Source organism: Heterodontus francisci, chromosome 1 (assembly GCF_036365525.1).
Source record: "Heterodontus francisci isolate sHetFra1 chromosome 1, sHetFra1.hap1, whole genome shotgun sequence".
NCBI lineage: Eukaryota > Metazoa > Chordata > Chondrichthyes > Heterodontiformes > Heterodontidae > Heterodontus > Heterodontus francisci.
In genome coordinates this window covers 10942987-11015075 of record NC_090371.1, presented here as the reverse complement: position 1 = coordinate 11015075, position 72089 = coordinate 10942987, and the positions used below count along the sequence as shown (strand labels likewise).

At 44.6% G+C, this 72089-nt stretch overlaps 1 protein-coding gene across 1 annotated transcript; it reads left to right on the top strand.

Annotated features, from left to right (window-relative positions):
* The first annotated feature begins 24118 nt into the window (after positions 1-24118).
* smyd5 (SMYD family member 5) lies at positions 24119-71678 on the top strand. The gene is made up of 13 exons (XM_068028665.1): positions 24119-24232; positions 26697-26805; positions 30419-30558; positions 31059-31180; positions 36187-36256; positions 37408-37512; positions 40618-40680; positions 46774-46844; positions 48631-48737; positions 60235-60291; positions 62447-62541; positions 68783-68853; positions 70470-71678. The coding sequence occupies exons 1-13, from the start codon at positions 24140-24142 to the stop codon at positions 70606-70608; spliced, it is 1242 nt and encodes a 413-aa protein (XP_067884766.1). The 5' UTR covers positions 24119-24139; the 3' UTR covers positions 70609-71678.
* The last annotated feature ends 411 nt before the right edge of the window (positions 71679-72089 follow it).

The following is a 72089-nucleotide window of genomic DNA, read 5'->3' as shown; positions in this document are numbered from 1 at the left end:
GGAGGCTTTGGAGAGGGTACAGAGGAGGTTTACCAGGATGTTGCCTAGTCTGGAGGGCATTAGCTATGAGGAGAGGTTGGATAAACTCGGATTGTTTTCACTGGAACGACAGAGGTGGAGGGGCGACATGATAGAGGTTTACAAAGTTATGAGCGGCATGGACAGAGTGGATAGTCAGAAGCTTTTTCCCAGGGTGGAAGAGTCAGTTACTAGGGGACATAGGTTTAAGGTGCGAGGGGCAAAGTTTGGAGGGGATGTGCGAAGCAAGTTTTTTACACAGAGAGTGGTGAGTGCCTGGAACTTGCTGCCAGGGGAGGTGGTGGAAGCAGATACGATAGCGACGTTTAAGAGACATCGTGACAAATATATGAATAGGAAGGGAATAGAGGGATATGGGCCCCGGAAGTGCAGAAGGTGTTAGTTTCGGCAGGCATCAAGATTGGCACAGGCTTGGAGGGCTGAATGGCCTGTTCCTGTGCTGTACTGTTCTTTGTTCTTTGTGGCGTCTGTGTGCCCCCATTGGTGGAAACTGCACTGCCAGCAGCCTATGTATTGGGATTGATGTCACTTGGGGACCAACATCTCCCTTCCGTCTGTCTGCAGCAGATGACAGCACATAATCCTAGAGAGCAGGTCAAGATGGGAAGTGGGCTGCCAATGCTGCATGTTCTCACACCAATGGAGGAGGAGGTTATGGAGCTGGTTGGTCTGCAAGGCGGCAGGACCATGGTGGATGGAGAGGCGGGGCACCTTCCCTAGATAGTGACTAAGGTCTGCATGGGGCAAATGCTGCACCTGCAGCAATGGAACCATGCTGCTCATCAGGCATCTGGTGATCACAGGGGTCTGCATCATAGTGGAGGGTGGGCAGGCCCTTAACCCTTACATGTGTCTGTTCTCTCACACAGGTCAAGTGGTGTCAAATCAGCAAACAACTGAATCTGAGGGGGAGCCTGCCACCTCTGAGAGAAGGAAGGAGCACCTGAGACTCCTGCACCCTCCAGCAGCACAGCTACATGCACATCAATGGGATCTGTTTAGATCTGGGCACACAAATGGGCCTGAGCAGCTGACAGAGGCTATGACAGCCCAGACCTCTGACAGTCGCAGGACTGCGGGAGGCCAATACTGAGCTCGTGACGTGCCTCTGGTTTCGGCAGCAACAAGGGAAATGCAGGAGCTGCAGTGAGAGGTGCAGCAACATCTGGCAGAGATGCCAGAGGCTATGCATGCCCAAGCGCAGTCCAAGCTCGACATTGGTGCACAAGTGCTGTCCTCCATTGGCGACTCTGATGGAGAGCTACATCCAGCAGAGCTCTCTGTATTTGCAGGATATTTGTGCAGACCTCCATACCCTCGTCTTGCCCATGGGTACAAGGCAGCAGTGGCAAGGCGAGAGGGGGACAGGGAACCTCAAGTCACCACCAGGTCCTCTGTCCTCACAGGTCAGCAGGAGGGCAGAAGTCTACCTTGCTTGGGAGGAGAAGCAGTGCCTCCTGCAGCTGGGGGCTCCTCTCAGGGTGCTCCTGGTGCAGGCAGCAGTTCCTCTCCTCCTCTGCCAGTGTCACCAGTTCCTCAAACATAGAGTCATCGAGTCAATTACAGCACAAAAGGAGGCCATTCAGCCTATTGAGTCCAGACCGGCTCTCCACAAAGCTATCCAGTCAGTCCCACTCCCCCACTCGATCTCTGTAGCCCTGCAAGTCTATTTCCTTCAAGTGGCCATCCAACTGCCTTTTGAAGTCCTTGATCATCTCCGCTTTCACCACCCTCGTGGGCAGCGAGTTCCAGGTCATTACCACCCGCTGTGGAAAAAAGTGCTTTTTCACATTCCCCCTGCACATCTTGCCCAAAACTTTCAATCTGTGTCCCCTTGTCCTTGTACCATTAGTTAATGGGAATAGTTTTCCTTGTTTAACTTATCGAAGCCTGACATAAGAGGAGGCAGGGGCATTGTGGTAATGTCACAGCCACAAACCCAGGCAAATGTTCTGGGGACATGGGTTCGAATCCCACCACGGCAGATGGTGAAATTTCAATTCAATTAATAAATCTGGAATGAAAAGCTAGTCTAATGGTGACCATGAAACCATTGTCGATTGTTGTAAAAAAACATCTGGTTCACTAATATCCTTTAGGAAACCTTCCATCCTTCTCTGGTCTGGCCTACATGTGACTCCAGACCCACGACAATATGGTTGACTCTGAAATGACCAAGCTAGAAAGCCACTCAGTTGTATCAAACCACTATGAAGCCTATTAAAAGGAATGAAACTGGATGTACCACCCAGCATCGACCTAGGCACTGGAAGCGACAAAGACAAAGTCAACCCTGCAAAGTCCTCCTTACTAACATCTGGAGGCTTGTGCCAAAGTTGGGAGAGCTGCCCCACAGACTAGTCAAACAACAGCCTGACATAGTCATCCTCACGGAAACATACCTTACAGACAATGTCCCAGACACCACCATCACCATCTGTGGGTATGTCCTGTCCCACTGGCACAGTGGTATGCAGTTGGGAGGGAGTTGCCCTGGGAGTCTCATGGCATCAGGACAAAAGCAGGCAAGGAAACCTGCTGTTGATTGCCACCTACTGCGCCCCCCTCCCTCAGGTGATGAATCAGTGCTCCATGTTGAACACCAATTGGAAGAAGCACTGAGGGTAGCAAGGTCACAGAATGTACTTTGGGTGGGAGACTTCAATGTCCATCACTAAGAGTGGCTTAGTAGCACCACTACTGGTCGAGTCCTAAAGGACATAGCTGCGAGACTGGGTGTGCGGCAGGAGGTGAGGGAACTGACAAGAGGAGGAAAACTTGCTTGACCTCGTCCTCACCAATATACAAGGATGTCTTGTTGCAGTTATACAAGGCCTTGGTGAGACCACATCTGGAGTATTGTGTACAGTTTTGGTCTCCTTATCTGAGAAGGATGTTCTTGCCATGGAGGGAGTGGAAAGAAGATTTGCTAGGCTGATTCCTGGGATGGCAGGATTGACGTATGAGGAGAAATTGGGTCGACTAGGCCTATATTCACTAGAGTTTAGAAGAATGAAGGGGATCTCACAGAAACCTATAAAATTCTAACAGGTCTAGACAGGCTAGATCCAGGGAGGATGTTCCCGATGGCTGGGGAATCCAAAACCGGGGGTCACAGTCTCAGGATATGGGGTCTGCCATTTAGAACCGAGATGAGGAGAAATTTCTTCACTCAGAGGGTGGTGAACCTGTGCAATTCTCGGCCGCAGAAGGCAGTGGAGGCCAAGTCATTAAATATATTCAAGAAGGAGATAAATATATTTCTTAATACCAAAGGGATCAAGGGATATGGGGAGAAAGCAGAGCAGGCCCGAAGGGCTGAATGGCCTACTCCTGCTCCTATTTTCTATGTTTCTATGTTTTACCTGTTACAGATGCATCTGTCCATGACAGTATTGGTAAGAGTGACCACCGCACAGTCCTTGTGTAGACAATGTCCTGGCTTCACCATTTTAAATGCAACAGATTTAGAACAGATCTAGCAACTCAAAACTAGGCATCCAGGAGGTGCTCTGGGCCATCAGAAGCAGCAGAATTGTATTCAACTACAATCTGTAACCTCATGGCCCAGCATATCCCTCCTTCCACCATTACCATAAAGCCGGGGGATCAACCCTGGCTCAATGAAGAGTGCAGGAGGGCTTGCCAGGAGCAGCACCAGGCATACCTCAAAATGAGGTGTCAACCTGGTGAAGCTACAACACAGGACTACTTGCATGCCAAACCGCAGAAGCAGCATGTGATAGACAGAGCTAAGCGATCCCATAATCAACGGATCAGATCGAAGCACTGCAGCCCTGACACATCCAGTTGTGAATGGTGGTGGACAATTAAACTAACAGGAGGAGGAGGCTCCACAAATATCCCCATCCTCAATGATGGAGGAGCCCAGCACATCAGTGCAAAAGATAAGGCTGAAGCATTTGCATCCATCTTCAGCCATAAGTGCTGAGTTGATGATCCATCTCGGCCTCCTCCTGAAGTCCCCAGCATCACAGATGCCAGTTTTCAGCCAATTCGATTCACTCCACATGATATCAAGAACTGACTGAAGGCACTGGATACTGCAAAGCCTATGGGCCCTGACAATAGTCCGGCAATAGTACTGAAAACCTGTGCTCCAGAACTTGCCGCGCCCCTAGCCAAGCTGTTCCAGTACAGCTACAACACTGGTATCTACCCGGCAATGTGGAAAATTACCCAGGTATGTCCTGTCCACAAAAAACAGGACAAGTCCAACCCGGCCAATTACCGCCCCATCAGCCTACTCTCAATCATCAGCAAAGTGGTGGAAAGGGTCATCGACAGTGCTATCAAGCAGCACTTACTCAGCAATAACCTGCTCAGTGTCACTCAGTTTGGGTTCTGCCAGGATCATTCAGCTCCTGACCTCATTGCAGCCTCCGTCCAAACAAGGACAAAAGAGCTGAACTCAAGAGGTGAGGAGAGAGCGACTGCCCTTGACTTCAAGGCAGCATTTGACTGTTCCAAAGAAGGGTCACTGACCTGAAACGTTAACTCTGCTTCTCTTTCCACAGATGCTGCCAGACCTGCTGAGTGGTTCCAGCATTTCTTGTTTTTATTTCAGCATTTTACTGAGTATGGCATCAAGGAGCACTAGCAAAACTGGAGTCAATGCGAATCAGGAGGAAAACTCTCCGCTGGTTGGAGTCATACCATAGGTTGTTGTTGTTGGAGGTCAATCATCTCAGTCTCAGGACATCACTGCTGGAGTTCCTCAGGTTAGTGTCCGAGGCCCAAACATCTTCAGCTGCTTCATCAATGATTTTCCCTCCATCATAAGTTCAGAAGACGATGTTCTCTGATGATTGCACAATGTTCAGCACCATTTGCGACTCCTCAGATACCGAAGCAGCTCATGTCCATATGCAGCAAGACCTGGCTAACATTTAGGCTTCAGCTGGTAAGTGGCAAGTAACATTCAGGCCACACAAGTGACAGGCAATGACCGTCTCGAAAAAGAGAGAATCTAACCATCTCCCCTTGACATTCAATGGCATTACCATCACTGAATCCCCCATTATCAACATCCCAGGGGGTACCATTGACCAGAAACTTAACTGGAGTAGCCATATAAATACTGTGACAACAAGAGCAGGTCAGAGGTTGGGAATTCTGCAGCGAGTAACTCACCTCCTGACTCTCCAATGCCTGTCCACCATCTACAAAGCACAAATCAGGAGTGTGATGAAATACTCTCCACTTGCCTGGATGGGTGCAGCTCCAACAACACTCAAGAATATTTACTCCGTCCAGGACAAAGCAGCCCGCTTGATTGTCACCTCCATCCACCACCTTCAACATTCACTCCCTCAACCACTGACGCACGCACGGTGGTAGCAGTGTCTACCTCTTCATCTCTGTCCTAAATGGCCTGCCATTATTCTGAGAGTGTGTCCCCTGGGTGTAGACCCCCCACACCCCCGCCACCCCCAGCATGGGGAAACATCCATCCTGCATCTGTCGAGTCCTATAAGAATTTTGTATGTTTGAATGAGATCATCTCTTATTCTTCTAAACTCCAGGGAGTAAACTACTTAATCTTTCCTCATAGGACAATTCCTCCATCTCAGCAATTAGTTTGGTGAAACTTCGTTGCACTCCCTCTATGGCATGTAAATATTATTTGTGGTGTTTTGATGATACATGATTAATTGTACAGATTATTTATGTTGTTTTAATGATACACTGATTAATTGTGCAGATCATTTCTGGTGTTTTGATGATACACTGATTAATTGTGTAGATTATATCTGGTGTTTTGATGATACACTGATTAATTGTGTAGATTATTTCTGGTGTTTTGATGATACACTGATTAATTGTGTAGATTATTTCTGGAGTTTTGATGATACACTGATTAATTGTGCAGATTATTTCTGGTGTTTTGATGATACACTGATTAATTGTGTAGATTATTTCTGGTGTTTTGATGATACACTGATTAATTGTGTAGATTATTTCTGGTGTTTTGATGATACACTGATTAATTGTGCAGATTATTTCTGGTGTTTTGATGAGACACTGATTAATTGTGTAGATTATTTCTGGTGTTTTGATGAGACACTGATTAATTGTGTAGATTATTTCTGGTGTTTTGATGATACACTGATTAATTGTGTAGATTATTTCTGGTGTTTTGATGATACACTGATTAATTGTGTAGATTATTTCTGGTGTTTTGATGATACACTGATTAATTGTGTAGATTATTTCCGGAGTTTTGATGATACACTGATTAATTGTGCAGATTATTTCTGGAGTTTTGATGATACACTGATTAATTGTGTAGATTATTTCTGGAGTTTTGATGATACACTGATTAATTGTGTAGATTATTTCTGGTGTTTTGATGATACACTGATTAATTGTGTAGATTATTTCTGGTGTTTTGATGATACACTGATTAATTGTGTAGATTATTTCCGGAGTTTTGATGATACACTGATTAATTGTGCAGATTATTTCTGGAGTTTTGATGATACACTGATTAATTGTGCAGATTATTTCTGGAGTTTTGATGAGACACTGATTAATTGTGTAGATTATTTCTGGAGTTTTGATGATACACTGTTTAATTGTGTAGATTATTTCTGGTGTTTTGATGATACACTGATTAATTGTGTAGATTATTTCTGGTGTTTTGATGATACACTGATTAATTGTGTAGATTATTTCTGGAGTTTTGATGATACACTGATTAATTGTGCAGATTATTTCTGGTGTTTTGATGATACACTGATTAATTGTGTAGATTATTTCTGGTGTTTTGATGATACACTGATTAATTGTGTAGATTATTTCTGGTGTTTTGATGATACACTGATTAATTGTGCAGATTATTTCTGGTGTTTTGATGAGACACTGATTAATTGTGTAGATTATTTCTGGTGTTTTGATGAGACACTGATTAATTGTGTAGATTATTTCTGGTGTTTTGATGATACACTGATTAATTGTGTAGATTATTTCTGGTGTTTTGATGATACACTGATTAATTGTGTAGATTATTTCTGGTGTTTTGATGATACACTGATTAATTGTGTAGATTATTTCTGGTGTTTTGATGATACACTGATTAATTGTGTAGATTATTTCCGGAGTTTTGATGATACACTGATTAATTGTGCAGATTATTTCTGGAGTTTTGATGATACACTGATTAATTGTGTAGATTATTTCTGGAGTTTTGATGATACACTGATTAATTGTGTAGATTATTTCTGGTGTTTTGATGATACACTGATTAATTGTGTAGATTATTTCTGGTGTTTTGATGATACACTGATTAATTGTGTAGATTATTTCCGGAGTTTTGATGATACACTGATTAATTGTGCAGATTATTTCTGGAGTTTTGATGATACACTGATTAATTGTGCAGATTATTTCTGGAGTTTTGATGAGACACTGATTAATTGTGTAGATTATTTCTGGAGTTTTGATGATACACTGTTTAATTGTGTAGATTATTTCTGGTGTTTTGATGATACACTGATTAATTGTGTAGATTATTTCTGGTGTTTTGATGATGCACTGATTAATTGTGTAGATTATTTCTGGTGTTTTGATGATACACTGTTTAATTGTGTAGATTATTTCTGGTGTTTTGATGATACACTGTTTAATTGTGTAGATTATTTCTGGTGTTTTGATGATACACTGTTTAATTGTGTAGATTATTTCTGGTGTTTTGATGATACACTGATTAATTGTGTAGATTATTTCTGGTGTTTTGATGATACACTGATTAATTGTGTAGATTATTTCTGGTGTTTTGATGATACACTGATTAATTGTGTAGATTATTTCTGGAGTTTTGATGATACACTGATTAATTGTGTAGATTATTTCTTGAGTTTTGATGATACACTGATTAATTGTGTAGATTATTTCTTGAGTTTTGATGATACACTGATTAATTGTGTAGATTATTTCTTGAGTTTTGATGATACACTGATTAATTGTGTAGATTATTTCTGGTGTTTTGATGATACACTGATTAATTGTGCAGATTATTTCTGGTGTTTTGATGATACACTGATTAATTGTGTAGATTATTTCTGGTGTTTTGATGATACACTGATTAATTGTGTAGATTATTTCTGGAGTTTTGATGATTCACTGATTAATTGTGCAGATTATTTCTGGAGTTTTGATGATACACTGATTAATTGTGTAGATTATTTCTGGAGTTTTGATGATACACTGATTAATTGTGTAGATTATTTCTGGTGTTTTGATGATACACTGATTAATTGTGTAGATTATTTCTGGAGTTTTGATGATACACTGATTAATTGTGCAGATTATTTCTGGTGTTTTGATGATACACTGATTAATTGTGTAGATTATTTCTGGTGTTTTGATGATACACTGATTAATTGTGTAGATTATTTCTGGAGTTTTGATGATACACTGATTAATTGTGCAGATTATTTCTGGTGTTTTGATGATACACTGATTAATTGTGTAGATTATTTCTGGAGTTTTGATGATTCACTGATTAATTGTGCAGATTATTTCTGGAGTTTTGATGATTCACTGATTAATTGTGTAGATTATTTCTGGTGTTTTGATGATACACTGATTAATTGTGTAGATTATTTCTGGTGTTTTGATGATACACTGATTAATTGTGTAGATTATTTCTGGAGTTTTGATGATTCACTGATTAATTGTGTAGATTATTTCCGGTGTTTTGATGATACACTGATTAATTGTGTAGATTATTTCTGGTGTTTTGATGATACACTGATTAATTGTGTAGATTATTTCCGGTGTTTTGATGATACACTGATTAATTGTGTAGATTATTTCCGGTGTTTTGATGATACACTGATTAATTGTGTAGATTATTTCTGGTGTTTTGATGATACACTGATTAATTGTGTAGATTATTTCTGGTGTTTTGATGATACACTGATTAATTGTGTAGATTATTTCTGGAGTTTTGATGATACACTGATTAATTGTGTAGATTATTTCTGGTGTTTTGATGATACACTGATTAATTGTGTAGATTATTTCTGGAGTTTTGATGATACACTGATTAATTGTGTAGATTATTTCTGGTGTTTTGATGATACACTGATTAATTGTGTAGATTATTTCTGGAGTTTTGATGATACACTGATTAATTGTGTAGATTATTTCTGGTGTTTTGATGATACACTGATTAATTGTGTAGATTATTTCTGGAGTTTTGATGATACACTGATTAATTGTGTAGATTATTTCTGGTGTTTTGATGATACACTGATTAATTGTGTAGATTATTTCCGGAGTTTTGATGATACACTGATTAATTGTGCAGATTATTTCTGGAGTTTTGATGATACACTGATTAATTGTGTAGATTATTTCTGGAGTTTTGATGATACACTGATTAATTGTGTAGATTATTTCTGGTGTTTTGATGATACACTGATTAATTGTGCAGATTATTTCTGGTGTTTTGATGAGACACTGATTAATTGTGTAGATTATTTCTGGTGTTTTGATGAGACACTGATTAATTGTGTAGATTATTTCTGGTGTTTTGATGATACACTGATTAATTGTGTAGATTATTTCTGGTGTTTTGATGATACACTGATTAATTGTGCAGATTATTTCTGGTGTTTTGATGAGACACTGATTAATTGTGTCGATTATTTCTGGTGTTTTGATGATACACTGATTAATTGTGTAGATTATTTCCGGAGTTTTGATGATACACTGATTAATTGTGCAGATTATTTATGGTGTTTTGATGATACACTGATTAATTGTGTAGATTATTTCTGGTGTTTTGATGATACACTGATTAATTGTGTAGATTATTTCTGGAGTTTTGATGATACACTGATTAATTGTGTAGATTATTTCTGATGTTTTGATGATACACTGATTAATTGTGTAGATTATTTCTGGTGTTTTGATGATACACTGATTAATTGTGTAGATTATTTCTGGTGTTTTGATGATACACTGATTAATTGTGTAGATTATTTCTGGTGTTTTGATGAGACACTGATTAATTGTGTAGATTATTTCTGGAGTTTTGATGATACACTGATTAATTGTGTAGATTATTTCTGGTGTTTTGATGATACATTGATTAATTGTGTAGATTATTTCTGGTGTTTTGATGATTCACTGATTAATTGTGTAGATTATTTCTGGAGTTTTGATGATTCACTGATTAATTGTGTAGATTATTTCTGGAGTTTTGATGATTCACTGATTAATTGTGTAGATTATTTCCGGAGTTTTGATGATACACTGATTAATTGTGCAGATTATTTCTGGTGTTTTGATGATACACTGATTAATTGTGCAGATTATTTCTGGTGTTTTGATGATACACTGATTAATTGTGTAGATTATTTCTGGTGTTTTGATGATACACTGATTAATTGTGTAGATTATTTCTGGTGTTTTGATGATACACTGATTAATTGTGTAGATTATTTCTGGTGTTTTGATGATACACTGATTAATTGTGTAGATTATGTCTGGAGTTTTGATGATACACTGATTAATTGTGTAGATTATTTCTGGTGTTTTGATGATACACTGATTAATTGTGTAGATTATTTCCGGAGTTTTGATGATACACTGATTAATTGTGCAGATTATTTCTGGAGTTTTGATGATACACTGATTAATTGTGCAGATTATTTATGGTGTTTTGATGATACACTGATTAATTGTGTAGATTATTTCTGGTGTTTTGATGATACACTGATTAATTGTGTAGATTATTTCTGGAGTTTTGATGATACACTGATTAATTGTGTAGATTATTTCTGGTGTTTTGATGATACACTGATTAATTGTGTAGATTATTTCTGGTGTTTTGATGATACACTGATTAATTGTGTAGATTATTTCTGGTGTTTTGATGATACACTGATTAATTGTGTCGATTATTTCTGGTGTTTTGATGATACACTGATTAATTGTGCAGATTATTTATGGTGTTTTGATGATACACTGATTAATTGTGTAGATTATTTATGGTGTTTTGATGATTCACTGATTAATTGTGCAGATTATTTCTGGTGTTTTGATGATACACTGATTAATTGTGTAGATTATTTCCGGAGTTTTGATGATACACTGATTAATTGTGCAGATTATTTCTGGAGTTTTGATGATACACTGATTAATTGTGCAGATTATTTATGGTGTTTTGATGATACACTGATTAATTGTGTAGATTATTTCTGGTGTTTTGATGATACACTGATTAATTGTGTAGATTATTTCTGGTGTTTTGATGATACACTGATTAATTGTGTAGATTATTTCCGGAGTTTTGATGATACACTGATTAATTGTGCAGATTATTTCTGGTGTTTTGATGATACACTGATTAATTGTGCAGATTATTTCTGGAGTTTTGATGATACACTGATTAATTGTGCAGATTATTTATGGTGTTTTGATGATACACTGATTAATTGTGTAGATTATTTCTGGTGTTTTGATGATACACTGATTAATTGTGTAGATTATTTCTGGTGTTTTGATGATACACTGATTAATTGTGTAGATTATTTCCGGAGTTTTGATGATACACTGATTAATTGTGCAGATTATTTCTGGAGTTTTGATGATACACTGATTAATTGTGCAGATTATTTCTGGAGTTTTGATGATACACTGATTAATTGTGCAGATTATTTCCGGAGTTTTGATGATACACTGATTAATTGTGCAGATTATTTCTGGAGTTTTGATGATACACTGATTAATTGTGTAGATTATTTCTGGTGTTTTGATGACACACTGATTAATTGTGTAGATTATTTCCGGAGTTTTGATGATACACTGATTAATTGTGCAGATTATTTCTGGAGTTTTGATGATACACTGATTAATTGTGCAGATTATTTATGGTGTTTTGATGATACACTGATTAATTGTGTAGATTATTTCTGGTGTTTTGATGATACACTGATTAATTGTGTAGATTATTTCTGGAGTTTTGATGATACACTGATTAATTGTGTAGATTATTTCTGGTGTTTTGATGATACACTGATTAATTGTGTAGATTATTTCCGGAGTTTTGATGATACACTGATTAATTGTGCAGATTATTTCTGGAGTTTTGATGATACACTGATTAATTGTGCAGATTATTTATGGTGTTTTGATGATACACTGATTAATTGTGTAGATTATTTCTGGTGTTTTGATGATACACTGATTAATTGTGTAGATTATTTCTGGTGTTTTGATGATACACTGATTAATTGTGTAGATTATTTCCGGAGTTTTGATGATACACTGATTAATTGTGCAGATTATTTCTGGAGTTTTGATGATACACTGATTAATTGTGCAGATTATTTATGGTGTTTTGATGATACACTGATTAATTGTGTAGATTATTTCTGGTGTTTTGATGATACACTGATTAATTGTGTAGATTATTTCTGGAGTTTTGATGATACACTGATTAATTGTGTAGATTATTTCTGGTGTTTTGATGATACACTGATTAATTGTGTAGATTATTTCTGGTGTTTTGATGATACACTGATTAATTGTGTAGATTATTTCTGGTGTTTTGATGATACACTGATTAATTGTGTAGATTATTTCTGGTGTTTTGATGAGACACTGATTAATTGTGTAGATTATTTCTGGAGTTTTGATGATACACTGATTAATTGTGTAGATTATTTCTGGTGTTTTGATGATACACTGATTAATTGTGTAGATTATTTCTGGTGTTTTGATGATACATTGATTAATTGTGTAGATTATTTCTGGTGTTTTGATGATTCACTGATTAATTGTGTAGATTATTTCTGGAGTTTTGATGATTCACTGATTAATTGTGTAGATTATTTCTGGAGTTTTGATGATTCACTGATTAATTGTGTAGATTATTTCTGGTGTTTTGTTGATACACTGATTAATTGTGTAGATTATTTCTGGAGTTTTGATGATTCACTGATTAATTGTGGAGATTATTTCTGGTGTTTTGATGATACATTGATTAATTGTGTAGATTATTTCTGGTGTTTTGATGATTCACTGATTAATTGTGTAGATTATTTCTGGAGTTTTGATGATTCACTGATTAATTGTGTAGATTATTTCTGGTGTTTTGATGATACACTGATTAATTGTGTAGATTATTTCTGGTGTTTTGATGATACACTGATTAATTGTGTAGATTATTTCTGGTGTTTTGATGATTCACTGATTAATTGTGGAGATTATTTCTGGTGTTTTGATGATTCACTGATTAATTGTGTAGATTATTTCTGGTGTTTTGATGATACATTGATTAATTGTGTAGATTATTTCTGGTGTTTTGATGATTCACTGATTAATTGTGTAGATTATTTCTGGAGTTTTGATGATTCACTGATTAATTGTGTAGATTATTTCTGGAGTTTTGATGATACACTGATTAATTGTGTAGATTATTTCTGGTGTTTTGATGATACACTGATTAATTGTGTAGATTATTTCTGGTGTTTTGATGATACACTGATTAATTGTGTAGATTATTTCCGGAGTTTTGATGATACACTGATTAATTGTGCAGATTATTTCTGGAGTTTTGATGATACACTGATTAATTGTGCAGATTATTTATGGTGTTTTGATGATACACTGATTAATTGTGTAGATTATTTCTGGAGTTTTGATGATACACTGATTAATTGTGTAGATTATTTCTGGAGTTTTGATGATACACTGATTAATTGTGCAGATTATTTCTGGAGTTTTGATGATTCACTGATTAATTGTGTAGATTATTTCTGGAGTTTTGATGATTCACTGATTAATTGTGTAGATTATTTCTGGAGTTTTGATGATACACTGATTAATTGTGTAGATTATTTCTGGAGTTTTGATGATTCACTGATTAATTGTGTAGATTATTTCTGGAGTTTTGATGATACACTGATTAATTGTGTAGATTATTTCTGGTGTTTTGATGATACACTGATTAATTGTGTAGATTATTTCTGGTGTTTTGATGATACACTGATTAATTGTGTAGATTATTTCCGGAGTTTTGATGATACACTGATTAATTGTGCAGATTATTTCTGGAGTTTTGATGATACACTGATTAATTGTGCAGATTATTTATGGTGTTTTGATGATACACTGATTAATTGTGTAGATTATTTCTGGAGTTTTGATGATACACTGATTAATTGTGTAGATTATTTCTGGAGTTTTGATGATACACTGATTAATTGTGTAGATTATTTCTGGTGTTTTGATGATACACTGATTAATTGTGTAGATTATTTCTGGAGTTTTGATGATACACTGATTAATTGTGTAGATTATTTCTGATGTTTTGATGATACACTGATTAATTGTGTAGATTATTTCTGGTGTTTTGATGATACACTGATTAATTGTGTAGATTATTTCTGGTGTTTTGATGATACACTGATTAATTGTGTAGATTATTTCTGGTGTTTTGATGAGACACTGATTAATTGTGTAGATTATTTCTGGAGTTTTGATGATACACTGATTAATTGTGTAGATTATTTCTGGTGTTTTGATGATACACTGATTAATTGTGTAGATTATTTCTGGTGTTTTGATGATACACTGATTAATTGTGCAGATTATTTCTGGAGTTTTGATGATTCACTGTTTAATTGTGTAGATTATTTCTGGTGTTTTGATGATACATTGATTAATTGTGTAGATTATTTCTGGAGTTTTGATGATTCACTGATTAATTGTGTAGATTATTTCTGGTGTTTTGATGATACACTGATTAATTGTGTAGATTATTTCTGGTGTTTTGATGATACACTGATTAATTGTGTAGATTATTTCTGGTGTTTTGATGATACACTGATTAATTGTGTAGATTATTTCTGGAGTTTTGATGATACACTGATTAATTGTGTAGATTATTTCTGGAGTTTTGATGATACACTGATTAATTGTGTAGATTATTTCTGGAGTTTTGATGATACACTGATTAATTGTGTAGATTATTTCTGGAGTTTTGATGATACACTGATTAATTGTGTAGATTATTTCTGGAGTTTTGATGATACACTGATTAATTGTGTAGATTATTTCTGGAGTTTTGATGATACACTGATTAATTGTGTAGATTATTTCTGGAGTTTTGATGATACACTGATTAATTGTGTAGATTATTTCTGGTGTTTTGATGATACACTGATTAATTGTGTAGATTATTTCTGGAGTTTTGATGATACACTGATTAATTGTGTAGATTATTTCTGGTGTTTTGATGATACACTGATTAATTGTGTAGATTATTTCTGGTGTTTTGATGATACACTGATTAATTGTGTAGATTATTTCCGGAGTTTTGATGATACACTGATTAATTGTGCAGATTATTTCTGGAGTTTTGATGATACACTGATTAATTGTGTAGATTATTTCTGGAGTTTTGATGATACACTGATTAATTGTGTAGATTATTTCTGGTGTTTTGATGATACACTGATTAATTGTGCAGATTATTTCTGGTGTTTTGATGATACACTGATTAATTGTGTAGATTATTTCTGGTGTTTTGATGATACACTGATTAATTGTGTAGATTATTTCTGGTGTTTTGATGATTCACTGATTAATTGTGCAGATTATTTCTGGTGTTTTGATGATACACTGATTAATTGTGTAGATTATTTCTGGAGTTTTGATGATACACTGATTAATTGTGTAGATTATTTCTGGTGTTTTGATGATACACTGATTAATTGTGTAGATTATTTCTGGAGTTTTGATGATACACTGATTAATTGTGTAGATTATTTCTGGTGTTTTGATGATACACTGATTAATTGTGCAGATTATTTCTGGTGTTTTGATGATACACTGATTAATTGTGTAGATTATTTCTGGTGTTTTGATGATACACTGATTAATTGTGTAGATTATTTCTGGTGTTTTGATGATTCACTGATTAATTGTGCAGATTATTTCTGGTGTTTTGATGATACACTGATTAATTGTGTAGATTATTTCTGGAGTTTTGATGATACACTGATTAATTGTGTAGATTATTTCTGGTGTTTTGATGATACACTGATTAATTGTGTAGATTATTTCTGGAGTTTTGATGATACACTGATTAATTGTGCAGATTATTTCTGGTGTTTTGATGATACACTGATTAATTGTGTAGATTATTTCTGGTGTTTTGATGATACACTGATTAATTGTGTAGATTATTTCTGGTGTTTTGATGATACACTGATTAATTGTGCAGATTATTTCTGGTGTTTTGATGAGACACTGATTAATTGTGTAGATTATTTCTGGTGTTTTGATGAGACACTGATTAATTGTGTAGATTATTTCTGGTGTTTTGATGATACACTGATTAATTGTGTCGATTATTTCTGGTGTTTCGATGATACACTGATTAATTGTGTAGATTATTTCCGGAGTTTTGATGATACACTGATTAATTGTGCAGATTATTTCTGGAGTTTTGATGATACACTGATTAATTGTGTAGATTATTTCTGGTGTTTTGATGATACACTGATTAATTGTGTAGATTATTTCTGGAGTTTTGATGATACACTGATTAATTGTGTAGATTATTTCTGATGTTTTGATGATACACTGATTAATTGTGTAGATTATTTCTGGTGTTTTGATGATACACTGATTAATTGTGTAGATTATTTCTGGTGTTTTGATGATACACTGATTAATTGTGTAGATTATTTCTGGTGTTTTGATGAGACACTGATTAATTGTGTAGATTATTTCTGGAGTTTTGATGATACACTGATTAATTGTGTAGATTATTTCTGGTGTTTTGATGATACACTGATTAATTGTGTAGATTATTTCTGGGGTTTTGATGATACACTGATTAATTGTGTAGATTATTTCTGGAGTTTTGATGATACACTGATTAATTGTGTAGATTATTTCTGGAGTTTTGATGATACACTGATTAATTGTGTAGATTATTTCTTGAGTTTTGATGATACACTGATTAATTGTGTAGATTATTTCTGGAGTTTTGATGATTCACTGATTAATTGTGTAGATTATTTCTTGAGTTTTGATGATACACTGATTAATTGTGTAGATTATTTCTGGAGTTTTGATGATACACTGATTAATTGTGTAGATTATTTCTGGAGTTTTGATGATACACTGATTAATTGTGTAGATTATTTCTGGAGTTTTGATGATACACTGATTAATTGTGTAGATTATTTCTGGAGTTTTGATGATACACTGATTAATTGTGTAGATTATTTCTGGAGTTTTGATGATACACTGATTAATTGTGTAGATTATTTCTGGAGTTTTGATGATACACTGATTAATTGTGTAGATTATTTCTGGAGTTTTGATGATACACTGATTAATTGTGTAGATTATTTCTGGTGTTTTGATGATACACTGATTAATTGTGTAGATTATTTCTGGAGTTTTGATGATACACTGATTAATTGTGTAGATTATTTCTGGTGTTTTGATGATACACTGATTAATTGTGTAGATTATTTCTGGTGTTTTGATGATACACTGATTAATTGTGTAGATTATTTCCGGAGTTTTGATGATACACTGATTAATTGTGCAGATTATTTCTGGAGTTTTGATGATACACTGATTAATTGTGTAGATTATTTCTGGAGTTTTGATGATACACTGATTAATTGTGTAGATTATTTCTGGTGTTTTGATGATACACTGATTAATTGTGCAGATTATTTCTGGTGTTTTGATGATACACTGATTAATTGTGTAGATTATTTCTGGTGTTTTGATGATACACTGATTAATTGTGTAGATTATTTCTGGTGTTTTGATGATTCACTGATTAATTGTGCAGATTATTTCTGGTGTTTTGATGATACACTGATTAATTGTGTAGATTATTTCTGGAGTTTTGATGATACACTGATTAATTGTGTAGATTATTTCTGGTGTTTTGATGATACACTGATTAATTGTGTAGATTATTTCTGGAGTTTTGATGATACACTGATTAATTGTGTAGATTATTTCTGGTGTTTTGATGATCCACTGATTAATTGTGCAGATTATTTCTGGTGTTTTGATGATACACTGATTAATTGTGTAGATTATTTCTGGTGTTTTGATGATACACTGATTAATTGTGTAGATTATTTCTGGTGTTTTGATGATTCACTGATTAATTGTGCAGATTATTTCTGGTGTTTTGATGATACACTGATTAATTGTGTAGATTATTTCTGGAGTTTTGATGATACACTGATTAATTGTGTAGATTATTTCTGGTGTTTTGATGATACACTGATTAATTGTGTAGATTATTTCTGGAGTTTTGATGATACACTGATTAATTGTGCAGATTATTTCTGGTGTTTTGATGATACACTGATTAATTGTGTAGATTATTTCTGGTGTTTTGATGATACACTGATTAATTGTGTAGATTATTTCTGGTGTTTTGATGATACACTGATTAATTGTGCAGATTATTTCTGGTGTTTTGATGAGACACTGATTAATTGTGTAGATTATTTCTGGTGTTTTGATGAGACACTGATTAATTGTGTAGATTATTTCTGGTGTTTTGATGATACACTGATTAATTGTGTCGATTATTTCTGGTGTTTCGATGATACACTGATTAATTGTGTAGATTATTTCCGGAGTTTTGATGATACACTGATTAATTGTGCAGATTATTTCTGGAGTTTTGATGATACACTGATTAATTGTGTAGATTATTTCTGGTGTTTTGATGATACACTGATTAATTGTGTAGATTATTTCTGGAGTTTTGATGATACACTGATTAATTGTGTAGATTATTTCTGATGTTTTGATGATACACTGATTAATTGTGTAGATTATTTCTGGTGTTTTGATGATACACTGATTAATTGTGTAGATTATTTCTGGTGTTTTGATGATACACTGATTAATTGTGTAGATTATTTCTGGTGTTTTGATGAGACACTGATTAATTGTGTAGATTATTTCTGGAGTTTTGATGATACACTGATTAATTGTGTAGATTATTTCTGGTGTTTTGATGATACACTGATTAATTGTGTAGATTATTTCTGGGGTTTTGATGATACACTGATTAATTGTGTAGATTATTTCTGGAGTTTTGATGATACACTGATTAATTGTGTAGATTATTTCTGGAGTTTTGATGATACACTGATTAATTGTGTAGATTATTTCTGGTGTTTTGATGATACATTGATTAATTGTGTAGATTATTTCTGGTGTTTTGATGATTCACTGATTAATTGTGTAGATTATTTCTGGTGTTTTGATGATACATTGATTAATTGTGTAGATTATTTCTGGTGTTTTGATGATTCACTGATTAATTGTGTAGATTATTTCTGGAGTTTTGATGATTCACTGATTAATTGTGTAGATTATTTCTGGAGTTTTGATGATTCACTGATTAATTGTGTAGATTATTTCTGGTGTTTTGTTGATACACTGATTAATTGTGTAGATTATTTCTGGAGTTTTGATGATTCACTGATTAATTGTGGAGATTATTTCTGGTGTTTTGATGATACATTGATTAATTGTGTAGATTATTTCTGGTGTTTTGATGATTCACTGATTAATTGTGTAGATTATTTCTGGAGTTTTGATGATTCACTGATTAATTGTGTAGATTATTTCTGGTGTTTTGATGATACACTGATTAATTGTGTAGATTATTTCTGGTGTTTTGATGATACACTGATTAATTGTGTAGATTATTTCTTGAGTTTTGATGATACACTGATTAATTGTGCAGATTATTTCTGGTGTTTTGATGATACACTGATTAATTGTGTAGATTATTTCTGGTGTTTTGATGATTCACTGATTAATTGTGGAGATTATTTCTGGAGTTTTGATGATTCACTGATTAATTGTGTAGATTATTTCTGGTGTTTTGATGATACACTGATTAATTGTGTAGATTATTTCTGGTGTTTTGATGATTCACTGATTAATTGTGTAGATTATTTCTTGAGTTTTGATGATACACTGATTAATTGTGTAGATTATTTCTTGAGTTTTGATGATTCACTGATTAATTGTGTAGATTATTTCTGGTGTTTTGATGATACACTGATTAATTGTGTAGATTATTTCTGGTGTTTTGATGATACACTGATTAATTGTGCAGATTATTTCTGGTGTTATGATGATACACTGATTAATTGTGGAGATTATTTCTGGTGTTTTGATGATACACTGATTAATTGTGGAGATTATTTCTGGTGTTTTGATGATACACTGATTAATTGTGTAGATTATTTCTGGTGTTTTGATGATACTTTGATGAATTGTGTAGATTATTTCTTGAGTTTTGATGATACACTGATTAATTGTGTAGATTATTTCTTGAGTTTTGATGATACACTGATTAATTGTGTAGATTATTTCTTGAGTTTTGATGATACACTGATTAATTGTGTAGATTATTTCTGGAGTTTTGATGATTCACTGATTAATTGTGTAGATTATTTCTGGTGTTTTGATGATACACTGATTAATTGTGTAGATTATTTCTGGTGTTTTGATGATACACTGATTAATTGTGTAGATTATTTCTGGTGTTTTGATGATACACTGATTAATTGTGTAGATTATTTCTTGAGTTTTGATGATACACTGATTAATTGTGTAGATTATTTCTGGAGTTTTGATGATACACTGATTAATTGTGTCGATTATTTCTGGTGTTTTGATGATACACTGATTAATTGTGTAGATTATTTCCGGAGTTTTGATGATACACTGATTAATTGTGCAGATTATTTCTGGAGTTTTGATGATACACTGATTAATTGTGTAGATTATTTCTGGTGTTTTGATGATACACTGATTAATTGTGTAGATTATTTCTGGAGTTTTGATGATTCACTGATTAATTGTGTAGATTATTTCTGGTGTTTTGATGATACACTGATTAATTGTGTAGATTATTTCTGGTGTTTTGATGATACACTGATTAATTGTGCAGATTATTTCTGCAGTTTTGATGATTCACTGATTAATTGTGTAGATTATTTCTGGTGTTTTGATGATACACTGATTAATTGTGTAGATTATTTCTGGTGTTTTGATGATACACTGATTAATTGTGTAGATTATTTCTGGAGTTTTGATGATTCACTGATTAATTGTGTAGATTATTTCTGGTGTTTTGATGATACACTGATTAATTGTGTAGATTATTTCTTGAGTTTTGATGATACACTGATTAATTGTGTAGATTATTTCTGGTGTTTTGATGATACACTGATTAATTGTGTAGATTATTTCTGGAGTTTTGATGATTCACTGATTAATTGTGTAGATTATTTCTGGTGTTTTGATGATACACTGATTAATTGTGTAGATTATTTCTGGTGTTTTGATGATACACTGATTAATTGTGTAGATTATTTCTGGTGTTTTGATGATTCACTGATTAATTGTGTAGATTATTTCTGGTGTTTTGATGATACACTGATTAATTGTGCAGATTATTTCTGGAGTTTTGATGATTCACTGATTAATTGTGTAGATTATTTCTGGAGTTTTGATGATACTCTGATTAATTGTGTAGATTATTTCTGGTGTTTTGATGATACACTGATTAATTGTGTAGATTATTTCTGGTGTTTTGATGATTCACTGATTAATTGTGTAGATTATTTCTGGTGTTTTGATGATACACTGATTAATTGTGCAGATTATTTCTGGAGTTTTGATGATTCACTGATTAATTGTGTAGATTATTTCTGGAGTTTTGATGATACTCTGATTAATTGTGTAGATTATTTCTGGAGTTTTGATGATTCACTGATTAATTGTGTAGATTATTTCTGGAGTTTTGATGATTCACTGATTAATTGTGTAGATTATTTCTGGAGTTTTGATGATACTCTGATTAATTGTGTAGATTATTTCTGGTGTTTTGATGATTCACTGATTAATTGTGTAGATTATTTCTGGAGTTTTGATGATACTCTGATTAATTGTGTAGATTATTTCTGGTGTTTTGATGATTCACTGATTAATTGTGTAGATTATTTCTGGAGTTTTGATGATACTCTGATTAATTGTGTAGATTATTTCTGGTGTTTTGATGATTCACTGATTAATTGTGTAGATTATTTCTGGAGTTTTGATGATACACTGATTAATTGTGTAGATTATTTCTGGAGTTTTGATGATTCACTGATTAATTGTGTAGATTATTTCTGGTGTTTTGATGATTCACTGATTAATTGTGTAGATTATTTCTGGAGTTTTGATGATACTCTGATTAATTGTGTAGATTATTTCTGGTGTTTTGATGATTCACTGATTAATTGTGTAGATTATTTCTGGAGTTTTGATGATACTCTGATTAATTGTGTAGATTATTTCTGGTGTTTTGATGATTCACTGATTAATTGTGTAGATTATTTCTGGTGTTTTGATGATTCACTGATTAATTGTGTAGATTATTTCTGGTGTTTTGATGATTCACTGATTAATTGTGTAGATTATTTCTGGAGTTTTGATGATACTCTGATTAATTGTGTAGATTATTTCTGGTGTTTTGATGATACTCTGATTAATTGTGTAGATTATTTCTGGTGTTTTGATGATTCACTGATTAATTGTGTAGATTATTTCTGGAGTTTTGATGATACTCTGATTAATTGTGTAGATTATTTCTGGTGTTTTGATGATTCACTGATTAATTGTGTAGATTATTTCTGGTGTTTTGATGATTCACTGATTAATTGTGTAGATTATTTCTGGAGTTTTGATGATACTCTGATTAATTGTGTAGATTATTTCTGGTGTTTTGATGATTCACTGATTAATTGTGTAGATTATTTCTGGAGTTTTGATGATACACTGATTAATTGTGTAGATTATTTCTGGAGTTTTGATGATTCACTGATTAATTGTGTAGATTATTTCTGGTGTTTTGATGATTCACTGATTAATTGTGTAGATTATTTCTGGAGTTTTGATGATACTCTGATTAATTGTGTAGATTATTTCTGGTGTTTTGATGATTCACTGATTAATTGTGTAGATTATTTCTGGTGTTTTGATGATTCACTGATTAATTGTGTAGATTATTTCTGGAGTTTTGATGATACACTGATTAATTGTGTAGATTATTTCTGGAGTTTTGATGATACTCTGATTAATTGTGTAGATTATTTCTGGTGTTTTGATGATTCACTGATTAATTGTGTAGATTATTTCTGGAGTTTTGATGATACACTGATTAATTGTGTAGATTATTTCTGGAGTTTTGATGATTCACTGATTAATTGTGTAGATTATTTCTGGTGTTTTGATGATTCACTGATTAATTGTGTAGATTATTTCTGGAGTTTTGATGATACTCTGATTAATTGTGTAGATTATTTCTGGTGTTTTGATGATTCACTGATTAATTGTGTAGATTATTTCTGGTGTTTTGATGATTCACTGATTAATTGTGTAGATTATTTCTGGTGTTTTGATGATTCACTGATTAATTGTGTAGATTATTTCTGGAGTTTTGATGATTCACTGATTAATTGTGTAGATTATTTCTGGAGTTTTGATGATTCACTGATTAATTGTGTAGATTATTTCTGGAGTTTTGATGATTCACTGATTAATTGTGTAGATTATTTCTGGAGTTTTGATGATTCACTGATTAATTGTGCAGATTATTTCTGGAGTTTTGATGATACTCTGATTAATTGTGTAGATTATTTCTGGTGTTTTGATGATTCACTGATTAATTGTGTAGATTATTTCTGGTGTTTTGATGATTCACTGATTAATTGTGTAGATTATTTCTGTTGTTTTGATGATTCACTGATTAATTGTGTAGATTATTTCTGGAGTTTTGATGATTCACTGATTAATTGTGTAGATTATTTCTGGAGTTTTGATGATTCACTGATTAATTGTGCAGATTATTTCTGGTGTTTTGATGATTCACTGATTAATTGTGTAGATTATTTGCCCAATCTTGTGTTCCAGCCCTGCCTCTGATGCAGGCTCCCCGCTGATTGGCTGCGCCCGGCAGGGGGTCAGGGTTCAGAGTTGAGGGGAGAGTAAGATGGCGGCTCCCATGTGCGAGCTGTTCTCGCTGTGTCGGGATTCCGCCGCCGCCAGCTCTCGGGTGGAGGTTCGTTTCATCAGCAACCAGAAGGTGAGAGGCCGCGGGGTCCGGGACAGGCCTGGGCGCTAGGCTCAACATCCCCTGCTCATCGGACCCCTTCTCGCTGGATTGGGGGCAAGGACACGGGGGCTGTACCATGACAGGCCGCAATGGAGCCAGATAGATTCGGGGAGAAATCGACCCCAGGCAGGGGGTGGAGTGGGGCAGGGGGAGCCCGACCTCAGGCAGGGGGTTGCATGGAAGACCCCGGGGGGAAGATAAGACCCCGATCCCAGGTAACGGGGCGAGGTAACCAGACCCCAGGTACAGAGGAGAGGGGAGGGGAGGGGGAGTAACCAGATCCTCGGTACGTAGGGGAGGAAGTGCAATCACACCCCAGGTGGGTCTAACCAGACGTCAGGTACAGAGAGGGGGAGAGAGGAGAACAGGCAGCAGGCGGGGGGGTGGGTGGGCACAAATGCAGGCAGTGGTGGGGGGATGGTGGGAAACAGACCGCAGGCAATTTGGAGCAGGGGGTGGGTGGGTGGGTGGAAGGCAGACCCCGGACAGAGGGGTTAAAAACAGCTAGACACAATGACGCCTGCAAAACACACCCCAATGCATGTGAAATACACTCAGATAGGTGGAGTACACAGTTGTCATGAGGCAGTGGCATAGTAGTAATGTCACTGGACTAGTAATTCAGAGCCCAGGCTAATGCTTTGGGGACGTGGGTTAGAATCCCACCATGGCAGATGGTTAAATTTGAATTCAATTAATAAGTCTGGAATTAAAAGCTGGTCGATTGTTGTAAAAACCCATCTGGTTCACGAATGTCCTTTAGTGAAGGAAATCTGCCGTCCTTACCTGGTCTGGCCTACATGTGAATCCTATAGCAATGCGGTTTCTCTTTAAATACTCTCTAAAATGGTCTGGCAAGCCACTCAGTCCAAGGGCAATTAGAGATGGGCAACAAGTGCTGACCTAGCCAGCGACGCCCACATCCCATAAACGAATAAAAGAAATACTCAAACTCGTGTAGGAGATACACACAGAGCCATATCAAAAATATATACGGAACCATATATTCACATGCGTTGGGGTGTGTTTTGCAGGCATCACTGTATATCCCCCCTGACTGGGGTCTGTATCTCACCACACCCCCTACTCTGCTTGCACTTTCTAGAAAATACATGCAGAACCATATAGGGAATGGATATTGAACTGTATGGGTAGTATACTGAACTGTGTAGGAGGTGCATACAGAGCTGAATTGGAACTACATACAGAACAATGTATATAGGACTGTATAGAACATACAGCATTGTATTGGAAATACATCTGGAGCCATATTGGAAGTACACAAAAAGCTATGTAGGAAATTCTAACTATTGAAAAATACAGATAAGTCTGTAGGAAATATACACTTCATATAGAAAAATATACACAACCATATAGGAGAATATATACTGCACTGTTTGGGAAAATATACGCACAGCTCCATATTGGAAAATAGACACCGAACCATCTGGCACCGTATAAGAAGTGTACACTGCACCATATAGGAAAATATCCACAGCATCAAATTGAAGATATAAATACCATATAGAAAAGCACAGCACAAGAAAATATACCCAAACTGTGCAGGAACACATACCTTGCTCCATATACAGCACCATAGATATGCACCACACCATATAGAAAATATACACTGCACAATATAGGAAACACGCAAAGATCAATATAGGAAAATATGCACTGCACGATATCAGAAAATATATACTGCACCACATAGGAAAAACATACTCGGCACCATTATCAGAAGTACAGACAGAACTATACAGAATATATACACAAAACTGTATCAGAAATGTTGCTAATTCTGGATGAATTCCAGAAAGGTTGCATCGCAGGACCTCCTGTCTCCACCCACCCCACCCCCAAGCTCCTGCCATTGGTTGCCTGAGGTGTCCATCATCATGGTGCATGATCTTCCCACAATACTTGGGAAATGAACAGACTCTTAGTCCAGATTCATCCAGTTGGTTAATAGTCCTACAGCGTTTTCCCAACTTTATTTGTTTTTTTTTTATAACTAATATTGAAATTTGTTCAACGAAAATAGGAAAAAAAAAACATTTATTTTAATGCCTCGTATAATTTCCCCTTGGGTTTCTCGCAGTAATGTCCTGGAGGTTAACCTTCAATTCCTGGAGACTCAAGGAGAATCTTGGAGTATTGGCAACTCAAATAGAATAGGATAAAACAGCAGACCAACAGGAAATATATCCAAATATATAGGAAATATATGTAGAGCTGCATAGGAAATGTAAGACTGTGGTGAGGCTGAAAAAGATTGTTCAACATTGCGCTGGATCGATGGGATAAGCAGCCTCCTCCTGTGCTGTCGCTGTGGTTGTGGGTCCACACCCCCTTTTCTCTTTCACCGGCTGACCAACTGCCGTCTTGTGTTTCTGCCATGACATTTTTTTTGCGCTTTCTCTCCGTTTCTAAGGGGAAAGGACTCTTCGCCAGTAAGGACATAAAGAAAGGGGAGCCCATCTTTGTGGAGCAGCCCATCGTTTCAGCACAGTTCCTCTGGAATGCCTTGTACAAGTACAAAGGTAAGGTACAGAGCCAGGACTGGCAGCACTCGCTGATTCACATCGAGGTAGCGCACTTCCCTCACAGCCCCTCCCCCGCATCTTGTTGGCCCATTGCACAGAATCGTGTGACACTGGGCTCAGATTCGACTGGAATTGCATGGAATGTACATACAGTTACATAAAATTGGCATAGTATTCACAGCACAGAGAAATGCCATTCGGCCCAACAGGTCCACGCCAATATTTATGCTGCAAAGGAGCCTTTAGATGAGGAACCTTCATCTAAACCCAATCCACATATCCTTCTGTCCCTTTCCCCTCCGCATGTTTGTCAAATTGCCCCTCAAATGATTCAATGCTGTTCACTTCAACCACTCCCTGTGGTAGCGAGTTCCACATTGTGACCATGCTGTCACAACCCGGGCGGCACAGTGGCGCAGTGGTTAGCACTGCAGCCTCACAGCTCCAGCGACCCGGGTTCAATTCTGGGTACTGCCTGTGTGGAGTTTGCAAGTTCTCCCTGTGTCTGCGTGGGTTTTCTCCGGGTGCTCCGGTTTCCTCCCATATGCCAAAGACTTGCAGGTTGATAGGTAAATTGGCCATTATAAATTGACCCTAGTATAGGCAGGTGGTAGGGGAATATAGGGACAGGTGGGGATGTGGTAGGAATATGGAATTAGTGTAGGATTAGTATAAATGGGTGGTTGATGGTCGGCACAGACTCGATGGGCCGAAGGGCCTGTTTCAGTGCTGTATCTCTAAATAAATAAATAAAGAAGTTTCTCCTGAATTTCCGATTGAATTTACTAGTGGCTATCTTATTCTTATGGCCCCTAGTTTTGGTCTCCCCACCAATGGAAGTATCTTCTCTACGTCTGCCCCATCAAACCCTTTCGTGATATGGAAAACCTCCATCAAGTCCCTCCTCAGCCTTCTGTTTTCTAGAAAAAAGAGTGCCAGCCTGTTCAATCTTTGCTGAAAGCTGTACCGTCTCCGTTCTGGTGTAACTTCTTGTAAATCTGACCCATCCGAGGCCCCGGAAATCTCCACCCTTTGGCTGAGCTGCATCTCATTGAGCTGGGGAAGCTGGCCGAGCAGTTCCAGCACTGGTGCAGGAACTCGGAGATCGTGAGATGGAATCCCACCACCACAGATCAGTTAGCCAAAGCCCAAGATGTGGAATTGAATCCTGGGAATTTGTGAGCTGACCATCAAAAAAACTATTGCATGGCCATAAAAACCCAGCTTGTTCATTAATGTTCTTCGGGGAAGGCGGTTGGGTTTTGTACAGTCCCTCCAGCTGCTACTCAAGGAGGTTCAGTAAGGACAAGTAGGAATAGGCAGTCAATGTATTGCCTACATTTCTCGCCTCTTTTTTAATTAATTCATGTGGATGTGGGCATCGCTGGCAAGGCCAGCATTTATTACCCATCCCTAATTAGCTTTAAGAAGGTGGTAGTGAAAAGCCTGCTTGAATACAACTGAGTGTCTTGCTAGGCCATTTCAGAGGGCAGTTAAGAGTCAACCACATTGCTGTGGGTCTGGAGTCACATGAAGGCCAGACCAGGTAAGGACAGCAGATTTCCTTCTCTAAAGGACATTAGTGAACCAGATGGGTTTTTACGACAATCCGGCAGTTTCATGGTCACCATTACTGAGACTAGCTTTTTATTCCAGATTTATTTAATTGATTGAATTTAAATTCCCCAGCTGTTGTGGTGGGATTTAAACTCGTGTCTCTAGTTCATTAGTCCAGGCCTCTGGGATTATTAGTCCAGTAACATAACCAACATTCTGTCGCACTCTGTGGTCACTCGTCCTGTGGAGTTCCGATGAGGAAGCCATCTTGGTCAAAAAAACTAACGGATTGTTAAAAACCCATCTGGTTCACTAATGTCCTTTAGGGAAGGAAATCTGCTGTCCTTACCTGTTCTGGCCTACATGTGACTCCAGACCCACAGCAATGTGGTTGACTCTTAACTGCCCTCTGAAGATGAGGTGTATTCAGTTGGGGAGGGTCACAACAGTTCCTGTCCCAACCAGCTCGACCTGACAATGTGCAAAATTGCCCAAGTATGTCCTCTCCACAAAAAGCTGGATAAATCCAACCCGGCCAATTACCGCCCCATCAGTCTACTCGCCATCATTAACAAAGTGATGAAAGGGGTCGTTGACAGCGCGATCAAGCAGCACTTGCTCAGCAATAACCTGTTCACTGACACTCAGTTTGGGTTCTGCCAGGGTCAATCAGCTCCTGACTACATTACAGGCTTGGTCCAAACATGGACAAAAGAGTTGAACTCCAGAGGTGAGGTGAGAGTGACTGCCCTTGACATCAAGGAGCCCCAGCAAAACTGCAGTCAATGGGAATCGGGGGGGGAAAATCTCTCCCCTGTTTGGAGTCATACCTAGTGCAAAGGAAGATGGTTGTGGTTGTTGGAGGTCAATCATCTCAGTCCCAGGACATCACTGCAGGAGTTACTCAGTGTAGTGTTCTAGGCCCAACCATCTTCAGCTGCTTCATCAATGACCTTCCTTCAATCATCAGGTCAGAAGTGGGGATGTTCGCTGATGATTGCACAATGTTCAGCACCATTCCTGACTCCTCAGATACTGAAGCAGGCCTTGTAGAAGTGCAGCAAGACTTGGACAATATCCGGGCTTGGGCTGATAAGTGGCAAGTAACATTTGTGCCACACAAGTGCCAGGCACTGACCATCTCAAACAAGAGAGAATCTTAACCATCTACCCTGGATGTTCAATGGCATTACCATCGCTGAATCCCCCACTATCAACATCCTGGGGATCACCATTAACCAGAAACTGAACTGGACTAGCTACATAAATACCGTGGCTGCAAGAGCAGGTCAGAGGCTAGGAATCCTGTGGCGGGTAACTCACCTCTTGACTCCCCAAAACCTATTCACCATCTACAAGGCACAAGTCAGGAGTGTGATGGAATACTGTCCACTTGTCTGGATGAGTGCAGATCCAAAAACACTCAAGAAACTCGACACCATCCAGGACAAAGCAACCTGTTTGATTGGCACCCCATCCACCAACTTTAACATTCACTCCCTCCACCGCAGACGCACAGTGGCAGCAGTGTGTACCATCTAAAAGATGCACTGCAGCAACTCACCAAGGCTCCTTCGACAGCACCTTCCAAACCCGCGACCTCTACCACCTAGAAGGACAAGGGCAGCAGATATATTGGAACACCACCACCTGCAAGTTCCCCTCCAAATCTCACACCATCCTGACTTGGAACTATATCGCCGTTCCTTCGCTGTGGTTGGGTCAAAATCCTTGAACTCCCTTCCTAACAGCACTGTGGGTGTACGTACACCTCAAGGACTGCAGCAGTTCAAGAAGGCAGCTCACCACCACCTTCTGAAGTGCAATTAGGGATGGGCAATAAATGCTGGCCTGGCCAGCGACGTCCACATCCCACAGACGAATTAAAAAAACCTTCCAGAAGCTTCACTGGATAGTAAATTGAAGCAGTGTAGATGGAGCTTTACTCTGTATCTGACCCATGCTGTGCCTGCCATGGGAGTGTTTGATGGCACTGTGTAGAGGGAGCTTTACAATGGATACAGTGCCCTCATTTTGTTGAATTTCTCTCCAGCATGTGACTACTGTATGAAGTCGCTGGAAACGGCAGAGGAGAACAGCCGCAGACTGTCGGGTAACCCCAGCCTGATTCTTCCCCACCTGGAGCAGTGCAGCGTCCGAAAGGAGCTCCTCGTTACCTGTCCTGCGTGTCTGGTAAGGGACGTCCCGTCTCATTGCGAGAGAGCCCTGGTTTCATTACGATTGGTGTATCCGCCTCGGAATAATGCATGTTCACATGGAGGGAGGAGCAGCACTGACAGTGAGTGAGCAGTGCTTATACAGGTGGCATGTCGCAGGATCTACTGCAGATCATCCAACACCAGAAAGATCCAGTGTGGAACCCAAATGGTTGAGGAGGAATCTGCTCTTGTGTGGAGTTCGGACACTCTAACAGTGAGGAGGTGGTGTTGGAGGCAGTGTGGACCCTGTAACAGTGGGGAGGTGGTTTCGGAGTCAGTGTGGAACCTCTAATGCTGAGGGAGGTGGTTTTGGAGGCAGTGTGGACCCTGTAACAGTGGGGACGTGGTTTTAGAGGCAGTGTGGACCTTGTAACAGTGGGGAGGTGGTTTCGGAGTCAGTGTGGACCCTGTAACAGTGGGGAGGTGGTTTCGGAGTCAGTGTGGACCCTCTAACAGTGATACGTTTTCCTTTAGGAGTTGTACTGTAGTGTTGAGTGCCGGAAGGCTGCATTGAAGCAATACCACCAGGTTCTGTGCCTTGGACCCTCGAAAGACGACCCTCAGCATCCCCTGAACAAACTGCAGGAAGGATGGAGGTGAGCATCTGCGACTGTCCTCATTCACGAGCCTGTCGTGTGTGTCCAGTTCTAGGTACTGTGGTTATGTTACTGGATCAGGAAATCAAGAGGCCTGGATTAATAATAATCCAGAGAATATGAGTTGAAATCAGAGGTGCCGAGCCCCTCTGTTGTAGGAGTAACTGTGAGGGGAGAATGGACAGAAATGGCAGGGTCTTTGAATATTTTTAAGGCAGAGGTGGATAGATTCTTACTAAGCAAGGGGGTGGAAGGTTATAGGTGGAAATGTGGAGTAATCAGTTCAGTCATGAACCAATTGAATGATGGAGCAGGCTCGAGGGGCCGAGTGGCCTACTCCTGCTCCTAATTCGTTTGTTCGTATGTAAATCGTCCCCTTTCTGGAAAAACAATCTAGTGATGTCGGGTTTTGATACAGTAAGAAAGAAGAAACTGTTTCTAGTGGCAGAAGGATCAGGCACCAAAGGACACGGATTTATGGTACAGTGGCGCAGTGGTTAGCACAACAGCCTCGTAGCTCCAGCGACCCGGGTTCAATTCTGGGTACTGCCTGTGCGGAGTTTGCAGGTTCTCCCTGTGACTGCGTGGGTTTCCGCCGGGTGCTCTGGTTTCCTCCCACCGCCAAAGACTTGCAGATTGATAGGTAAATTGGCCATTGTACATTGCCCCTAGTGTAGGTAGGTGGTCAGAGAATTGAGGGAAGGTGGGGATGTGGTAGGGAAAATGGGATTAATGTAGGGTTAGTATAAATGGCCAGTTGTTGGTCGGCACAGATTCGGTGGGCCGAAGGGCCTGTTTCAGTGCTGTATCTCTAAATAAAAAAAAATAACTAGAGGGGAGATTGGGAGAAATATTTATGCCCAGTGAGTTGTCATGATATCGGGTTCAATAGTAACTTTCAAAAGGGAATTGGATAAATACTTGATAAGGAAAATTTATAGGGCTATAGGGGAAGAGTAGAGGGAGTGGGACTAATTGGAGAGCACTTTCAGAGAGCCAGCACAGGCACAATGGATCGAATGGCCTCCTCCTGATAGTTAAGGTCCAACGCCTATACTGACTGAGCGCAGGAGCCTGTCAAACTGTCAGTGCAGGGATATTTTTGCTTCAGCACTGACAATGTGTCCTTTAGTATTATTAACATAATAGACAAACAACAATGTTATCCAGCAGTGTCCCATGCAGCCCCAGCCCTGCTCAGAATCAAAGCGTCATTTACAGCGTAGAAGGAGGCCATTCGGCCTATCGAGTCCATGCCAGCTCTCCCCGGAGCTGTGCAGTAAGTCCCACTCACCAGTCCAGTCCCCATAGCCCTGCAAGTCTGTTTCTCTCAGGTGGCCATCCAACTTCCTCTTGAAGTCATTGATTGTCTCTGCTTCCACCACCCTGGTGGGCAACGAGTTCCAGGTCATTACCACCCACTGTGTTAAAAAGTGCTTCCTCATAATCCCTTTGCTTCTTTTGCTCAAAACTTTCAATCTGTGTCCCCTAGCTTTTCCTTGTCTAACTTATCTAAGCCAGTCATTATCTTGTACACTTCTATTACATCTCCCCTCAATCTCCTTTTTTCTGAGGAGAACAAACCCAGTTTTTCCAACCTAACCTTGTAACTAAAATCCTTCATCCCATAGAAGCTCGAACAGTTGTTAATTTTAAATCTGAGATAGATAGATTTTTGTTAAGCAAAGATATTAAGGGATATGGGCCAAAGGCAGGTATATGGAACTAGATCGTGGATCAGCCATAATCTCATTGAATGGCGGGACAGGCTCGAGGGGCTGAATGGCCTACTCCTGTTCCTATCTTCCTATGTTCCTATATTCTGGTAAATTTCCTCTGCACCCTCTCAAGGACCCTCACATCCTTTCTAAAGTGTGGTGACCAGAACACAATACCCCAGTTGTGGCCTAACCAGAGCTTGATAAAGGTTCAGCATAACTTCCCTGCTTTTGTACTCAATGCCTCTCTTTGTGAAGCCCAAGATCCCATATGCTTTACTAACCACTCTCTCAACATGTCCTACCACCTTCAAAGTGCACTTGCACCCCCAGGTCCCTCTTTTCCTGCACACTCTTTAGAACTGTGTCATTAAGTATATATTGCCTCTCCCTATTCCTTCTGCCAGGATGCATCACCTCACACTTGTCAGTATTAAATTCCATCTGCAACCTCTCTACCCATTCTGCTAGCCTATATATGTCCTGTTGCAGGCGGTTCATATCATCTTCTTCGTTTGCCGCATGTCCAAGTTTGGTCTCATCGGCAAATTTTGAGATTCTACTCTGTATTCCAAGATCCAAGTCATTTATATATAGAAAAAAAAGCAGTGGTCCCAGCACTGACCTTTGGGGAACACCACTGTCCAGTCTGAAAAGGAACCAATTACGACAACTCACTGTTTTCTGTCCTTAAGCCAATTTTTTTTATCCAATTGGATACTGATCCTCCTATTCCATGAGCCTCAATTTTGTTAACCAGCCTTTTATGTGGTACCTCATCAAACGCTTTCTTAAAATTCATATAAACAACATCTACCACATTCCCTTCATCAACCTTTTCTGTTACTTTATCAAAAAATTAAATTAGATTATTCAAGCATGATTTGCCTTTTAAAAATCCATGCTGGCTATCCTTAATCAACTCGAATCTCTCTAAGTGTCCGTTGATATTTTCCCTGATTATTGTTTCTAAAACCTCACCCAACACTGATGTTAAACTAACTGCCCTGTAGTTGCTAGGACTGTCCTTACACCCTTTCTTAAATAAGGGTGTCACATTTGCCACTCCCCAATCCTCTGACACCTGCCCCGCATCAGGGAAGATTAGAAGATTATAACAAGCCATTCTGCTATCTCCATCCCCACTTCCTTTAGCAACCTGGGATACAAGCCATCCAGACCAGGTGACTTACCTACCCAAATATAGCCAGCATTCTTAGTATCCCCCCCACCCTTCTCAATGTTTATCCTATCCATTGCTTCTACTCTCACTGCTTCTACTGATATTTTGTCATTCCATTTCCTTTGTTGACACTGATACAAAGTACTCACTAAGTATTCTAGCCTTGCCCTTTCCCTCTAAGCATATATTACTCTCTTTGTGCCTAATGGGTCCCATTTCACCTCTTACTATTTACATACCAGTAGAAGATTTTTGGGTTCCCTTTTATATTTACTGTCATTGTATTCTCATAATCGCTCTTTGCCAGTCCTATTTTCCTTTTCACCTCCCCTCTCAAATTTTGTATTTGGCGTGGTTCTGACTCGATGAGTTCACCTGACATGCATCATACACCCTCTTTTTTTGTTTCATCATAATCTCTATCTCCCTCATCATCCAAGGAGCCTAGTTACTGGTTCCTCTACCTTTCACCCTTGTTGGAACGTTCCTAGCCTGCACCTGCAGCAGCTCTTCCTTATAGATAACACATTGTTCCAATACAGCTCTTCCTGTCGGTCTTTGGTTCCATTCTACCCTGGCTAGGTCCCTTCTCATCACATTGAAATTAGCCCTGTTCCAATCCAGACATTCTACCTTATTTGGTTCCTTGCTTTTCTGCATTACAAATCTAAACTTTATGATACGGTGATTATTCTTACCCAAATTCTCCCCCACAGGCACCTGGTCCACTTGGCCCAGCTCATTTCCCTGCACCAGATCCAGCAATGCCTCCTTTCTGATCAAGGAAGTTCTCCTGAACACATTTCAGAACTTCCGCCCCCTCCTTTCTCTTTACTCTAAAATTATCCCAATCGATATTTGTGCACTGGTGTTGGAGGGAGTGAATGTTTAAGGTAGTGGATGGGGTGCCGATCAAGCGGGTTGCTTTGTCCTGGATGATGTTGAGCTTCTTGACTGTTGCTGGAGCTGTAGCCATCCATTCTGGTGAATTTCTGCTGAGCCCTGTTCAAGACCAATATGTCCTTCCAGAGGTACAACATCCAAAAACTATTGGGTGGGGGAGCTGGCTTCAAGGATCCTAGATTGGGGTGGGGAGGGGGTACAAATTAGGCAAGTTTCCTCCCCCCTGCTCCAGTGTCTGCTCCTCATATGAATGGATGTTGGTTAAGGACATGATTTGACTCAGCTGTGATGCCATTCACAGTTGAAAAGCGCAGGCTACAGTAGCACAGTGGTAATGTTACTGGTCTAGTAATCCAGAGACCTGGACTAATGAACCAGAGATACAAGTTCAAATCCCACCACATAACAGTTGGAGAATTTAAATTCAATTAATTAAATAAATCTGGAACAAAAAGCTAGTCTCAGTAATGGTGACCATGAAGCTACCAGATTGTTGTAAAAACCCATCAGGTTCACTGATGCCCTTTAGGGAAGGAAATTTGCTGTCCTTATCTGGTCTGGCCTACATGTGACTCCAGACCCACAGCAATGTGGTTGACTCTTCACTGCTCTCTGAAAAGGCCCAGCAAGGCACTCAGTTGTATTCAAGAAGGCGGTTAATCACCTTTTTCTTAAGGGCAGTTAGAGATGGGCAATAAATGCTGGCTCTGCCAGTCACGCCCACATCCCATGCAAGAATATCAAAACAAAAAGGAGACCGGCCAATTGAGTGAGGTATTGTTGAGCCCATCACCCATCGACACTCTGTGCTCACAGGTGAGACATCCAGCAGCAAAAAATATATATATTACAAATTATATAACAATGATCAATGTCAATGCACACTTTCTGATCTTTAAATATCTATGTGAACTTGCCGCGCTGTAATTACTACTTCCTGCTCATGGAGGCCCTGCAGCACCACAAGTGTTCAGGGGGAGTAATTACAGCGTGACAAGTTTACATGATAGATGTCTGCTTAGAAATTTATAATTGGTTTATAAAAATATATGATTTATAACAAAGGTTAAATTATGTCTTCCCACCCTGGTCAATTAGCCCTCATCCTCCAACTCTGCTTCTTCCACAGACATGGTTTCGACACTCCATGTGCAGTGTCATGGGACATTGACTGGTAAATACATATTCTCCCTTTGTTACAGGAACATGCATTACCCTCCAGAGACGGCCAGCATTATGCTGATGGCTAGGATGGTTGCCATGGTGAAACAGGTAAACAAAGAGAGTCCTAGACAATTGTACCTGAGCTGATGAATGGTGGGTTTCCCTTTCCTGACAAGATACAGTAAATGATGTCAAATAGTTTGAACAAAGTCAGGTTGGTTATTCCTCATCTACACTGAGTTACCTGGCCTCAGCTACAACAACAATTTGCATTTATATAACCCCTTTAATGTAAAAAAAAAATCCTACAGCCTCAGCCATGGCTCAGTGGAGAACAATCTCCCCTCTGAGTCAATAGATTTAAGCCCCATTCCAGAGGCTTGAGTGCATACTCCAGGCTGAGACTCTCAGTGCAGTACTGAGGGAGTGCTGCAGTGCTGGAAGTACCATCTTTCAGATGCGAAGTTAAACCAAAGCCCCATCTGTAACTGATCCTATGGCGCTATTTCAGAGAAGAGCAGGGGAGTTCTCCCCTGTGTTCTGGGCCGATATTTAACCCTCAACCCACGTCACCAAAAACAAGACTATCCGGGTCATTCATCTCTTGACTCTGTGTGAAATAGCTACTGCATTTTCCCATATAACAACTGTGACTATATTTCAAAAAATTAATTCATTGTGTGGAACCGGGTCCCATGGCAGATGGTGGCAGCAGAACGTATTAATTCATTCAAAATAAAATTGGACACATTTCTTTCAGAAAATAACGTTTTGGGATTCAATATGTGTGATTTGAGACAGGGTGTATGGTGAGTGTAACATGCTTGGGAGGAACAGGTGACTTTGGACCTATGTTTCCCAAAGCTTTCCTCCACTGGGGGTTTTCCTCACCTCATTTCTGCATCTGTTGTCGAATCATTAATTGCTGATTAGTTAACAATTCTATTATTGTATCATGTGATGAACTAGATATACCCTGGTCTTTATTCATCCTGCAGTTCCTATGTTCCTAAGTAGTTTGAGGTACAGCACTAAATATTATCAATCTGTTTAATGTTGGTGTGACTTTGCTCTGTGTGAAATGATCCTTCTTCTAAATTTCCCAGACTACGTCATCTTTTTATGGTCTGTAGTCCCGGAAGCTGGTCCGTGGTTGGGGTCAATTTGCTTATCCTGCAATCTGACGATTGGAGGTACATCATCAATGCCAGACTATGGGCTTAACTTCCTTATTTCTATGTCTCTCTCTCTATCCAAAGGCAAAAGACAAGGGCCGTTGGACGAAGCTCTTCTCCCAGTTCTGCAGCCGAACAGCCAATGAGGAGGAGGAGATAGTTCACAAACTGATTGGGGACAAGTTCCAGGTGCGAGTTTCACCAGCACACCCACATTCTTTGCATTATTATTGTGTGTCGACGAGAGGTCAGGAAATTAACCCAACCAACTGGTTCAATGAGGGGCCACCAAGTAACCCAATGTACAGGGTCAACAAGCAGTCAACAATAACTTAACTTATTGGATGTTGTTGGATCAATGGGTACCGCTGTTGTCTTTGGCACCCAGCACCATGACTTACATTCATCTTGGGTTGTGGACAATGCTGGCAATTTATTGCCCATCTGAGTTGCCCTGGAGATGATGGTGATGCACCTCCTCCTTCAAGGATTGCACCGAATGTCTAGCACTCCAGATTCAACCACTTTGATAGGGATCTAGAGCAGGGTTGTCCAACCATTTCAGGCACAGGGCCACATCACGATTTTTGCTCGGCCTGGGGGGGCCGGTGAGCAAATTTCAAAAGACAAAGACATTAAAAATTTATCTTGCTAATATCTTCCCCATCTCTCTCTCTTTCCGCCGCGCTCTCTCTTTCCGCCGCGCTCTCTCTTTCCGCCGCGCTCTCTCTTTCCGCCGCGCTCTCCCTTTCCGCCGCGCTCTCCCTTTCCGCCGCGCTCTCCCTTTCCGCCGCGCTCTCCCTTTCCGCCGCGCTCTCCCTTTCCGCCGCGCTCTCCCTTTCCGCCGCGCTCTCCCTTTCCGCCGCGCTCTCCCTTTCCGCCGCGCTCTCCCTTTCCGCCGCGCTCTCCCTTTCCGCCGCGCTCTCCCTTTCCGCCGCGCTCTCCCTTTCCGCCGCGCTCTCCCTTTCCGCCGCGCGCTCCCTTTCCGCCGCGCGCTCCCTTTCCGCCGCGCGCTCCCTTTCCGCCGCGCGCTCCCTTTCCGCCGCGCGCTCCCTTTCCGCCGCGCGCTCCCTTTCCGCCGCGCGCTCCCTTTCCGCCGCGCGCTCCCTTTCCGCCGCGCGCTCCCTTTCCGCCGCGCGCTCCCTTTCCGCCGCGCGCTCCCTTTCCGCCGCGCGCTCCCTTTCCGCCGCGCGCTCCCTTTCCGCCGCGCTCTCCCTTTCCGCCGCGCTCTCCCTTTCCGCCGCGCTCTCCCTTTCCGCCGCGCTCTCCCTTTCCGCCGCGCTCTCCCTTTCCGCCGCGCTCTCCCTTTCCGCCGCGCTCTCCCTTTCCGCCGCGCTCTCCCTTTCCGCCGCGCGCCCCCTTTCCGCCGCGCGCCCCCTTTCCGCCGCGCGCCCCCTTTCCGCCGCGCGCCCCCTTTCCGCCGCGCGCCCCCTTTCCGCCGCGCGCCCCCTTTCCGCCGCGCGCCCCCTTTCCGCCGCGCGCCCCCTTTCCGCCGCGCGCCCCCTTTCCGCCGCGCGCCCCTTTCCGCCGCGCGCCCCCTTTCCGCCGCGCGCCCCCTTTCCGCCGCGCGCCCCCTTTCCGCCGCGCGCCCCCTTTCCGCCGCCCGCCCCCTTTCCGCCGCCCGCCCCCTTTCCGCCGCCCGCCCCCTTTCCGCCGCCCGCCCCCTTTCCGCCGCCCGCCCCCTTTCCGCCGCCCGCCCCCTTTCCGCCGCCCGCCCCCTTTCCGCCGCCCGCCCCCTTTCCGCCGCCCGCCCCCTTTCCGCCGCCCGCCCCCTTTCCGCCGCCCGCCCCCTTTCCGCCGCCCGCCCCCTTTCCGCCGCCCGCCCCCTTTCCGCCGCCCGCCCCCTTTCCGCCGCCCGCCCCCTTTCCGCCGCCCGCCCCCTTTCCGCCGCCCGCCCCCTTTCCGCCGCCCGCCCCCTTTCCGCCGCCCGCCCCCTTTCCGCCGCCCGCCCCCTTTCCGCCGCCCGCCCCCTTTCCGCCGCCCGCCCCCTTTCCGCCGCGCTCCCCCTTTCCGCCGCCCGCCCCCTTTCCGCCGCGCTCCCCCTTTCCGCCGCGCGCCCCCTTTCCGCCGCGCGCCCCCTTTCCGCCGCGCGCCCCCTTTCCGCCGCGCGCTCCCCCTTTCCGCCGCGCGCTCCCCCTTTCCGCCGCGCGCTCCCCCTTTCCGCCGCGCGCTCTCCCTTTCCTCCTCTCTCGCTCCCTTTCCTCCACACTCTCTCTCTCCTTCCCCCTCTCTCTCTGTTTCCCCCCCCTCTCTCTCTGTTTCCCCCCTCCCCCCCTCGCTCTCTCCCTATCTCAGTTATACTGAGCGGGAGTGCTCCGCACAGCAGCTTTCTGGTTGGTCAGTTTGTTTGGAATCATCACGCTGAGTATCACAGCTGGCAGCTGCTGAAGCAGGAACTGACAGTGTGCTGTTTTTTAAATGGCCGGTCTGCAAGAAGACGGCAGTGGGTAATTTCCCATCTCCAGTCATGGACCCCTAGTGAGGATGAGGATGGCCCCGGGTACAGTTTATGCCCACAGGCCGTATGTTGGACAACCCTGATCTAGAGTTACTTATAGGCTCGACTGGGTAAGGAAGGCAGATTTCCTTCCCTCAAGGACTTTCATGAACCAAATGAGTTTTTACTGCCACTAGTTTTTTCTCTCCCAGTTTTTTTATTACAACTTCAACTTCTCAATCTGGCCTGGTGGGATTTGCATCCCACTCCCAGTATCCTGTATTTATTTTTAACAGCTTTATCAACTTGTACTGCCATCTTCAAAGATTTGTGTACATGAACCCCTCGCTCTCCCTCTTCCTGCACTCCCTTTACATTTCCCATTGAGTTTATATTGTCTCTCCTCAATTTTTTTCCTACCAGGATGTACCACTGTTGGGTAAATCCCCACATTTCCACCATCACAGTATCAAGTTGACTGTTAACCAGCTGAATTACTGTACCTAGCAACCTGGCCAAAATATCAGTCACTCCACGTGCCTTTTGCCAGCTTGACCCGGCGTTGCCTTGTGCAGCTGTCATGGTTTAACATTAGTACAGCATTCCAGATGTGTCATTGCTAACCTGTTCACTATCTTGTCCACCCAGGTGATTTTTGTGGGGTAAGTGTTTTAAAAGTTAAGGAACCAAGGGGGGTAAATGGAGCTGCGATACAGCTCGGCCCTGATCTAATTGCATCGCAGAAATGTTTCAAGGGGCTGAATGGCCACATCCTGTTCCTGGTGCCTGGTACTGCACGGCCGCAGGCCTTCCCCATTTCTTGTCCGTTCTTTCACATCTCTCCTGCTCTCCTCCAGGGTCAGTTGGAAACACTGCAGCAGCTCTTCACCAAAGCTCTCTATGAGGACAGCCTTAACCGGGTAAGCTCGCAACCTAACCAGCTTAGCACAGCATCGCGAAGTAACTGGTTTAGTACAGTGACATAACCAACAAGCTTAGCAACCTAACCAGATAAAGCACAGTGAACTAACCGGGATGACTCAATAACCTATCTCACGGATTGTCTCCCAGCATGTGATTTGATGGCTATTTCTATCTCTTCTTCCAACTCTCTCTCTTTCTCTTTCAATCTCTCTGGTCCTGTCTCTCTCATGGTCTCTATCTCGCCCTTGCCGTCACTCTCTCTCTCAGTATATCTCTCTTGTTCGGAATCTCTCGCTCGCTCTGTCTGTCTCTCGCACACTTTTCTGCTCGCTCGGTCTGGCTGGCTCGCTCGTTCGCCCTGTCTGTCTGGCTCGCTCGTTCGCCCTGTCTGTCTGGCTCGCTCGTTCGCCCTGTCTGTCTGGCTCGCTCGCTCGCTCTGTCTCGCTCGCTCTGTCTGTCTCGCTCGCTCTGTCTGTCTCGCTCGCTCTGTCTGTCTCGCTCGCTCTGTCTCGCTCGCTCGCTCTGTCTCGCTCGCTCGCTCTGTCTCGCTCGCTCGCTCCGTCTCGCTCGCTCGCTCCGTCTCGCCCGCTCTCTCTGTCCGTCTCGCCCGCTCTCTCTGTCCGTCTCGCCCGCTCTCTCTGTCCGTCTCGCCCGCTCTGTCTGTCCGTCTCGCCCGCTCTGTCTGTCCGTCTCGCCCGCTCTGTCTGTCCGTCTCGCCCGCTCTGTCTGTCCGTCTCGCCCGCTCTGTCTGTCCGTCTCGCCCGCTCTGTCTGTCCGTCTCGCCCGCTCTGTCTGTCCGTCTCGCCCGCTCTGTCTGTCCGTCTCGCCCGCTCTGTCTGTCCGTCTCGCCCGCTCTGTCTGTCCGTCTCGCCCGCTCTGTCTGTCCGTCTCGCCCGCTCTGTCTGTCCGTCTCGCCCGCTCTGTCTGTCCCGCTCGCCCGCTCTGTCTGTCCCGCTCGCCCGCTCTGTCTGTCCCGCTCGCCCGCTCTGTCTGTCCCGCTCGCTCGCTCTGTCTGTCCCGCTCGCTCGCTCTGTCTGTCCCGCTCGCTCGCTCTGTCTGTCCCGCTCGCTCGCTCTGTCTGTCTCGCTCGCTCGCTCTGTCTGTCTCGCTCGCTCGCTCTGTCTGTCTCGCTCGCTCGCTCTGTCTGTCTCGCTCGCTCGCTCTGTCTGTCTCGCTCGCTCTGTCTCGCTCGCTCTGTCTCGCTCGCTCGCTCTGTCTCGCTCGCTCGCTCTGTCTCGCTCGCTCGCTCTGTCTCGCTCGCTCGCTCTGTCTCGCTCGCTCGCTCTGTCTCGCCCGCTCGCTCTGTCTCGCCCGCTCGCTCTGTCTCGCCCGCTCTCTCTGTCCGTCTCGCCCGCTCTCTCTGTCCGTCTCGCCCGCTCTCTCTGTCCGTCTCGCCCGCTCTCTCTGTCCGTCTCGCCCGCTCTCTCTGTCCGTCTCGCCCGCTCTCTCTGTCCGTCTCGCCCGCTCTCTCTGTCCGTCTCGCCCGCTCTCTCTGTCCGTCTCGCCCGCTCTCTCTGTCCGTCTCGCCCGCTCTCTCTGTCCGTCTCGCCCGCTCTCTCTGTCCGTCTCGCCCGCTCTCTCTGTCCGTCTCGCCCGCTCTCTCTGTCCGTCTCGCCCGCTCTCTCTGTCCGTCTCGCCCGCTCTCTCTGTCCGTCTCGCCCGCTCTCTCTGTCCGTCTCGCCCGCTCTCTCTGTCCGTCTCGCCCGCTCTCTCTGTCCGTCTCGCCCGCTCTCTCTGTCCGTCTCGCCCGCTCTCTCTGTCCGTCTCGCCCGCTCTCTCTGTCCGTCTCGCCCGCTCTCTCTGTCCGTCTCGCCCGCTCTCTCTGTCCGTCTCGCCCGCTCTCTCTGTCCGTCTCGCCCGCTCTCTCTGTCCGTCTCGCCCGCTCTCTCTGTCCGTCTCGCCCGCTCTCTCTGTCCGTCTCGCCCGCTCTCTCTGTCCGTCTCGCCCGCTCTCTCTGTCCGTCTCGCCCGCTCTCTCTGTCCGTCTCGCCCGCTCTCTCTGTCCGTCTCGCCCGCTCTCTCTGTCCGTCTCGCCCGCTCTCTCTGTCCGTCTCGCCCGCTCTCTCTGTCCGTCTCGCCCGCTCTCTCTGTCCGTCTCGCCCGCTCTCTCTGTCCGTCTCGCCCGCTCTCTCTGTCCGTCTCGCCCGCTCTGTCCGTCCGTCTCGCTCGCTCGCTCGCTCCGTCCGTCTCGCTCGCTCGCTCCGTCCGTCTCGCTCGCTCTGTCCGTCTCGCTCGCTCTGTCCGTCTCGCTCGCTCTGTCCGTCTCGCTCGCTCTGTCTGTCTCGCTCGCTCTGTCTGTCTCGCTCGCTCTGTCTGTCTCGCTCGCTCTGTCTGTCTCGCTCGCTCTGTCTGTCTCGCTCGCTCGCTCCGTCTCGCTCGCTCGCTCCGTCTCGCTCGCTCTGTCTGTCCGTCTCGCCCGCTCTGTCTGTCCGTCTCGCCCGCTCTGTCTGTCCGTCTCGCCCGCTCTGTCTGTCCGTCTCGCCCGCTCTGTCTGTCCGTCTCGCCCGCTCTGTCTGTCCGTCTCGCCCGCTCTGTCTGTCCGTCTCGCCCGCTCTGTCTGTCCGTCTCGCCCGCTCTGTCTGTCCGTCTCGCCCGCTCTGTCTGTCCGTCTCGCCCGCTCGCTCTGTCCGTCTCGCCCGCTCGCTCTGTCCGTCTCGCCCGCTCGCTCCGTCCGTCTCGCTCGCTCGCTCCGTCCGTCTCGCTCGCTCCGTCCGTCTCGCTCGCTCGCTCCGTCCGTCTCGCTCGCTCGCTCCGTCCGTCTCGCTCGCTCGCTCCGTCCGTCTCGCTCGCTCGCTCCGTCCGTCTCGCTCGCTCGCTCCGTCCGTCACGCTCGCTCGCTCCGTCCGTCACGCTCGCTCGCTCCGTCCGTCACGCTCGCTCGCTCCGTCCGTCACGCTCGCTCGCTCGCTCCGTCCGTCTCGCTCGCTCGCTCGCTCGCTCCGTCCGTCTCGCTCGCTCGCTCGCTCCGTCCGTCTCGCTCGCTCGCTCCGTCCGTCTCGCTCGCTCGCTCCGTCCGTCTCGCTCGCTCGCTCCGTCTCGCTCGCTCCGTCCGTCTCGCTCGCTCGCTCCGTCCGTCTCGCTCGCTCGCTCCGTCCGTCTCGCTCGCTCGCTCCGTCCGTCTCGCTCGCTCGCTCCGTCCGTCTCGCTCGCTCGCTCCGTCCGTCTCGCTCGCTCGCTCCGTCCGTCTCGCTCGCTCGCTCCGTCCGTCTCGCTCGCTCGCTCCGTCCGTCCGTCTCGCTCGCTCGCTCCGTCCGTCCGTCTCGCTCGCTCGCTCCGTCCGTCCGTCTCGCTCGCTCGCTCCGTCCGTCCGTCCGTCTCGCTCGCTCGCTCGCTCCGTCCGTCTCGCTCGCTCGCTCGCTCCGTCCGTCCGTCTCGCTCGCTCGCTCCGTCCGTCCGTCTCGCTCGCTCGCTCCGTCCGTCCGTCTCGCTCGCTCGCTCGCTCCGTCCGTCCGTCTCGCTCGCTCCGTCCGTCCGTCTCGCTCGCTCCGTCTGTCCGTCTCGCTCGCTCGCTCCGTCTGTCCGTCTCGCTCGCTCGCTCCGTCTGTCCGTCTCGCTCGCTCGCTCCGTCTGTCCGGCTCGCTCGCTCGCTCTGTCTGTCCGGCTCGCTCTGTCTGGCTCGCTCGCTCGCTCTGTCTGTCCGGCTCGCTCGCTCGCTCTGTCTGTCCGGCTCGCTCTGTCTGGCTCGCTCGCTCGCTCTGTCCGGCTCGCTCGCTCGCTCTGTCCGGCTCGCTCGCTCGCTCTGTCCGGCTCGCTCGCTCGCTCTATCCGGCTCGCTCTGTCCGGCTCGCTCGCTCGCTCTGTCTGGCTCGCTCGCTCGCTCGCTCGCTCTGTCTGGCTCGCTCGCTCGCTCTGTCCGGCTCGCTCTGTCCGGCTCGCTCTGTCCGGCTCGCTCTGTCCGGCTCGCTCTGTCCGGCTCGCTCTGTCCGGCTCGCTCTGTCCGGCTCGCTCTGTCCGGCTCGCTCTGTCCGGCTCGCTCTGTCCGGCTCGCTCTGTCCGGCTCGCTCTGTCCGGCTCGCTCTGTCCCGCTCGCTCTGTCCCGCTCGCTCTGTCCCGCTCGCTCTGTCCGGCTCGCTCTGTCCGGCTCGCTCTGTCCGGCTCGCTCTGTCCGGCTCGCTCTGTCCGGCTCGCTCTGTCCGGCTCGCTCTGTCCGGCTCGCTCTGTCCGGCTCGCTCGCTCGCTCCGTCCGGCTCGCTCGCTCGCTCGCTTGCTCCGTCCGTCTCGCTCGCTCGCTCCGTCCGTCTCGCTCGCTCGCTCGCTCCGTCCGTCTCGCTCGCTCGCTCTGTCTGTCTGTCCGGCTCGCTCGCTCGCTCTGTCTGTCTGTCCGGCTCGCTCGCTCGCTCTGTCTGTCCGGCTCGCTCGCTCGCTCTGTCTGTCCGGCTCGCTCCGTCCGTCTCGCTCGCTCGCTCGCTCCGTCCGTCTCGCTCGCTCGCTCGCTCCGTCCGTCTCGCTCGCTCGCTCTGTCTGTCCGGCTCGCTCGCTCGCTCTGTCTGTCCGGCTCGCTCCGTCCGTCTCGCTCGCTCGCTCGCTCGCTCCGTCCGTCTCGCTCGCTCGCTCCGTCCGTCTCGCTCGCTCGCTCGCTCCGTCCGTCTCGCTCGCTCGCTCGCTCCGTCCGTCTCGCTCGCTCGCTCGCTCCGTCCGTCTCGCTCGCTCGCTCGCTCTGTCCGGCTCGCTCTGTCCGGCTCGCTCTGTCCGGCTCGCTCTGTCCGGCTCGCTCTGTCCGGCTCGCTCTGTCCGGCTCGCTCTGTCCGGCTCGCTCTGTCCGGCTCGCTCCGTCCGTCTCGCTCGCTCGCTCGCTCCGTCCGTCTCGCTCGCTCGCTCGCTCCGTCCGTCTCGCTCGCTCGCTCCGTCCGTCTCGCTCGCTCGCTCGCTCCGTCCGTCTCGCTCGCTCGCTCGCTCCGTCCGTCTCGCTCGCTCGCTCGCTCCGTCCGTCTCGCTCGCTCGCTCGCTCGCTCCGTCCGGCTCGCTCGCTCGCTCGCTCCGTCCGGCTCGCTCTGTCCGGCTCGCTCCGTCCGTCTCGCTCGCTCGCTCCGTCCGTCTCGCTCGCTCGCTCGCTCCGTCCGTCTCGCTCGCTCGCTCGCTCCGTCCGTCTCGCTCGCTCGCTCCGTCCGTCTCGCTCGCTCGCTCCGTCCGTCTCGCTCGCTCGCTCCGTCCGTCTCGCTCGCTCGCTCGCTCCGTCCGTCTCGCTCGCTCGCTCGCTCCGTCCGTCTCGCTCGCTCGCTCGCTCCGTCCGTCTCGCTCGCTCGCTCCGTCCGGCTCGCTCGCTCGCTCCGTCCGGCTCGCTCGCTCGCTCCGTCCGGCTCGCTCGCTCGCTCCGTCCGGCTCGCTCGCTCGCTCCGTCCGGCTCGCTCGCTCGCTCCGTCCGGCTCGCTCGCTCGCTCCGTCCGGCTCGCTCGCTCGCTCCGTCCGGCTCGCTCCGTCCGGCTCGCTCCGTCCGGCTCGCTCCGTCCGGCTCGCTCCGTCCGTCTTGCTCGCTCGCTCCGTCCGGCTCGCTCTGTCCGGCTCGCTCCGTCCGTCTTGCTCGCTCGCTCCGTCCGTCTTGCTCGCTCGCTCCGTCCGTCTTGCTCGCTCGCTCCGTCCGTCTTGCTCGCTCGCTCCGTCCGTCTTGCTCGCTCGCTCCGTCCGTCTTGCTCGCTCGCTCCGTCCGTCTTGCTCGCTCGCTCCGTCCGTCTTGCTCGCTCGCTCCGTCCGTCTTGCTCGCTCGCTCCGTCCGTCTTGCTCGGTCGCTCCGTCCGTCTTGCTCGCTCGCTCCGTCCGTCTCGCTCGCTCGCTCCGTCCGTCTCGCTCGCTCGCTCCGTCCGTCTCGCTCGCTCGCTCCGTCCGTCTCGCTCGCTCGTTCGCTCCTTCCGTCTCGCTCGCTCGCTCCGTCCGTCTCGCTCGCTCTCTGTCTGTCTGTCTGTCTGTCTGTCTGTCTGTCTGTCCGTCCGTCTCGCTCTGTCTGGCTCGCTCGCTCGCTCTGTCCGGCTCGCTCGCTCGCTCTGTCCCGCTCCCTCGCTCGCTCTGTCCCGCTCCCTCGCTCGCTCTGTCTGACGTTCAATCGGTCGCTCTGTTTGGTGCTCTCACTCACTTTCTCTCTCTCTCTCTCTCTCACAGTGGTTCACTCCAGAGGGATTCCGATCGCTCTTTGCTTTGGTTGGAACCAACGGGCAAGGCATTGGGACCAGGTGGGTAGCGACCCAATCGGACACGGCACAGAAATTGGCCATTGTAAAGATTGCCCCTAGTGTAAGTAGGTGGTAGGAGAATTGAGGGGATGTGAGAGGGAAAAATGGGATTAATGTAGGATTAGTATGAATGGGTGGTTGATGGTCGGCGTGGACTTGGTGGGCCGAAGGGCCTGTTTTGGTGCTGTATTGCTCTATGACTCTAGCTGTGCCATCAGTACTGTTGAATCCCTTTCCTCACGTTCCCCTCGAAGACCTTGACTCTTTGCTTGGGTTCATGATCCACGGGCACTAGCTATTGCGTCAGTCAAATTAGCCATTTTCATGTAAGGCCACACACAATGAGTTTTGCCAGGCTGTTTGACTGTGGTTGGATCATTGTTGAGCTCAATCCTCTCCTGGCACGCCCACGCTATCAGCAGGGTCCAGGAAATGGCAGCTGGGCATGTGCAAACCCTGACTAATCTCCCCGTCCTATTCCTGAATCATTGGGACCATCTCTCAGTGAGATCAGCCAACTTAGCTTGGTTCGTGCTTCATGGGTCATGACCTTGCTGTGTGGATTTGGGCGTTGAAAGGAATAAAAGGAAAACGTGCATTCATATAGTGCCTTCGACAACCTCAGATGTCCCTCGTCAAGAATCTTTAGGGATGGGCAGTAAATGCTGACCTTCCTTGAGACACCCATAACAGTGAATGAATTACAAAAAAATGCACTTTCCAGCCAATGAAATACTTTTTGAAGTTAAGTTGCTGTTGTAATGTAGGAAATGCAGCAGCCATTTTGTACACAGCAGGATCCCACAAACAGCAATGGGATAATGACCAGATCATCAATTTTTTTTTAAGTGATGTTTGTTGAGGGAAAAATATTGTCCAGGACACCAGGGAGAACTCCCCTGTTTTTCTTTGAAATAGTGGCCTTGGGATCTTTTACATCCAACTGAGAGGTCAGGTGCGACCTTGGTTTCACGTCTCATCCGAAAGACGGCACCTCTGGCAGTGCAGCACTTCCTCAGTACTGCACTGGAGAGTCAGCCTTGATTATGGGCTCAAGTTTCTGGAGTGGGACTTGAACCCAGAACCTTCTGACTCGGAGCTGAGAGTGTTACTAACTGAGTGGTGTAGTGGGCATGTCACTAGAACTGCAAGCTGCAGGTTGTGAGTTTAAATTCCAGGAGACCAGGTTGTTGAGCAGAAGGGACTTTAAAAGCTGATATTTAGTTGTAGAAGTCAATCTGGTTCATCAGTCTGGCCTATGCCTATCTCCAGTCCCACACTAAGTGTTTAGATCATCCAGGGGTAATCTAATCAAGGTGCTTAAGATGATTTAAAGGAGTTGATAGGCTAAGTAGAGATAAACTATTTCCTTTGGGGGAGTCCAGAACAAGGGGGCACAACCTTAATATAAGAGACAGGCCGTTCAGGGGTGATGTCAGGAAACACTTCATCACACAAAGGGGAGTGGAACACTCTTCCCCCATCCCCCCCCTCCCCTCCCCCCACCCCTCACACACACACACACACAAAAACCTGTTGAGGCCAGGGGTCAATTGACAATTTCAAAATTGTGATTGATAGATTATCGTTGGGTAAGGATGTGAAGAGTTACAGAACCAAGGCAGAAAGATGGAGTTAATACACATATCAGCCATGATCTAATAGAATGGCAGAACAGGCTCGAGGGGCAGAATGGCCTCCTCCTGTTCCTGTATAAGAGGCTCGAGGGGCAGAATGGCCTCCTGTTCTTATGAGTGAGCTGCTTCTGTGTTTGATTCCCTGACAGCTCTTTGAGTCAGTGGGTCCATGGCTGTGATTCACTCCAGCTTCCTACACAGATGAGGGAGGAGCTGGATGCTTTTATTGACCAGCTGTACAAAGACATTGAGAAAGGTAGGAATTGTACAGATATGTGTCTTTCTGTATAGTGTGTATGTGGGTAGTGTGTGTGTCTGTGTGTATTGTTATGTCTGAGCTGGGAGGAGTGCACTGTCTTTTCTAGTTCCACTTCTCCACAGGCCACAATATACATTTAAATGTTTACGTAGTTACTGATTCGGTCAATCATAGAGTCTACTCTTTATCCCTGAATAAAATACACCAACCAGGTTTCTTTAATAAACAACAAAATTATCAGTTTATTATAAAACAAGACTTGGTCAATAAAGATGCAAAACTTTAACACAGTTTGAAATATGACAGTAAATATATACCTTTCTAAATACCCAACACACACACCAGTTAAAGGAAAAATAAAAATGCTTTGGCCAAAGTACTTGTTAATCCTTGAAGAAAAAGGATAAGATTTGCAAAGTTCCAGATGGCGCATAGTCTGGCATCCAAGTACACGTAGATGGGTCACTGGGATCTTTAGCAGTTAGTTCAGGAGATGTTGAGAGGAAGTCTTCCAGAAGCTTCTCAGGAGAAATGCTGCTTCGGTTTCTCGATTTCTTAGATTTGATTCTCGGGATTTCTCAGAGAGGTGGAGAAAAGATGAACTGGTCTTCTCTTTTAGCAGACTGACCTCCAAACTGACTCAAAACATGAAACCTACTCTTGAGCATCATAAATCTTGACATGTCACTTCACTTGTAAACAACTCCCAAAGTTAGAAGGCACGTGTTTACTTAGCTGGAGACATGTGACATCCAATAAATGATGTTTTTAAACAGAGCTCTTCCAGTGACCATTTAAAAAAACACATCCATGGAATCCCTTCAGTCCTCCAAAGGAATCCACAATTCTAAAACACAAGTCTTAAAAAAAAAAATTAAGAATGGAAGCACATTCATAACCCCTCCATCCTTGGAAGAATGGAATGCCATTTTTAAACGCATTTCATTACAAAGTGTGGGGGGGAAAAAAGATGAAAAAATATTGAAACACATTTACACACTCATTCTCATTCACTATTTACCTGTAACTAATACAATTCTGCTTTGTACCATCTTTGTACTCAGATAATTCAAAGCAAAGTTAAATTCTTCACATAGCATCAGCAATTACATTACTTTTCCTCGCAATGTGGATAATCTTTCAGTGATAGGGCTGCAATAGTAAACTCCATCGAAATAGTCTGGCATTCTGGTTTTTGAATTTTTCCACAAAGGCTAGGAGGTTACGATCAGTATATACCAGTGTCTGTCCGTAGTCATGCCGGACATGGACTTAAAAATGCTTAAGAGCTAGTAGTAAACGCAGGGTTTCTTTTTCCACAGTTCAGTATCTCTTTTGGTGTCGATTTAGCTTTTTGGAAGCGTATCCCACTGGCCTTTTTGTGTCCGATTCATTGTCATGTAACAGGACTGCACTGACCCCAGGTCGCTAGCATCCATTGCTACCTTGAAGGGCTTAGTGAAATTTGGGGCAGCCAACACTGGTTCATTGATCAAAATGGCTTTCAGCTTCTCAAAAGATTCTTGGCCCTCCCCTGACCACGCTACCTTGGTTTTCTTATTTTGTAGCAAATTCATCAGTGGAGCAGGTATAGTACTAAAATTTGGTACAAACTTGCAGTAGAAACCACACGTTCCCAAAAACCTCGTGATTTCTCGTTTAGTCTTGGAGCAAGAAACTCCATAAATGCTTGTTCTTTTGTTGTTCTTGGAAACACTTGTCCTTTCCCTACTATATGCCCGAGGTAGCTTAACTGCGCTTTTGTAAATTCACTTTTGGCAAGGTTTATCACCAAATCATTGTAATTTTCTAAATAGAGCTTCTAATTGTTTCAATTGGTCCTTCCAAGTGTCACTGTACCAGCACATCATCAAGGTAAACAACACAGTTAGGAACACTGGCTACCACTTGGTTCATTGGTCTGCGAAAAGTGGGTGGGGTATTTTTAGCCCGAATAGCATCAATTGGCATTGGTAAAGACTGTCTGGTGTGACAAAGGCCGATATTTCTTTTGCTCGGGATGTTAAAGGAACCTGCCAATATCCCTTTAACAAATCTATCCATACAGACTTCCAAGCAAGGAGCTGGGTAGGAGTCTGCCTTTGTTAGTGCATTAACCTTTCTGGAGTCTATGCAGAATCTAGTTGAACAATCAGGATTAGGCACTAACACGACTAGGGAACTCCAGCTGCTTTGACTGGGTTCAATTAGGTGGTTTTCCAACATGTATTGGATTTCTGCTTTTACCTGGGCCTGTTTCTCTGGGCTTGAGCGATAAGGATGCTGTTTTATAGGAGAGGATTCTCCTACATCCACATCATGTATGGTAAAGGTTTGTCCCTACAGACTCGTTTAAATGTTGTGAGAAGCCTTGTTAGGTCTTCTCATTGTTCTGCATTTAGCTATGAAAGCATATTGTCTAGTCTCCCTAACTATTCAGTATTAGCTAACTGGATAGTAAGGGGTTCAATCTGAGAATTGTCTAGGCCTCCTTCTGCCTCATCCTCGCTATTCCTTTCATCCTTCACTGTCCCTACTACCTGACATACCTGTGCTTGCTTATCCACCTCCTGGCAGTGATATTGTTTCAACATATTGATGTGACTCAGTTGATTCTTTTTCTGGTGATCTGGGATGTTGATCAAATTTACTTTACCAATCCTTTTGACTACGCTATATGGACCACTGAACCGTGCTTTCAGCGGTTCACCCTGTAAAGGCAGTAATACTAACACTTCATCCCCTGGTTGAAATGTTCGGGACTTAGCATGCTTATTTGCCCATTTCTTCATGGTTGGGAAACTTTCAGGTGTTCCTGAGCCACTTTGCAGGATATCGTGAGACACTCCCGGAATACGGATACATATTCTAGCACAGAAGGTTCGTCCCTCTGTTCTAAAAACTTCTCTTTGATTAGTTTTAGAGGACCTCTTATCTCATGTCCATAAACTAATTCAAAAGAACTAAAACCTGTAGACTCATCAGGTGAATCCCTAGTGGCAAACAAAAGAAATTCTAACCCTTATCCCAATCATAGGGATATTCACGACAGTATGCCCTGATCATTGTTTTGAGGGTCTGATGGTACCGTTCTAAAGCCCCTTGTCTGTGGGTGGTATGCTGAAGACTTTAACTGCATTAGACCCAAATTACCCACAACTTCCTGAAAAGGTTTAGACATAAATTTGGAACCTTGATCCGATTGGATCTCAATCGGTAATCCATATCTAATGAAGAACTGGGTTAATTTCTCTACCACTACCTCAGCAGAAATTGTTCTCAAGGGAATGGCCTCTGGGAACCGAGTAGCCATATTCATAATAGTGAGAATATATATTGGTGATCCGCTTTTGTTTTCGTTGAAGGTCCCTCTCAGTCTACCAACACCCTACTAAATGGTTCCCCAAAAACTGGCATGGGAATGAAAGGTGCCGGTTTTATGGCAGGTTGTGGTTTTCCCACAATCTGACACGTATGGCACGTTTTACAAAACTGCACCACATCCTTGGAAAGATCTGGCCAGTAAAAATGTTGACCTATATGTGATTGGGTCTTCCCAATTCCCACATGTAGGAATTTCATAGGCTATCCTTAATATTTCCCAGCGATAATTGGGTGGTACCACTATCTGGTGAACTATCTTCATCCGCAGATTTGTGAGGAAGTCTCCACTTCCTCATCAGAAGCTCATTTTTAATACAGTAGCCTTCTGGAACTCCCTTTGCCTCGGCTTCAGTTAGAGCCGATTATGCCACTTTACTTAACTCTGGATCGGCTTGCTGAGCCTTGATCAGGGCGGCACAGTGGCACAGTGGTTAGCACCGCAGCCTCACAGCTCCAGGGACCCGGGTTCGATTCCGGGTACTGCCTGTGCGGAGTTTGCAAGTTCTCCCTGTGTCTGCGTGGGTTTCCTCCGGGTGCTCCGGTTTCCTCCCACAAGCCAAAAGACTTGCAGGTTGATAGGTAAATTGGCCATTATAAATTGTCACTAGTATAGGTAGGTGGTAGGGAAATATAGGGACAGATGGGGATGTTTGGTAGGAATATGGGATTAGTGTAGGATTAGTATAAATGGGTGGTTGATGTTCGGCACAGACTCGGTGGGCCGAAGGGCCTGTTTCAGTGCTGTATCTCTAATCTAACTTATTGAACATTTCCTTTAGATTATCCAAATCCCCAAAGAAAGTTTCAGATATTCAGCTCTCTGTCTGTGGTGCCAATCTGACCTCTAACAATGGAACTTGTTTAGCCGTTGCTTGGGTCACTATACATGAAGGAAAAATTCCTGCAACCTTTCCCTGCAACTGCTCTGTCTCTGACTTCACTTGGTCTTTCCGTGACTACTGGAGAAGCCACTACCTTCGCTCCGGCCAAATCATTCCCCAAGAGTAGGTCAATTCTGTCTACAGGCAAACTATGGACAACTCCTACAGTTATCGTTCCAGATGTCAGGTCACACTCCAGGTGCATCCGATACAAAGGTACAGGTATATACTCCCTGCCATTACCGTTCACTAAAACCTTGGCATTGAGTGCTGTCTGAACAAAAGAACAAAGAACAGGACAGCACAGGAACAGGCCATTCAGCCCTCCAAGCCTGCGCCGATCTTGATGCCTGCCTAAACTAAAACCTTCTGCACTTCCGGGGACCGTATCCCTCTTTTCCCATCCTATTCGTGTATTTGTCAATATGCCTCTTAAACGTCGCTATCGTACCTGCTTCCACCACCTCCCCCGGCAGCAAGTTCCAGACACTCACCAACCTCTGTGTAAAGAACTTGCCTCGCACACCCCCTCTAAACTTTGCCCCTCTCACCTTAAACTTATAGAACATAGAACATTACAGCGCAGTACAGGCCCTTCGGCCCTCGATGTTGCGCCGACCTGTGAAACCATCTGACCTACACTATTCCATTTACATCCATATGTCTATCCAACGACCACTTAAATGCCCTTAAGGTTGGCGAGTCTACTACTGTTGCAGGCAGGACGTTCCACGCCCCTACTACTCTCTGTGCAAAGAAACTACCTCTGACATCTGTCCTATATCTATCACCCCTCAACTTAAAGCTATGTCCCCTCGTGTTTGCCATTACCATCCGAGGAAAAAGACTCTCACTATCCACCCTATCTAACCCTCTGATTATCTTATATGTCTCTATTAAGTCACCTCTCCTCCTCCTCCTCTCTAACGAAAACAACCTCAAGTCCCTCAGCCTTTCCTCGTAAGACCTTCCCTCCATACCAGGCAACATCCTAGTAAATCTCCTCTGCACCCTTTCCAAAGCTTCCACATCCTTCCTATAATGCGGTGACCAGAACTGCATGCAGTACTCCAGGTGCGGCCGCACCAGAGTTTTGTACAGCTGCAGCATGACCTCGTGGCTCCGAAACTCGATCCCCTTACTAATAAAAGCTAACACACCATATGCCTTCTTAACAGCCCTATTAGCCTGGGTGGCAACTTTCAGGGAATTATGTACCTGGACACCAAGATCTCTCTGCTCATCTACACTACCAAGAATCTTCCCATTAGCCCAGTACTCTGCATTCCTGTTACTCCTTCCAAAGTGAATCACCTCACACTTTTCCGCATGAAACTCCATTTGCCATCTCTCAGCCCAGCTCTGCAGCCTATCTATGTCCCTCTGTACCCTACAACATCCTTCGGCACTATCCACAACTCCACCGACCTTCGTGTCATCCGCAAATTTACTAACCCACCCTTCTACACCCTCATCCAGGTCATTTATAAAATGACAAACAGCAGTGGCCCCAAAACAGATCCTTGTGGTACACCACTAGTAACTAAACTCCAGGATGAACATTTGCCATCAACCACCACCCTCTGTCTTCTTTCAGCTAGCCAATTTCTGATCCAAAGCTCTAAATCACCTTCAACCCCATACTTCCGTATTTTCTGCAATAGCCTACCGTGGGGAACCTTATTAAACGCCTTACTGAAATCCATATACACCACATCCACGGCTTTACCCTCATCCACCTGTTTGGTCACCTTCTCAAAAAACTCAATAAGGTTTGTGAGGCACGACCTACCCTTCACAAAACCGTGCTGACTATCTCTAATGAACTTATTCTTTTCAAGATGATTATAAATCCTATCTCTTATAACCTTTTCCAACATTTTACCGACAACAGAAGTAAGGCTCACAGGTCAATAATTACCAGGGCTGTCTCTACTCCCCTTCTTGAACAAGGGGACAACATTTGCTATCCTCCAGTCTTCCGGCACTATTCCTGTCGTCAATGACGACATAAAGATCAAGGACAAAGGCTCTGCAATCTCCTCCCTGGCTTCCCAGAGAATCCTAGGATAAATCCCATCTGGCCCAGGGGACTTATCTATTTTCACATTTTCCAAAATTGCTAACACCTCCTCCTTGTGAACCTCAATCCCATCTAGCCTCGTAGCCTGAATCTCAGTCTCCTCGACAACATTTTCTTTCTCTACTGTAAATACTGACGAAAAATATTCATTTAACGCTTCCCCTATCTCCTCTGATTCCACACACAACTTCCCACTACTATCCTTGATTGGCCCTAATCTAACTCTAGTCATTCTTTTATTCCTGATATACCTATAGAAAGCCTTAGGGTTTTCCTTGATCCTATCCGCCAATGACTTCTCGTGTCCTCTCCTCGCTCTTCTTAGCTCTCCCTTTAGATCCTTCCTGGCTAGCTTGTAACTCTCAAGCGCCCGAACTGAGCCTTCACGTCTCATCCTAACATAAGCCTTCTTCTTCCTCTTGACAAGCGCTTCAACTTCTTGAGTAAACCACGGCTCCCTCGCTCGACAACTTCCTCCCTGCCTGACAGGTACATACTTACCAAGGACACGCAGTAGCTGCTCCTTGAATAAGCTCCACATTTCGATTCTGCCCATCCCCTGCAGTTTCCTTCCCCATCCTACGCTTCCTAAATCTTGCCTAATCGCATCATAATTTCCTTTCCCCCAGCTATAATTCTTGCCCTGCGGTATATACCTGTCCCTGCCCATCGCTAAGGTAAACCTAACCGAATTGTGATCACTATGTCCCCTAGTAACTGACTCTTCCACCCTGGGAAAAAGCTTCTGACTATCCACTCTGCCCATGCCGCTCATAACTTTGTATACCTCTATCATGTCGCCTCTCCACCTCCTTCGTTCCAGTGAAAACAATCCGAGTTTATCCAACCTCTCCTCATAGCTAATGCCCTCCAGACCAGGCAACATCCTGGTAAACCTCTTCTGTACCCTCTCCAAAGCCTCCACGTCCTTCTGGTAGTGTGGCGACCAGAATTGCACGCAATATTCTAAGTGTGGCCTAACTAAAGTTCTGTACAGCTGCAGCATGACTTGCCAATTTTTATGCTCTATGCCCTGATCGATGAAGGAAAGCATGCCGTATGCCTTCTTGACTACCTCATCCACCTGCGTTGCCACTTTCAGTGACCTGTGGACCTGTGCGCCCAGATCTCTCTGCCTGTCAATACTCCTAAGGGTTCTGCCATTTACTGTATACTTCCCACCTGCATTAGACCTTCCAAAATGCATTACCTCATATTTGTCCGGATTAAACTCCATCTGCCATTTTTCTGCTCAAGTGTCCAACCGATCTATATCCTGCTGTATCCTCTGACAATCCTCATCACTATCCGCAACTCCTCCAACCTTTGTGTCGTCCACAAACTTACGAATCACACCAGCTACATTTTCCTCCAAATCATTTATATATACTACAAACAGCAAAGGTCCCAGCACTGATCCCTGTGGAACACCACTAGTCACATCCCTCCATTCAGAAAAGCACCCTTCCACTGCTACCCTCTGTCTTCTATGACAGAGCCAGTTCTGTATCCATCTCGCCAGCTCACCTCTGATCCCATGTGACTTCACCTTTTGTAACAGTGTGCCATGAGGGACCTTGTCAAAGGCTTTACTGAAGTTCATATAGACAACACCCACTGCCCTTCCTTTATCAATCATCTTCGTCACTTCCTCAAAAAACTCAATCAAATTAGTGAGACACGACCTCCCCTTCACAAAACCATGCTGCCTCTCGCTAATAAGTTTGTTTGTTTCCAAATAGGAGTAAATCCTGTCCCGAAGAATCCTCTCTAATAATTTCCCTACCCCTGACGTAAGGCTCACCGGCCTATAATTTCCTGGATTATCCTTGCTACCCTTCTTAAACAAAGGAACAACATTGGCTATTCTCCAGTCCTCTGGGACCTCACCTGTAGCCAATGAGGATGCAAAGATTTCCGTCAAGGCCCCAGCAATTTCTTCCCTTGCCTCCCTCAGTATTCTGGGGTAGATCCCATCAGACCCTGGGGACTTATCTACCTTAATGCTTTGCAAGCAACTCAACACCTCCTCCTTTTTGATAATGAGATGACTGAGACTATCTACACTCTCTTCCCTAGGTTCATCATCCACCATGTCGTTCTCTTTGGTGAATACTGATGCAAAGTACTCATTTAGTACCTCGCCCATTTCCTCTGGCTCCAAACATAGATTCCCTTCTCTGTCCTTGAGTGGGCCAACCCTTTCCCTGGTTACCCTCTTGCTCTTTATATATGTATAAAAAGCCTTGGGATTTTCCTTAATCCTGTTTGCCAATGACTTTTCATGTCCCCTTTTAGCCCTCCTGACTCCTTGCTTAAGTTCCTTTCTACTGTCTTTATATTCCTCAAGGGATTCGTCTGTTCCTAGCCTTCCAGCCCTTACGAATGCTCCCTGAAGAGATCCCAATGGTCCAGATATCTGAAACCCTCCCTTCTACACCAGCTGTTTAGCCACGTGTTTAGCTGCACTATCTTCCTATTTCTAGCCTCACTGGCACGTGGCACAGGGAGTAATCCCGAAATTACAACCCTAGAGGTCCTGTTTTTTAACTTTCTACCTAACTCCCTAAACTCCCCCTGCAGGACCTCATCACTCTTCCTGCCTATGTCATTGGTACCGATGTGTACCACAACCTCTGGCTGTTCACCCTCCCCCTTCAGACTGCCCCCTGTCCGTTCAGAGACATCCTTGACCCTGGCACTAAGGAGGCAACATACCTTCCTGGAGTCTCTTTCACGTCCACAGAAGCGCTTATCTGTGTCCCTGACTATAGAGTCCCTTATAACTATTGCTCTTCTGCGCTTTGTCCCTCCCTGCTGAACAACAGTGCCAGCTCTGGCTGCTGCTGTTTTCCCCTGATAGGCCATCCCCCCCAACAGTATCCAAAACGGTATACTTGTTAGAGAGGGGGATAGCCACAGGGGATTCCTGCACTGACTGCCGGCCCCTTCTTGCGGTCACCCATCTATCTGCCTGCACCTTGGGTGTAACCACTTCTCTGAAAGTCCTGTCTATGATGCTTTCTGCCACCTGCATGCTCTGAAGTGCATAAGGAAATTCTTACACGCAGCTGCAAGTTCAGATATAGCAAATGTATCATCCACGTATCAGAAATATGCAAGAGGTAGGAGGTTAGGGGTCATTGCATAGAAAATGCGTTTCACATGGAAATTGACAAAAAGCTTTGACAGCAAAATAATTGTACCTCACTCTGCCTCTCCTTATAGAGCAGGTGGGGCTCCTAGAGTGTAAGAATCAATTGGGAGAAGCTGAGCTCGTTTCTCTCATTCTATTCTGTACATATCATAGAATCATAGAGCACAGAAGGAGGCTATTCGGCCCATCGTGCCTGTCTCTGTAAAAGAGCTGTCCAATTAGTTTAGTTTAGTTTAGAGATACAGCACTGAAACAGGTCCTTCGGCCCACCGAGTCTGTGCCGACCATCAACCACCCATTTATACTAATCCTACACTAATTCCATATTCCTACCACATCCCCACCTGTCCCTATATTTCCCTACCACCTACCTACACTAGGGGCAATTTATAATGGCCAATTTACCTACCAACCTGCAAGTCTTTTGGCTGTGGGAGGAAACCGGAGCACCCGGAGAAAACCAACGCAGACACAGGGAGAACTTGCAAACTCCACACAGGCAGTACCCAGAATTGAACCCAGCCCCGCTCCTCTGCTCTTTCCCCATAGCCCTGCAAATTATTTCCCTTCAAGTATTTAATTTTCTTTTAAAAGTTCCTATTGAATCTGTTTACACTGCCCTGTCAGGCAGTGCGTTACTGATCACGGTAACGCAATGACTTAAAAAGAAATGTCCTCATCTCTGTTTTTTTTTGCCAATTACATTAAATCTGTGCTCTCTGGATACTGACCATCCTGCCACTGGAAACAGTTTATTCTTAATTATTCTTTTGAAACTGTCATGTTCGGCCCCCACCTGCCAAGAATGAGGCACATTAATTTTGTCATGAACATTGATTTTAAACTGGAGTGAAGAAAGGACTTGTTAAACAGATCTGCCATGGCTGGAAAATACATTTGCATATTAACAGACAGTGCTTGGAAGGACAAAGGACCATTCCCTGACACATTCAACACACAATGGACCTTGATCACCAGGTATTGTGTGTAAGAGGAGCTAAGGGGAGACTGCTAAGGTGATACAATCCAAAACGTGGTCAGACCAGTTAGTCACATGACTAACCTGCTTGGCAACCTGGGTTTTTCTGAATTGTACAAACAGTTTGAACTGAGAGTGTCTGTTTGCTCCTGGACTGAGAAGATCTCTCCTGTCTGCTCCCATCTCTTTCTCACAAGCCTCTGAATCCACTGAAGACGCATGAACCCCAAGAGAGAAAAGTCTCCTGTAAAAAACAAGGTTTAAGAATACCAGGTCCCAACAAAAAGCAAGATCTACCTACAATCAAGGACTCTATAGTGAGCCCAAAGAACCGTAACAACAACTCTTCAGATATTGCCTCAAACCTTTCCACTTTATTTTTCTTCTCTTTTCTGTCTCTATTTGCATGCTAATGTTGGCGTGTCGTGTATCCATAAGCGTCAACCAAATTTAGAGTTTAAGTTCAAGTTTAATGAATTTCAACTTTTCTTCTTTAAACCTAAGAAAGCCTGTGTGTGCTGATTTCTTTGTCTTATAATTGGAAAGCAGTGAACAAGGATTCACCAAGGGGGAGCTAAAAACATGGTGTGTTTCAAATTAAACCCTGTTAAGGGTGAAAGGGAACCCTAGATCTCTTTCTCACCTGATCATAACAATGCCCTTTGTAATTTTGAGCACCTCTACTAGATCTCCCATTAACCTTGCCTCTTCTAAGGAAAACAATTCTAGCTTCTCTAGTCTAGAATCATAGAATCGTACAGGACAGAAGGAGACTGTTCAGCCCATTGAGCTGACACTGGCTCTTTTGAAGAGCTATCGAATTATTCCCACTCTCAAGCTCTTTGCCTTTGTCCTTGCAATTGTTTCTCCTTCAAGTATTTCCCCATAACTCAAACCCTTCATCCCCGAGTACAATTCTGTGTGACTGTGTTGTTCTGAACTGGGCGAGGTAGAGTGAGATGGGAGGGCGGTGAGTAAATCACTGGACTGACAGCTTTGTTACTCCACAGAGAGCGGGGAATTCCTGAACTGCGAAGGATCAGGCCTGTACATTCTGCAGAGCTGCTGTAAGTAACTGGGATCTGGGAAAAGAGCAGAATCAGCAGGGCGTATTTAACCACATCCATTGAATCCCTATCAACATCAAAAGCACCATTAACCATTGCTAGCAAGGAATTAACCCCTGCCAGACAGCATCCTGTGTTAATAGTGACTGTGTGAGAGACAGAATAACAGATGCTGCAACAGTGTAGAGGGAGATTTACTCTGTATCTAACCCCATGCTGTACCTACCCTGGGAGTGTTTGATGGGACAGTGTAGAGGAAGCTTTACTCTGTATCTAACCCTGTTTTTTTTCTTCGGTGGCCTTTATACCCCAGGCCCCTTTTATATATTTTATGTCGATGGGGCCTTTATTCCTCAGGCCCCCTTTATACACATATTTTTAAAATAACTTTATTAAAAACAGATAAATAAACCAAAAACTCAAATTAAAATGCCATTCTCGGCGTCGACAATGCACTCCAGTCCCTGCGGTGCCCGCCGGTCGCGGAAGGCCTCAAGCGCACCGGCGGACACCGCGTGCTCCTTCTTCAGGGACACCCGGGCGCGAACGTACCCGCGGAAGAGGGGCAGGCAATCGGGGAGGACAGACCCCCCAACGGCCCGCAGCCTGGACCTGTGAATTGCCACCTTGGCCAGGCCCAGGAGCAGACCGATGAGGAGATCCTCCTCCCAGCCCACGCCCCTCTGCACCGGGTGCCCAAAGATCAGGAGTGTGGGACTGAAGTGCAGCCAAAACTTGAGGAGCAGCCCCTTCAAATACTCAAAGAGGGGCTGCAACCTCGCATACTCCATATATATGTGGCACACGGACTCGTCCAGGCCGCAGAAAATACAGGCAGCCTGGGAGTCCGTGAACCTACTTAAAAATCTATTGCACTGGACTGCCCTGTGCAACACCCTCCACCCCAGGTCCCCGATGTAAAGGGGGAGGACTCCCGCGTAGAGAGACCTCCATCGGGGTTTCCCCTCGCCGCCAGATGGCAACGCGGACCGCCAGGGCGTGTCCGTCCGGCTGACGAAGGCGAGAAAGTGGGGAGTGTGCAGGAGCAGCCCGTACAGGAAACCCCTCACGCCTAGAGCAGAATATAGATAGACTGGAGAGTTGGGCAGAAAAATGGCAGATGGAGTTCAATCAGGGCAAATGCGAGGTGATGCATTTTGGAAGATCCAATTCAAGAATGAACTATACAGTAAATGGAAAAGTCCTGGGGAAAATTGATGTGCAGAGAGATTTGGGTGTTCAGGTCCATTGTTCCCTGAAGGTGGCAATGCAGGTCAATAGAGTGGTCAAGAAGGCATACGGCATGCTTTCCTTCATCGGACGGGGTATTGAGTACAAAAGTTGGCAGGTCATGTTACAGTTGTATAGGACTTTGGTTCGGCCACATTTGGAATACTGCGTGCAGTTCTGGACGCCACATTACCAAAAGGATGTGGATGCTTTGGAGAGGGTGCAGAGGAGGTTCACCAGGATGTTGCCTGGTATGGAGGGTGCTAGCTATGAAGAGAGGTTGAGTAGATTAGGATTATTTTCATTAGAAAGATGGAGGTTGAGGGGGGACCTGATTGAGGTGTACAAAATCATGAGAGGTATAGACAGGGTGGATAGCAAGAAGCTTTTTCCCAGAGTGGGGGTTTCAATTACAAGGGGACATGAGTTCAAAGTGAAAGGGGAAATGTTTAGGGGGGATATGGGTGGAAAGTTCTTTACGCAGAGGGTGGTGGGTGCATGGAACGCATTGCCAGCGGAGGTGGTAGACGCGGGCACGATAGCGTCTTTTAAGATGTATCTAGACAGATACATGAATGGGCAGGAAGTAAAGAGATACAGACCCTTAGATAATAGGCGACAGGTTTAGATAGAGGATTTGGATCGGCGTAGGCTTGGAGGGCCGAAGGGCCTGTTCCTGTGCTGTAATTTTCTTTGTTCTTTGTTCTATTGTAATGGCACAGAGGGGTATCTAATCCTGTGCTGTACCTGCCCTGGGAGTGTTTGATGGGACAGTGTAGAGGAAGATTTACTCTTTAAAGAGAAATGTCTTGTGTTTACTAGTGCATTTCCTGGTGATTTGATCACAAGTTAAGGTGAAATGTGTGTGGAAGTGGGAATACAGGATTAGGAAGAGGCTGTAAACTTTGACCCTCCTCTGTTGCAGGTAATCATAGCTGTGACCCTAATGCTGAAACCTCCTTCCCAGAGAACAACTTCCTCCTTCACTTGACTGCTCTACGAGACATCAAAGCTGGGGAGGTAAGGTCATGTTGCAGGACCGGCGCGTCTTTGTACGCTTGACCTGCAGCCCTCGTGGACCAAACTGGCCCAGCTTTTATATCCCTGCTCTGTGCTGCATTACACTGTGTTGGTTAGAAGATGTTGGCAGGAGCGAAAGGGTAAGAGAGAGAAAAGGATGTCATTCACAATCTAGTGAGCCACTGCTGATATAGTGTGATGACCTCTGTTGGTGAATTGCCTGCTGACGCCTATGTTCACATCTACTCTTACAGTGCAGAAGGAGGTGATTCGGCCCATTGTGTCTGTGCCAGCTCCTTGAAGGTGCTGTCTAATTAGGCCTGCTCCTTGCCCACAGCCATGCAAATTTTTCCTTTTCTAAGTATTTATGTTGTGTGACACTATCACCGTGCTAAATGGAATAGATTCCGAAAAAATCTAGCAATGCAAAACTGGGCATCCATGAGGCGCTGTGGGCCATCAGCAGCAGCAGAATTGTACTCAACCACAATCTGTAACCTCATGGCCCGGCATGTCCCTCACACTACCATTACCGTCAAGCCAGGGGACCAACACTGGTTCAATGAAGAGTGCAGGAGGGCATGCCAGGAGCAGCACCAGGCGTACCTCAAAATGAAGTGTCAACCTGGTGAAGCTAGAACACAGGGCTACTTGCATGCCAAACAGCGTAAGCAGCATGCGATAGACAGAGCTAAGCGATCCCATAACCAACAGGACAGAGCTAAGTGATCCCATAATCAACAGATCAGATCTAAGCTCTGCAGTCCTGCCACATCCAGCCGTGAATGGCGGTGGACAATGAAACAACTAACTGGAGGAGGTGGCTCCACAAATATCCCCATCCTCAATGATGGGGGAGCCCAACACATCAGTGCGAAAGATAAGGCTGAAGCATTTGCAACACAATCTTCAACCAGAAATGCCGAGTTGAAATTCCATCTCGGCCTCCTCCTGAAGTCCCCAGCATCACAGATGCCAGTCTTCAGTCAATTTAATTCACTCCACATGTTTTCAAGAAACGACTGAAGGCACTGGATACTACAAAGGTACTGAAAACCTGTGCTCCAGAACTTGCCGCGCCCCTAGCCAAGCTGTTCCAGTAGATCTACATCACTGACATCTGCCTGGCAATGTAGAAAATTGCCCAGGAATGTTCTGTACACAAAAAGCAGGACAAATCCAACCCGGCCAATTACTGCCCCATCAGTCTACTCTCAATCATCAGTAAAGTGATGGAAGGTGTCGTCGACAGTGCTATTGCCCATCCCTAATTGCCCTTGAGAAGGTGGTGGTGAGCTGCCTTCTTGAACCGCTGCAGTCCATGTGGGGTGGGTATACCCACAGTGCTGTTCGGAAGGGAGTTCCAGGATTTTGACCCAGCGACAATAAAGGAACGGTGATATAGTTCCAAGTCAGGATGGTGTGTGACTTGGAGGGGTACTTGCAGGTGGTGGTGTTCCCATGCACCTGCTGCCCTTGTCCATCTAGGTGGTGGAGGTCGCGGGTTTGGAAGGTGCTGTCTAAGGAGCCTCGGTGAGTTGCTGCAGTGCATCTTGTAGATGGTACACACTGCTGCCACTGTGTGTCGGTGGTGGAGGGAGTGAATGTTTGTGGATGGGGTGCCAATCAAGCTGGATGGTGTCGAGCTTCTTGAGTGTTGTTGGAGCTGCACCCATTCAGGCAAGTGGAGAATATTCCATCACACTCCTGACTTGTGCCTTGTAGATCGTAGACAGGCTTTGGGGAGTCAGGAGGTGAGTTACTCGCCGCAAGGTCCTAGCCTCTGACCTGCTCTTGTAGCCATGGTATTTATATGGCTACTCCAGTTCAGTTTCTGGTCAATGGTAGCCCCTAGGATGTTGATAGTGGGGGATTCAGCGATGGTAATGCCATTGAATGTCAAGGGGAGATGGTTAGATTCTCTCTTGTTTGAGATGGTCATTGCCTGGCACTTGTGTGGCGTGAATGTTACTTGCCACTTATCATCCCAAGCCTGGATATTGTCCAGGTCTTGCTGCATTTCTACACGGACTGATTCAATAGCTAAGGAGTTACAAATGGTGCTGAACATTGTGCAATCATCAGCGAACGTCCCCACTTCTGACCTTATGATTGAAGGAAGGTCATTGATGAAGCAACTGAAGATGGTTGGGCCTAGGAGGAGCTCCTACAGTGATGTCCTGGGACTGAGATAATTGAACTCCAACAACCACAACCATCTTCCTTTGCGCTCGGTACGACTCCAACCAGCGGAGAGTTTTCCCCCTGATTCCCATTGACTCCAGTTTTTCTAGGGCTCCTTGATGCCATACTCGGTCAGATGCTGCCTTGATGTCAAGGGCAGTCACTCTCGCCTCACCTCTTGAGTTCAGCTCTTTTGTTCATGTTTGAACCAAGGTTGTAATGAAGTCAGGAGCTGATTGACCCTGGCAGAACCCAAACTGAGCGTCAGTGAGCAGGTTATTGCTAAGCAAGCGCCACTTGATAGCACTGTCGACGATACCTTCCATCACTTTACTGATGATTGAGAGGAGGCTGATGGGGCGGTAATTGGCCGGGTTGGATTTGTCCTGCTTTTTGTGTACAAGACATACCTGGGCAATTTTCCACATTGCAGGGTAGATGCCAGTGTTGTAGCTGTACTGGAATAGCTTGGCTAGGGGCACGGCAAGTTCTGGTGCACAAGTCTTCAGTACTATTGCCGGAATGTTGTCAGGGCCCATAGTCCTTGCAGTATCCAGTGCCTTCAGTTGTTTCTTGATATCACGCGCAGTGAATCGAATTGGTTGAAGTCTGGCATCTGTGATGCTGGGGACTTCAGGAGGAGGCCGAGATGGATCATCAACTCTGCACTTCTGGATGAAGATTGTTGCAAGTGCTTCAGCCTTGTCCTTTGCACTGATGTGCTGGACTCCCCCATCATTGAGGATGGGGATATTTGTGGAGCCACCTCCTCCAGGTAGTTGTTTCATTGTCCACCACCATTCATGACTTGATGTGGCAGGACTGATTCATTGGTTATGGGATCACTTAGTTGTGTCTGTTGCATGCTGCTTACGCAGTTTGGCATGCAAGTAGTCCTGTGTTGCAGCTTCACCAGGTTGACACCTCATTCCTGGTGCTGCTCCTGGCATGCCCTCCTGCACTCTTCATTGAACCAGTGTTGGTCTCCTGCCTTGATGGTAATGGTAGAGTGGGGGATATGCCGGGCCATGAGTTTACAGATTGTGGTTGAGTACAATTCTGCTGCTGTTGATGGCCTACAGCGCCTCATGGATGCCCAGTTTTGCATTGCTTGGTCCGTTCAAAATCTATCCCATTTAACACGGTGGTAGTGTCACACAACACGACAGAGGGTATCCTCAATGTGAAGGCAGGACTTTTTCTCCACAAAGACTGTGTGGTGGTCACTCATACCAATACTGTCATGGACAGATGCATCTGTGGCAGGCAGATTGCTGAGGACGAGGTCAAGCATGTTTTTCCCTAATGTTGGTTCCCTCAACACCTGCCGCAGACCCAATCCAGCTGATATGTCCTTTTGGAGTCAGTCAGCTCGGCCTATAATCGTGCTACCGAGCCACTCTTGGTGATGGATATTGAAGTCCCCCTCCCAGAGTACATTCTGCACCCTTGCCACCCTTAGTGCTTCCTCCAAGTGGTGTTCAACATGGAGGAGTACGACCATAGGAATTAGGAGCAGAGGTAGGCCATTCGGCCCATCGAGCCTGCTCTGCCATTCAATAAGATCATGGCTGATATGTTTTTGTCTCGAATTCCACATCCGTCTACCCCCGATAATCTTTGCTCCCCTTGCCTAACAAAAATCTATCTATCTCCGCTTTAAAAATATTCAATGACCCCGCCTCCACCACCTTCTGAGGTACAGAATTCCAATGTCATGAATTTCTCCTCGTCTTTGTCCGAAAAGGGGAACTCCAAACAATATTCGAGATGTGGACTCACCACTGCCCTGTATAACTGAAGCATGACATCCTTACTTTTGTTTTCTATTCCTCTTGTAGTAAAGGATAGCATTCCATTAGCCATCTTTATTACTTGCTGTACCTGCATACTAACTTTTGTGACTCATGCATTAGAACACCTAGAAACCTCTGCACCTCGGAATTCTGCAGTCATTCTCTGATTAAGTAACACTCTGCTTTTTTATTCTTCCTGCCAAAGTGAACAACTTCGCATTTTCTCACATTATCCTCCATCTGCCAGATTTTTGCCCACTCACTCAACCTATCTATATCGGTCTGCAACCTCCTTATGTCCTCTTCACAACATACTTTCCTACCTATCTTTGTGTCATCTGCAAATTTAGCTACAATGCCATCACTCCCCTCATCTAAGTCATTGATATAAATTGTGAAAAGTTGAGGCCCCAGCACAGACCCCTGTGGGACTCCACTCCTCACATCCTGCCAGTCAGAAAAGAACCCATTTTTGCATACTCTGTTTTCTTCCAGCCAGCCAATCTTCTATTCATGCTAATATTTTACCACCTACACCATGAGCTCCTACTTTGCGCAATAACATTTATGTGGCACCTTGTCAAATGCCTTCTGGAAATCCAAGTACAGAACGTCAACAGGCTCCCTTTTATCCACAGTGCATGTTACTCCTTCAAAGAACTCCAATAAATTGGTTAAACATGATTTCCCTTTCACAAAACCATGTTGACTATTCCAATTATCTCGAGCTTTTCTAAGTGCCCAGCTATAGCCTCCTTAATGATTGATTCTAACACCTTCCCCACGACAGACAGACATCAAGCTAACTGGCCTATAGTTTCCTGTTTTCTACCTCCCCCACTTCTTGAATAGAGGGGTTATATTTGTTATTTTCCAGTCTGATGGAACCTTTCCAGACTCTAGTGAATTTTGAAAATTTAACACCAATGCATCTACTACCTCATTCGCCACCTCTTTTAAGACCCTAGGATGAAGCCCATCAGGACCCGGGGACTTGTCAGCCCGCAGCTCCATCAGTTTGATCAGAACCACTTCCTTGGTGACTGTAATTTCACCAAGTTACTCTCTTCCTTCCACCTCCTGATTTACAGCTATTACTGGAATGTTTTTTGTATATTCTATAGTGAAGGCAGAAGCAATATATTTGTTCATTTCATCTGCCATTTCCTTATTATCTACTATTAACCCCCCATTCTCACTCTCTCGAGGACCAGCACTCACTACTTTTTACCTTTTTAAATAGCTGTAGAAACTCTGTCTATCCATTTTTACATTTCTAGCTAGCTTCCTCATTATACTCTAATTTCTTTCCCCTGATTAACCTTTTCGTCATTCTCTACCGTTCTTGATATTCTGACCAATCATCTGACCTGCCTGATTCATCAGCTAAGGGAGGGTGGTAGGTGGTAATCAGCAGGAGGTTTCCTTGCCCATGTTTGACCTGATACCGTGAGCCGTCATGGGGTCTGGAGTTGATGTTGAGGACACCCAGGGCAACTCCTTCCCTACTGTATAGCACTGTGCCGCTACCTCTGCTGGGTCTGTCCTGCTAGTGGGACAGAACATACCCGGGGATGGTGATGGCAGTGTCTGGGACATTGTCTGCAAGGTATGATTCCGTGAGTATGACTATGTCAGGCTGTTGCTTGACTAGTCTGTGTGACAGCTCTCCCAACTTTAGCACAAGCCCCCAGATGTTAGTAAGGAGGACTTTGCAGGGTCGACAGGGCTGGGTTTGCTGTTGTCATTTCCGGTGCCTCGGTCGATGCCGGGTGGTCCGTTTGGTTTCATTCCTTATTAACTTCGTAGCAGTTAGATACAACTAGTGGTTTGCGCGGCCATTTCAGAGGGCATGTAAGAGTCAACCACATTGCTGTGGGTCTGCAGTCACATGTAGCAAAAAGCAGCAGATTTCCTTCCCTAAAGGACATTAGTGAACCAGATGGTTTTTTTTTTACAACAATTGACAATAGTTTCATGGCTATAATTAGACTAGCTTTTTAATTCCAGATTTTTATTAATTAAATTCAAATTCCACCTTCTGCCATGGTGGGATTCGAACCCATGTCCCCAGAGCAATACCCTGGGTCACTGGGTTACTAGTCCAGTGACAATACCACTACACCACTGCCTGCCCGCTGTTCCTGTAGAAAGAGGCTCAGGGGGCTGAATGGTCTCCCATTCCTGTGTGTGTGTCACGGGATGAGATAGGATGGCGTGGCGGATATGGAATTGATGGTGGATGTTTTATGTTTTGACAGGAGGTGTGCATCACATACCTGGACTGCTGCCAGCGTGATCGGAGTAGACACACTCGACACAGAATCCTCAGGTACTGCTCCCCACTCCCCCTCCCACTCCCCAATTTCTACCTTCTTACTCAACACGGGGCATGTTGAGAAACACACTGCTCATAATCACAGTATAATATAGCACCGGAGGCCATTCAGCCCATCAAGCTTGTGCTAGTTCTTTGAAAAAGCAATCCAATTAGTCCCATACTCTTTCCCCATAGCCCTGCAATTTTCTCCTTTTCAGGTATTTACCCAATTCCCTTTTGAAAGCTACTATTGAACCCGCTTCCACTGCACATTCCAGTTTACAGCAACTCGCAGTGTAAAAACAAAATTCCATCTCCCTACTTCTGTCAATCACCTTAAATCTATGCCCTCTGGTTACTGACCCTTATACCACTGGAAACAGTTTCTGCTTATTTAGTCTATAAAGCACTTCATGACATTATACACCTTTATCAAATCTCCTTAGATGAGAGAACATTTAAATAAATATTTGTCATAACGCATAATATAACACACACCTGAAATAGTGGGGAACTGTGTTTAATGAGAGTGAGGAATCTAAAGCAATTAATAGTAGCAAAGAAAAAGTATTAGATAAATTAATGGGACTAAAAGCTGACAAAACCCCAGGACCTGATGGCTTACATCCTAGAGTTCTAAATGAGGTAACTGCAGAGATGGTGGACGCACTGGTTATGATTTTGCAAAATTCTCTAAGATTCTGGAATGGTCCCAGTGGATTGTAAGTCAGCAAATGGAGCACCACGATTCAAGAAAGGGGGGAGAAAGAAAACAGGCCAGTCAGACTGACAGCAGTCATCGGGAAAAAGTTGAAATCTATTAAGAAGGAAGTGGTAATAGGGCCCTTAAATCATATTCGGCAACGTCAACATGGTTTTATGAAAGGGAGATTGTGTTTGACAAATCTCTTAGAGAGTTTATTGTTGGGACTGTGTAGAGGATAGATAAAAGGGAACCAGTGGATGTAGTATATTTGGATTTCCAAAAGGCATTTGATAAGGTGCCACGTGAAAGGTTGTTGCACAAGATAAGGCCTCATGGGGTTGGGGCTAATATATTAGCATGGTTAAAGGATTGATTCAAGCGTGGAAAACAGAGCGTAGGGATAAACAAGTCATTTTCAGGTTGGCAGACTGTAACTAGCAGACTGTTGCAAATAGAAGTGCTGGGGCCTTAACTATTTACAATTTTGTTATGACTTTGATGAAGAGACAGAGAGTAATGTATCCAAGGTGGCTGATGATACAAAGCTAAGTGGGAAAGTAAGTTGTGAGGAGGACACAGAGTCTGCAAAGGGATATAGACAGGTTAAATGGGCAAATGGGGAGCGGGCAAGAAAGTGGAATTGAAGCCCAAGATCAGCCATAATGGTATTGAATGGCAGAACAGGCTCGATGGGCCATATGGTCTACTTCTGCTCCTAGTTCTTGTGTTCTAAGGAGATGGAGTATAATGTGGGGAAGTGTGAGGTTATTCACTTTGGTAGGAAGAATAGAAAACTGAATATTTTTTAAATGGTGTAGAAACTTCTAAATGTTGATATTCAGAGGGATTTGGGGACAGGGTAGAGGGAGCTTTACTCTGTATCTAACCTGCGATGTGTCTGAAACCTATGTTATTTTTGAAGGGAGAACTATCTGTTCGTCTGCTCCTGTCCTAAGTGCGTGGCTCAGGCTGGTGACCCTGACTTGACCTCAGAGGAAGAGGAGGAGATCGAGGCCGATGCAGAGAGTGCTGAACTCGAAGACGAGATGACAGATGTTTAAGGCCGATAGTGGGTGGAGAATTCAGCAGGAAGAGGACTGTTACAAAGCATCTCTGTTCACCAATGCAATAACCACACCTAGATGTCCATTAAAACACACACACACGAATCTCTGTACAAAGCACTTGCTCCAACTCACGGGCAGGCTGGCCAATTAATCACACCAGTTGCTTCATGTGAGTGGAAGAAAATCATCGCTGTTTTGGGAGGGTGGGGGGTTTGTTGCAGGACAATTGGGAGGTTGCAACCATAGACACTGCCCTCCACCCTCCCCCCACCTTCTCTTGCTGAGGGACTGGCTCCTGTTGCTGATCATCCCCCTGCCTCCCCCGCGTGGCAAGGGAGGGTGCTCGTAGTCCACAGCTGTTCTTAAGACCTCCCCCTGTGATGTGCGGGGTAGGAGGTCACGGACCTGAGTTTGGGTTGGTGGTTGGCTATGGTGTGAGTTGCGGGATGGTTGGGGGAGATCGGGGCAGCACAGAGAGGGAGCTTCATCCACAGTCAATGCCTTAATCACTGCCGAGCGATCCCTGCTGGTGAGTATATCTGTGCAGCAGTGTTGGGTTCTTCTGTAATGCCCCCCATGGTGGAATAGCCCACCATCAAGGCACACATTGGTACTCGCACATGGAAGAAGTTGGGCGAGATTATTGTGAGATATCCAGCAGTCCTAGAGCCCATACCCCAATGAGTCAGCACCTCAAGGAAGGAGAATGTAAGGGACCAGTTGTGGGGAGGGCAGACTCAGCTTACTGTGAAGATAACATTGCATTCCATTTTGGTGTAACACTCTCACTACCTCCAGCCGCTGAGGAAGTATTTTACATGGATCAACCTGGCACACTCCAAGTGCATTCAGCTCCAGTTCAGTGGTGAGACACGACAGCTCTCTGTGTATCAGTCTGTGTGTGACTGTGTGGTGTTTGTGTGTGTGAGCATGTGATTTGTGTGTGTCTCTCTCTGTTTCTCTGGGAGTCTGTGTCTATGTGTGGTTCTGTATATGTGTGCATGTGTATGTCTATGTATGATGTCTGTGTTGGGGGGGATCTCTATCTGTGTGTCTCTGTATGTGGGGGGGGAATCTGTTTGTGTGTGAGGGGGGGGTCTGTGTGGCAGGGGTCAGTGTGTGCGCGTGAGAGAGGGGTCTCTGCGTGTATGTGTTGGGGGGGTGGGTTGTGGCTGAGTGGGAGGTTGCTCTCTCTATGTTTGTTTGTGTCTGTGTCTGTGCGTGAGTGTCTGTGTTTGTGTGGTGGGGGGGGTGGAGTCTGTGTCTGTGTGTAACTGTATGTCTGTGTTTGTGTGTGAGAATCTGTGTGTATGTCTATCCCACTATCTGGGGAATGAGGCAGGGGCTTCGAAGGGTTGATCTTTTTAACTCTGCCTATGTTTGAGAGGCTTCTTCTGAAGTGTGGCCGTCAATCTACCCCAGTGAGTGCTGTCACCTGCACAGTCTGTGTGCCAGTCCACAATGGCCCAGGGGCT

What these genes read in the sequence shown, in the direction of transcription:
- smyd5 (XM_068028665.1), top strand. Translation starts at nt 24,140, where the DNA reads ATGGCGGCTCCCATGTGCGAGCTGTTCTCGCTGTGTCGGGATTCCGCC. An exon ending in ATGAGGACAGCCTTAACCGG is followed by an intron (nt 40,681 to 46,773) that starts GTAAGCTCGCAA and finishes TCTCTCTCACAG; the next exon opens with TGGTTCACTCCAGAGGGATT. An exon ending in GAGACATCAAAGCTGGGGAG is followed by an intron (nt 62,542 to 68,782) that starts GTAAGGTCATGT and finishes ATGTTTTGACAG; the next exon opens with GAGGTGTGCATCACATACCT.